This window comes from Microtus oregoni, unplaced genomic scaffold, assembly GCF_018167655.1.
Source record: "Microtus oregoni isolate MIOR12 unplaced genomic scaffold, Mior012 000046F_ref0000063, whole genome shotgun sequence".
Lineage (NCBI taxonomy): Eukaryota > Metazoa > Chordata > Mammalia > Rodentia > Cricetidae > Microtus > Microtus oregoni.
Window position 1 is genome coordinate 13,322,623 of NW_024543220.1, and position 52,646 is coordinate 13,375,268.

Below are 52,646 nucleotides of genomic sequence, written 5' to 3' on the forward strand. Positions count from 1 at the left end.
GGACCGGCTCTCGGAGCCCCGTGCCCTCGATGCTCCTCGGCACCGTCCTTCTCGGTAACCGCCTACCGGTACCTGCCGCGGCTTCCTCCCGGGACCGGCTCCTGCAGCGTTGCCTCCCGCAGCCGCCCGCCGCCGAGCACTACCCATTGCTATGGCGACCGCGGCCTCCACCCGGCGTCGTGATGTCATCACGCCCTCCCCGGGCGCCCCGGCTGGCGAGGCCGCGTCACCCCGCAGCCAGCAGTGAGGGAAGCCGGGGCGGAGCTCCGAGGCTCGCCGGAGGCCCGGGAACCGGGATAAACAGGCCGGCCGGCGCGACAGAGGGGGGCGGGCTGGAGCGTGGCCCCGCGCTTGGTCATCCGGGTTCCGGGGCCCAGCGGAGGCCGCGCCGGGAGCCAGAGGGAAGTGCGGCCGCCCTGGAACCTGGATATCGCGCGAGGCAAGCCGCGCGCGGGCGGGCGGGCTATGGCGCAGGCGGGTTGCGGGGCCGGCGCTGGTGGCAGGGCCCGGTGCATGGCGGTCTGTCGGCGGAGTCGCCCTCGGGGGCTGTCAGGTTGGTGGCCGCGGGAAGAGTGGGTCCACCGTGCCCCGAGGCGGGAGGCCGGGCGGACGCGGGGCCCCGGGAAGGTCCGGAGCCCGTCGTGCCCACCCTCCTCGGGTCATGGCCGGGCGGCTGGGCCTCCCGGGACGGCGGCCTGGCCCCACCCCCACCTAGGGTCCCTGCCCCTCCATTCCGCCCTGGACTCCTCCCCCAGGGCTCCCAAACCCCACCCCGTGACCGCGCCCGCGCCCGCCTCCACCTCTTTGACCCCAGACACACACCTCACCCACTCCCCCACCCCCCTCAGACCTTACCAGGTGACCCCTGATTCATTGACTGCTAACCCCAGCCCTGCTTCAGTTCTGATACAGTGATCACACAGCTCCCAGATCCCACAGCCCCTAGTGACCCCTAAACTATCCTCTGTGGACAGCCTTCAAAACTCTCCTGACCACTGCAACTCAGACTCCGGTACTTTCCCACCCAACTCATCTCCATAACTCTCGTGATCTTCGCCCCACTGACACCCGTCTTTGACTCCCCCGGGCTCCAGTGTCAATCAGCACATAACGTAAGCCCCTCACCACCGCCACCATGGTGGTGCTGAAGAGTATACGGAATGAAGTATATCAATGGGGGCATCAAGATTCTTGGTTGAGTGTGTGGTCCCAGGTTCAAGTCCAGATTCTATCGTGTTGGGCTTGGGGAACCTGGGAGCGGTCCTTTCCTTAGGCTGGACTTCAGCGTCTGGTCAATATTGTGTATGGTTGAGTTTGATGCTCCCTGATGTTCCTTCCGATTAAAGTTCCGCAATTCTTAGTCAAGAGAAAACCAGGGGGCTTTTTTGTACTCTGCCCTAGAAGTGCCCCAGGGTCCACTTGCCTCATTCTTCTTCATTCTCACGAGCCTACACTTAAATGTCCACACCCATGCCCCCTTGATCGGGCTCTACCCATCTGGGAAAGCAGTGTCGCAGGAGAGCTTTCCCTGTGCGCTGTTGACTTCATAAGCTTGGCCATTCAGCTCTGCAACTTTCGGCATACCATTTAAAACCTCCCGACCCCTCTGTCACTATGCTGCCAAGAGAGGGTTGTAAACATGGGCATCTGCCCATGATGATGCAGTAACACATGCAGGATATTCAGCACCGTTGCTGGCCCACAGAAAACCTTTAAGGTACGGCAGTTGTTATGGGTGAAGTCCTGGGTGCCAGGAACTCCACAGACAATGAACACTTGGCCCATGCCAGTCACTACTGCTGCCATCTTGGAGTCCCTTTCCCAGTCTGACGAGGGCAACTCCCTCACACTTCAACTTCCACAGCTCCTTAGTGATTGCCCACTCCGCAGCAGCTACTGTATAGCAAGCTTTATATAAAATAGCGTTACCTCTCTGTCATCACTCCCTCCCCCACTTTTCCTGGGAGCTGCTTTAATAAAGGACCTGGAATTCATTCCTTTGAACCATCTCAGAAACCCACTAACTCCATTGTCTCCCATCTCTTCACTTTCTCGTTTCCCAGATTCTCCTCAGACCCTTGTTCCTTGCTTTCTTGTAATTCTTAAACTTCATTAAATTCTTAGATTCATCAGCTTATTTTGAGACCCACAAGTGTTTTTAGCGCCCTTTATCCCATGACTTTGTGGCTTTTCTCATCCTCTTTGTGACATTTGACTTCTTTTCCCCTAAGACCCTGTCCCTTCGGTGGGAGGGACATACCTTCTTAAAATCCCTGTTTGAGGCTCATGTAACAAAATCCAGACTAACAAGTGAAAAGCGTATGTTTGTTTAGCGTAACTTACTCCATGGAAAGCTTTCTGCGAAGGAGGTGAAGACCTGAGGCTTACACCTATATATCTTACTTCTAGGCTTGATGAAGATGGGTGGTTCAGGAAGAATGGAAGGCTGTGGGAGTGCAGTAGATGGGGGTGGGATCGCGTAACAAGCTCCAGATGGCTGGGCTCTTGCCTGTGGCCTGCATCTTTAAGAAGAAGGGTGCTTTTATCCATTGGGCATAGGAAGGGCATCTGCACATGATGGTCTTATGACCTGCTTCAGAGGAGAAGAGAAGCGAGATCTTGGTTCTCAAGTCTTCAGATGGCTGTGCTTTGGGGTAGCATGTCCTGGACCCAGTTAACCTTAACACCTGCAGTGCTAAGCAAGCACTGTTACCGCTGAGCTACAGTCTCAGCCCTTGTGTCTGTCCTTTGCTCAAAGTTGGGACCTTAGCGCTCCCAGCTCTCAGGCCCGAGGAATCCCTATGCGATTGGAAACCTGTTTTCAGTGTGCATCCTTGCTTCTTCCCTAACTTCTGCCATCCCAGCCACATCCTGTCCCCTGAAACCTCTAATTAGTTCTTCTAGTGACCTTGTAATAGGCACAGTTTCTGTGAAAGGAGTCACTTCTGCCCAGCACAGCCCCACCCTTCATAGACTATATACCCTTGCCTATTCTAGGGCTCCACTCTTCTGCCCACACCCCGCTCAGACCCTGCATCTCATCCCCTTCGTATTCAGACAGAAATTGCCTTTCTTTCTTCCCTCTTTCTCACCGCGCAGGCTCCTTCCCGCCTGTCTCAGTTGATGACATCGCGACTCTCCCTCCCACAGGGCTCTGCTCTCAGGCCCTGCAGGGCTTTGAATTCTGGGGCTGCAGCTTTCAGGCCTGCAGGGCAGACATCCTGTGCCTCGGGTTTGCGCTGAGAACTGCACTCTTTGGGAACATCTGATGGATTCAGATACCAGAGCCCCAAGAGTTCCTGTCTTCAGGTAGTAGGGAGAGAGCCCTGGGAAGTGCTTCAGCCTCGGTTGGCTGTGTCTCCTGAACACACTCTTGTTCCCAGCCTCCTCCTACAGTTGCTTTGCTCCAGACCCTCTGAGGCTAGAATGTGTTGTCAGCCTCCCCAGCACTGAATTGGCCCTATTGTTTTCCAAGTCCTTGGCTCCCCTCCCACTGGAAGCCAGATGGTGAGTAGCAGATACGACATTAAAGAACATGTCCGTGCCCAGCGTCTGTTCACCCAGTCTTGGTTGTATAGCCATAAACAGCAGAAGGTGAGAGCCCAGAACTCTGAGGGTGGATCTCAGAAGGCTCCTGCAGCCTGCGTCATTGCTTTTATCTTCCTAGGGTACAGGACATAATCTGCCTTGTGCATGTACTCTTTTCCTCCACTAGCCGCCCTGTGGCTTCCTGGAGAATAGAGGCTGGATCCTTTCATCTTCTGGTATCTTAATCCTCCTCCCTCTTGTCTGTAGAAAGCATCAGTCAGTCAGTCAGTGCTTACTGCGCTGAGTGGGCTCTGAAACACACCTCCTATAGCCGCACCCTCCGTCCCCAGAGCCCTCAGCATGCCGACAGCCAGACATTGTGGGACTAGATGCTGCTCTGTTTAGCCATTGTTCTGGAGAGGGGGTGGCTAACAGTGCGGGGCTTTAGCACTGCACTCCAGGCAAGATGGCTCAGCAAGTAAAGAGCCCAGTGTCCCAAGTTTGATCCCCAGGACCCATGTGGTCAGAGAGAACTGACTCCTCCCAGTTGTCCTCGGACCTCCTCGCAGATGGCATGCTCCTGAGGAGAGTGCACCCACACACGATATGTAGACAGTTTTAGAGGCGTTGGGGTCCAGTGGTAACAGTCAGGGGCTACCTTGTACAGACTGCTTTAAGAAAATGGCTCCATGAACTGCTTAGGTAAGAGTGGAGAACAGGGAACCAAAGTTGCTAGCTGGCTGTAGGAAATCACTGGGCCTGTGAAAGTTCGAATATTCTACTTTTCTGTGTGTGGAAATCTACGTCAGGAGATGGTGGTGGAGAAGGTAGATGAATAAGCACAAATTTAGCCCTGTTCCTCAGAGAACGCCTCCAAGCAGTGAGCCTCCAGTACTGAAGTGGGACTTACCTAGACTGAGGAGAATATTTAGCGCTACCCTGTGTTTGACCTCTTCTGTTTGTGCTAAATTTAAAAATCAGCCTCTGCAGAGGTCTCTGTAGAGGCCTGGAACCTGTGCTTTCCTAGCAACAAGAACCTGTTGCCCTGGTGCCACCCTGCTCCCCAGCTCAGGAGAGGGCTCTGCTGCAGCCCTGCTCCCCAGCTCAGGAGAGGGTTCTGCTGCAGCCCTGCTCCCCAGCTCAGGTGAGGTCTCTGCTGCAGCCCTGCTCCCCAGCTCAGGTGAGGGTTCTGCTGCAGCCCTGCTCCCCAGCTCAGGAGAGGGCTCTGCTGCAGCCCTGCTCCCCAGCTCAGGAGAGGTTTCTGCAGCCCTGTTCCCCAGCTCAGGAGAGGGTTCTGCTGCAGCCCTGCTCCCCAGCTCAGGAGAGGGCTCTGGTGGTTAATAGCTGGACTGGACCTGGGAACAGGTGAGGCAGTGAGGGTACCCTGGGAGCCCAGGCGCAACAAGGATCTTCCCCTTCTGACCTGCTTGGAGGTCTTGAAGGGATGGGTGTCCGTCCGTCCATCCATCCATCCATCCATCCATCCATCCTATAAATATTTTGTATGCCGTATGCAAAGTACTCTTTTAGGTGCTAGGGGTAGGAGACTGAATTTGCCCATTGGGGAATAGACAAGAGAGACAGACAGTAAAGCAAACAAAACAATTGGAACCATTAAATACGGAAGAGAGAGTGGCCAGGGTTCTTGTTTTAGACAGAGTGGCAAGGAACTTATTGCTGAAAAGGTGACATTTGATCAAAGACCAGAAAGAAGTTAGAAATGAGCCTGGCATATATCCGAAGGAAATTTATTTTCCTAACAGTAGACAGGCAAGCACAAAAGCCCTGAAGCAGAAATAAGCCTTGTATATTCTAAAAACATGAAGAGCCAGCCAGTACAGCTGTAGTACCGAAATGGCTGCATTTTGACAAGAGATAAAGAGCGGAGCTGCTGAGGTGTGGAGTGGATTGGGCGCAGATCTTGGGTCTCACAGGCCGCCAGCCACCAGAGGAGTCTAGGCAGAAGACTGGCATGATTTGACTTCCATTCTTGAAAGCTCATTCTAGCTGCCATGTTGAGACTAAATTGTATGGGGCAGAGTTGGAGGACAGGCCCTGATGGGCTCCTGCAGTGGGCGCTGAAGGGGTGCTCCTGCAGTGGGCGCTGATGGGGTGCTCCTCCAGTGGGCGCTGATGGGGTGCTCCTGCAGTGGGCGCTGATGGGGTGCTCCTGCAGTGGTCCAGAAAAGAAAAGTTGATGGCTTGGATCCAAAGTAAAGGAGTAAAAAAGAAATTGTTGAATTGTGGACTTACTTTCAAAAAGGTACCAACGGATGGATGGATTGAATGTGTAGTAAATATATTGAGGACAACTCCAGTTTGTAGCCTGGGCAACTGAAGGATGGAATTCCCTCATAGTGAGGGGAAAGAGTTTGGAAAGTCAGATTGAGAGGGGAGATTAGGAATTCACTCCCCCTTCCCAAGGCTGGGCTCAAATTTATGTAAGAGAGGATGACCTGAGCTTTTGTTGTTGTTGTTGTTGTTTGTTTCTTTTCCAGACAGGGTTTCTCTTTGTATCCCTGGCTGTCCTGGAACTCACTCTGTAGATCAGGCTGTCCTCAAACTCACAGATCCACCTGCTTCTGCTTCCTGAGCACTGGGGTTAAAGGTATGTGTTACCACATCTGGGTGGAATTTATGTTTTTTAGTCTTAGACAGGGTTTCTTTAGGTAGCGCTGGCTGTCCTGGAATAAACAAGTTAGTAGTGAGTGGTGTTAAACAGCCGATAGAGCCGTTGGTAAGTAGCTCAGTATGCAAATCTGTGGGTCTTAGTAACTCTCCTTTCCTAGCGCTGGGCAGCAGATGCAGGTAGAAGGAGAAGCTAGCGGTCTGGGAGTCTGCCTGGGCTCTGCCCCCACGGAACTGTGTGGCCCCACAGTGTCTAGAAAGGACCTGTCCTCTCAGCTCCCATTGTGGATATGGATGGGTTTGCGGCTCAGAATAAACAAGACAGCATGTGGGTGGAGTGGGAGCCTTCGAGGGCGCTGAGCTTTGACTGGGCATCATGTTGACGATAAATTTCCTCCTTTCTTCCTTGGTTCGTAAGTAATAACCTGGGAGCACTGCCATGTGTGACGTGCTGATACCACACAGGACATGATCTGGGGCCTGTGAGTCTCCCCTCCTGGAGCTCTGCAGGCGAGCCACCAGCGAGCTTCACTGCTGGCAGGCCCTGATGGCTTAAAACCTGGATGCAGCTGTGTGCCTCTGCAGCTCCAGCCCTAGGGAGCTGGGGACAGACAGACCCTCAGCACTCTAGCCAATCAGTGAGTCTCAGGTTCCTACCTGTGACCTCCACACACACTCAGACACGTGTGCACACACACATGTTTTAAAACTTTAACTGTTCCTCCGTAAGGATGTCCCACAGTTTGCTTGCTTTCTGTGAGTTTAGGCAACTTTGAATAAATGCGTCTGTGGGTGTGTTCTCAGTTCATCTGGATAAACAAGGAGTGTGGTCCCTGGAGGCTGCGCCCCCTCTTGCATGCCCAGTGGCAGAGGGTGGGCGTTCACATCAGTCCGTCCACACCCTTGGCCTGTGTGATGCTGTCGGTGCTCTGGGCTCACCCTTCTGATGGTCTCCCAGTGCCGACTGGTTTTCAGTTGGACGTCTTTGTGTTAAGATGTCTCTCTAACTCTTTTGCCTTCTTTATAGATTTATTGAAACAAGTCTCACTGTGTAGCCCAGGCTTACCCTAACTTCCTGGGGATCCTCCTGTATGAGCCTTGTAAATTTACAGCATGTGCTGTCACACCCAGCATATGTCTGTTTTTAATATATTTCACAGTTCTTTTATTAAAATATTCCCCAACTGTTGATCTAACAAGCTCTTTTATCCAACGTCTTTTTTCTCCTTCTGAAGGTCAGCGCTACTTTCTCTTCCTTATTAAGATTTTGCAGATTGTTCCACTTTGATGTCTTGATAAAATGGTGTCTAAGATAGCATCCTGTCCCTCCTAGTGCTAATAGAATATATCATTCTTCATATCAGTGGCCCTCGTCGAGCCAGTGGTGACCATGGCTGAATACCTTTGATCATTGCTCTGCTAATATTTTTTTCTTTCTTTTTTAGGCAGGGTCTTGCTGTATATCCCTACTGGCCTGGAATTTGCTATGTAGTATAGGCTGGCCTTGGGCACACAGAGATAACCTGCCTCTGCCTTCCAAGTGCTAGGATTAAAGGCATGCCACTCAAGGGGTGGTTGGTTACTCCCATTACTGTACCAATGAGTGTACTTGCAGGCAGGCCATGACTGTAGCTCATGGGATTCATATGTGGGATGAGACCGATCCTTACTTTCTCCTCTGGTGGTGTGTGGAGCACCTTCCAGCACCACGAATGATGGTCAACAGTGGGTGAGGCTTCTAACTGAGCATCAGCCCAGTTTTCCTGTGCTCCGTGGAAAAATAATTGAATAAGAAAGGGCTTACTCTGTCACCCCTAGTCTGTACCTTTGCCGATTTGCTTATTGGTACTCTAAAATGCCTCGAGTCTAGACTTTGGTGAATGAGAAGTGAGGCTGAGACCCAGCAGTGATAGTCACGCTGGCTGTCACAAGTTGAGGTGTTAAATCCTGCTTCAACATGTAGCTGAGATTTCATTTTATTTGAAATGATTTCTGTTCTGTAAGGGTAGGGACATACATTCCCTGCCCTTTGGAACTGGGAATGATCCACTCCATCTAGTCACTCCGTTTCCTGTGACTGGCTCCCATCTCTGCAGTTGGAATAGCCACATAACCATGCAAACGTGAGCTGGGCTTTTAAAGCCGGTGTGCTTTCTGACAGAAACGTGTGTAGATGCTTTACATCTCAGTGGAGCAATGCAGTTTTCTGTTCCTAATTTCCTCTTCTCTCCTCATCATTTAGAAACCACAGAATTAGGCTCGCGTCTTGATGTGCACTGAAGTCCTTTTCTGTAGTAACAAATACAGAATCGTTTTTGTTAACACAGCTCTCCCAAATCTGTTTTTGATCTGCTTGCCCCGTGTTCCATCAGCCTTTGTCCCTCCCAGACTAACGTTTTTCATCTGTGAGAAGTTTGGCTGTGGACCAGATCAGAGTGAACCTTTGCAAAGAGGGGAAACACAGAGCACGTGTGCTCTTTAGTCCTAGCTTTTGCACCCCGTATCTGTCTGTCTACTCCGTGATTTTCTGCATTCCGCCAACAGGCTAAATTCGTGCTTTGAAAGGGGAGCCCAGAACTTGGCTGGATGCTGCTCCGAGGAAGTCGGGAGTGCCGCTTTAGGCCTTTTGTCTGTTTGTTTTAATGTCATTCTCACAGCCTGTTAGAAAAAAGGCCAGAAGCCATCAAGACTATCTGAGCACACGGATAGGGGCTTCTGACCGTTGAGAAGTGGTACTGCCCTGAGATAGGTAGGCGACTGTTAGGAGGACAGTCCTCAGGGATGACCCGCCATGGGGGGATGCAGTTGCCATCCTTGGGGTGGGGACACTGTGAATTCTGTTAGAGACTTGCTTATTCCTTGAGGATGGTCAGCAGTGCCAGTGGACGGATGGGTCTGAGCGCAGGGAAGATGCTGAACAAGCCCAGAGAACCAGACAGGGAGCTGCCTGCCTACAGCCTTTAAAGGGAGCGAATCTCAAAGGGTTCAGATCCGTGGACTTTGGCTTCACGTGCAGCTTGACCAGCGTGCTTCTACGCTCACCATCTAGAGCTCCGTGTGTGTATTTTGTACACTTCCCAGAGGAACCCACTTAGTTCTCTGGAAACATGGCTGTGTATTCTTGGCTGGCCTCAGTCATTGCAGCAGGAGGAAGCCGTGAAGCTTTTTTTATGTGACATTATCCATTTTCTCAGATTGGTGACCCAGAAGGAAATCTCTGACCTCATTGGTGGCCAGAAGCCAACTTCATGTCTGAAGACACAAGTAGCAGTTTGTCATGGAAAGCTTGGGGCTGCAGACGGTGACCCTCAGTGATGGGACGACAGCCTACGTCCAGCAAGCTGTCAAAGGTGAGTGTTGCCGGGGACCTGAGTCCTGTGTCTCAGCCGCTTCCAGTAGCATCACCGCCTCACTGCCCTCCTGCCTGCTTGTCCTTGCCTGGAGCAGCCTCTGTGTGAGGGTCTCATATGTACATGAGGGAAGAGCACTCCTTAGAGTAAACCCTCATGGGATTGGTGAGCAGGTGCTCACCTGCAAGCCAAGGCCTCCGCTTTCAGACACAACTATTCCATTTTATGGTCCTTCCTAGATAAAGGCAGTTTACCACCCTGATTCAGGAAAGCGTAAGCCCTGGACTGTCTTCCTGAGTCTCTACCATGTACCAGATACCCTAGGTTCAGAAGGGGGCACCCCAGTATGCAGTTTGTGCCTTACTGTCTGACATTAGTAGGTGCCAGAAATAAAAAATGTTGGGTTCACAAAGAAATTTGAGTTGCAGGTAAGTAACAGATTCTTTGGTAGTATAAGTATGTCCTCAAATTTGCATGGGTCATGTGTTTATAGGATCAAATCATAAAACAGTTCTACACAGTCCTTAAGAGTAGACTGGGGAGCTGAGGCTGGCTCAGTTAGAGAGGACCCGAGTTGGGTCTCCAGCACCTATGTTAGGCGGCCCACGACTGCCAGTAACTCCAGCTCCAGGGGATCCAACACCCTATTCTGGTGTCTGAGGTAACCCATATATACATAGCACCCCCATGCACATATATACCTAATTAAAAGTAAAAGTGAATTTTAACAAGCTTTAAGAGCAAATGAGATATCCCTTATACAAGTGTTCAGGACCAGACAACACTTACCAGGTTTGGAGACTTGGGTTTGGAATGTTGCACAGACCTGAGCTTGCACGTTCCTAATCTAAAGTCATTAGGATTTCAAGCATTTGTAGACTTTAGATTTTCAGATGAGGGATACGTAATGAAAGTTTGTTTGAAATTCAGACTTAGTTAGCAGTCGTGTTTTCCATCTGGCATCCTGCCTCCTCTGTCAAGGAAGTTCAAATCCAGGCGAGTGTGGAGCCAGCAGAGTGCTGTTGGGCATATGGGCCTTTGGGTGGGGTGCTCCTCCTTTGGGTGGGGTGCTCCTCCTTTCTTCCAGCATTCTCAGACGTGCCCCAGGCGTTGTTGTCTCCCACCTTTCCTAAATGGGGTAAGCACCGCTCTCCCTGTGGCCGTGTTGCCGCCTCCCTTTCAGTACATGGCTGAGCTTCCATGCCTGGGTCTACAGGTGCCGCCTGTTTCTGTTTGTTTGCTCACTTAAAATTGTTTCCTTTCTTTATTAGTTTGTTTGTTGTTGTTTTGGTTTTTCGAGACAGGATTTCTCTGTGTCATCTTGGCTGTCCTAGAACTCGCTTTGTAGACCAAGCTGGCCTCAAACTCAGAGATCCACCTGCCTCTGCCTCCTGAGTGCTGGGATTAAAGGTGCTCGTCACCACGTCCAGCCTAAAATTTTGTTTCTTGATAATGATGTGAGACACACCTAGGTGTCCTCTGTAAGCTCTCGAGGAGGTGGCCAGGCTTCTGGGAGGCCTGTCACAAACTGTTGTTTGTGGCCTGTCTAGGATTGTTCTCTTGCCAATGTGTTTTCTCTACAATGCTGCTAAAGCCCCAAACTCTCTGACTTTCCGTTACGAGTCCTGTCCCTCTGGTGATGCCTGTGAGAGAAAGAATTTAGGTGGGGCTGTGTTTCTCCTTAGACCCTGTGACTTCCCTTGTGCCGGCTTCCCACAGGGAATCAGTAGTTGAATGAATAAAAACAGTTGTCAGGCAGGCCCAGGCCTACAATCTCTACACGTGGGAGACTGGGGCTAGCCTGAGCTACAGAGTGGGACTCTGTCTTAAAAGGGCACAACAGCAAAGAAGTGAGCTCTCTGGCCTAGAAGCCGCTCCTCGTAAATCTTCCCTCCGTAAGTTAAGCCTTCGCCTCCTCCACCTCTCTGTGTCTTTCTGCCATCGTTCTTGTATCTGTTCCCCGCCTTCTCCATCACGTTGCAGTGTGTGTGCATGCACTTGTACACACTCACATGCACACAAACAAATAAATGTCATTTAAACATTTAAAAAATTTTCTTCACCAAAATAATTAGTCTTTTCCTTTTAAACTCAACCTTACTCAAAATCTTAGGACATGGATGATGCTCTTTGCCAGAATGTACCAAGAATGGCCCTCCAGTCCATGTCCCCTAGAATTCCTCTTCCCATCTAAAATCACGGGAACCTGGTCTCAACTGACCACTGTCTCTTGGCTTCCTGGGCTTCCGAACTCCCACAGGAACTGCCTAAGTTTACTTACAGCAGCCTGAGCTTTTTGTGACTTGCCTCTCCAAACTTTTTCAAAGCCCTCCCACAAAAAGTTCTCAAGACTTAAGATCTACACCATGGGCAGAGCTGGCACCCCCTTCTCTGGCGCCCGTTTCTGTGAGTTCTTCTGCCTTGCTGTGATGAAAACCTCCCAGAAATGACACGGAGGGGAAAGGTTACTCTGGCTCACAGTTTGAAGGTGTCCAGTCCATAGTCATTTAACCTCCTGCTTGGGCAGAACGTCATGGCAAACAGGAGCCTGTGGATAGTGGGAGAGAGCTGTTCACCTCATGGCAGACAGGAAGGAGGAAGTGACGCACACACTCACCACCTAACCCCCAGAGACCCACTTCTTCCAGCCAAGCCCCTCTCCTGTAGTTTCCAGAACTTTCCAAAACAGGAAGACATTTGTTATTGAAGGTTGTGTACAACTCCATGACCATGACTGGTGAGTCATCCGTCCTTTATAAGAGAACCCAAGAAGACTCCCTCTAGGGGCAAGGTTGGGGATTCCCCTGCGGGGCATAGCAGCAGAAGCCAGCTGGTGTTTCTGCTGACTTAGAGGAACTGTCTGAAGGAAGGAGCAAACCTGTCTCTGGCATGAACTTGTCCATCTCCCCTTCTTGCTTTCTCTTCTCACTCCCATTCCTCTTTCTGCCCTCCTGAGAGGACCACCTGAGCAGGGAGCATTTGAGTCTAATTCCAGGAGTCACCCAGACCTGGTGGCTCATTCCTGTGAGCCCAGAACTTGGGCAGTGAAAGCAGGAGGATGGAGGAAGTCAAGGTCATCCTCAGCTCTGTAATGACTGTGAGGCCAACCTGGGCAGCACAAGACCTTGTCTGAGAGAAAAGAAGAGATTAAAAAAGCCCACATCTGTGTTCCCAAGAGGACTGATAACTTGGGCCATATATCGAGACCCTGTCTAAAAGATAAAATCAAGGATTAGGGGTACAGCTAGCTCATGCCTGGCATGCACAAGGCTCTAGATTCAGTGTCCAGCACTGAAAAAGAGAAGAAAGCCTGGCATGATGCCCACGCCTGTCATCCCGGCATTTAGAAGGCAGAGAGAGGAAGGCAAACGGCTGTGAGGTCTTTATTTGTCTGGTCAGTGAATTCCGGTCACCTGGGTCACAGCAAGATCCTGTAACGAGAAATGCTTTGAGTGGGGTGGACATGGGGCTTGACATTTCATAGATCCGTTATGGGAACATGGCTCAGATGACAGTGTGTGGGCCCATAGCACAGTAGCGACACTCAGGCTAGGCAGATGGCTCACCCTGTCAGCATACAAGCGTGAGGACCCAAGTTCAACTCTCAGCACCCACATAAAAAGCTGTGTGCGATGGATGGTGCATGCATGTAATCCCGCTGCTGGAAGACAGAGGCAGCAGGCTCGCTGGGGACACTGGCCTGCCAGCCTTGCTTCATCTGGAAACTTCTGGTCAACCAGTGAGAGACAGTGTCTCAAAAACAAGAGAAGGCTTATTGAGGGATGACACCCAATGTAGATCTCCGACACATGTGTGCAGACACACAAACACCATAGCTTCCTGTTGCTTTACTTCTATTTCTTTTGTTCGTTTTTCAAGAAAGTCTCTCCTGTAGTCCTGGCTGAGGCTGACCTTGAACTCCTGGTCCTGCCACCACTTCCCACATGCTGGGGTTATAGGTGTGCACCACCACAACTGGCTTTCAAACTGCACAGTAGATTTGCTATCGTGAGCCCGGAAGTTCAGGGAGGGCTGACCATACCCTGGCATGTTCCCAGGAAACCCAGTCCTCACAGCTACCATATAAGGAAGGGAGGGTTGTTAAGAATATGAACAGGAAGCTGAGACATGGGCTAAATAAGTGGCTCAGGGTCACACAATGAGTAAGAACCTGGAATTTACACTCGGGAGGTTTGTCCTGGCTCCAGAGCCCATTACAGCTGCTGCCCACACCAAGGCCTGCCTTGTTGGAGGCCCCAGGTTTGGCATACAGTTACAGGGAAAATGAGGTGATGTGTTTTTTGCGTTAGTTTGGTCTGCATCTGAATTTTTAGCATTTGGGATTGTCCCTGGTCTCAGGACACTCTTCCTTCTATGCACAGCTCCACCCCAGCAGCTCTGTGCTAGATTAGAGGCCCTTACCTTCGCAGGCCTGGCTGGAGCACCGGAGGAGATCACTCTTGGGTCAGTGGCCCAAGGGGACACCTGAAGGTTACCCCGTGGCAGGATGTCTTTTCCCTTAGTGCCTCCAGACTGAGGCTTAGGAAGTGGGGAATGAGAGAACATTGTAAATGTCACCCATGCTTGGGTCACAGGCATGAATTCAGAGACTCCATAGGTGTCTACCAAAGCAGGCAAGCATGTGGCAGACCTGCGCCTGGCCCATTTCTTTGCTTCCACCTCCCAGGAGAGAAGCTGCTTGAAGGGCAGGTGATCCAGCTGGAGGACGGGACCGCTGCGTACATCCACCAGGTGACGATACAGAAAGGTGAGGCGTCCTGGCACGTCCCTGTTCAAAGCGGGGCCTGGCAGACCTCCCTGAGACTCCCTCCATGGCTGCACGCTCCTGAGGATGGTTGGTGCTGCTCCCTTTACAGAGTCTTTCTCCTTTGAGGATGGCCAGCCTGTGCAGCTGGAGGATGGCAGCGTGGCCTACATACACCGCACACCCAAAGGTGGGCCATGTTCGGCACGCCTGGTGGGAAAGAAGAGGCAGAACTGGCCGGGGCCAGGCGGTCAACACAAGCACTGTCTTCCCGGAGACACAGCCTTGCTTACCCGAGAGCAGCCGTGCACGCCTTCCCTGGGGCAGACCACACAAGCAGCTGCCTCTGTCATAAGATGGCAGCAAGTCTTAAACATTGGCATAGGCTTTGGTGCTGACTTTGGCACCAGACCAGCCATCAAGACTTAGGCCTTTGCATTGGACCTGAGGGCACTCTCACAAGCCAGGGAAAAGAAACCTGCTCATCTTTAGCAGTGAAGGAAGCTCCCCAGCAAGTGTCGTGGCTCATCCCACACTCCCATTGCTTAGGAAGCTGAGGCAGGATTGCCAGGAACTCAGGGGCAGTCTGTGCTACTTAGTGTGTTCTGGGCTAGCCGGAGCTATAGAATGAGCCTGTCTCAAAGACCCAAAAGAAAATAGTTTCTAATGTACAAAAGAATAATCATTTAGATTGGAAGTGGTTCCGTGGGCAAGTCCTCCCTCGGCACTGTGTTTGGGCCGGAGCATACACAGCAGAACAAAATCAGACGGCCTGTTCAGCTGTTGGCTAGCTGTCCTGGATGAACCGGCTGTACACAGCAAGGCCGGATAGACTCCTCGGGTGCTGCGCTGCGCCAGCCCCTTCCCTTTCTGACCCCTTTCTGCACTAGAAATTGTACATAGCCCTAGATTTATAGGTATGTAACATTTATATATGCATAAACAGTCACTGATAGTGAATCATAAAGAAATTTACAGTTTTGGGGCTGGAGAGATGACAGAGCAGTTAGGAGCACTTCCTGCACTTACAGAGGTCCCAGGCTTGGTTCCCAGCACCCCAGTCAGGCAGCGTTCAAATGCTTGTAGCTCCAATTCCAGAGGATGCAGTGTTTTCTGACTCCTCCTTTCCTCCAGGTACCTCCCCCCACCTTCTTTCTACCCCATAACCACTCCTCAGAAAGGGCCAGGCCTCCCATTAGAGTCAACAAAGCATGGGGCCCCACAAACAGACCAAGCTACACAACTGTCACCCACATGCAGAGGGTCTAGGTCAGTCCTGTGCAGACTCCCTAACTGTCGGACTAGAGTCTGTGAGCTTTGGGTCAGCTGTCTCTGGGTTTCCCTGCCATGGCAAACTGCAATTTTTTTTTATTTTTTTATTTTTTTTTTGGTTTTTCAAGACAGGGTTTCTCTGTGGTTTTAGAGCCTGTCCTGGAACTAGCTCTTGTAGACCAGGCTGGCCTCGAACTCCTTGAGATCCGCCTGCCTCTGCCTCCCGAGTGCTGGGATTAAAGGCGTGCGCCACCACCGCCCGGCTCCCAAACTGCAATTTTTAAAATCAAATCTGTAACACAATATAGTCCAAAGTAGACTGACTTGATACTTGATACAATAGAAAAATACAATTTTTAATAACTATTTCTGTAATTCACTTTGTATGAAGAGTTAAAGCTGCAGATTATGACATGGTCTTGAATTTGAACTGGCTGGGTGTTTCAGGCGGGGCTGGTTTGTGTTGTGTGTTCAGAACTGAGGCTCCAGTGGAGTCACATGCTCAACATTAGCAAGGACTTCCGGCAACACCCCAGATCCCTGCACGTTTTGTTTGAATCAGGTTTTAGCCATTGCACACGCAGAAACACCTAGAGGGCCCAGTTGTTCACGATTCCAATATGCAGTTCTGTAGAACCGTCCGGGGTCACTAGCCACAGTCTAAGCAGCTGGGAACTGGGGAAGAGGAGCGGCAGCTTGGACTCAGCGCTCCAGACAGGACCAGTGAGTGTAGAAGTGGAGGTGGGAGGTGACATCAAGGATCTACTGGAGCAAGAAGCCTGGGAAACGGCAGAGGGGCGAGGGCCAAGGCCGGAGTACTGCGGACTCATCAGAGTAGAGGTTCAGGTCTTTATCCTAAGATAGTGGACCAGGCCCTCAAGGAGCTGCTGAGTCCCAGTCATTATACTCTGGGAGGCCTTGTCCTTATGTGAGACTGCCCCAGAAGGACCAACAAGAGAAAAGTCACAGTGAAGGCTGAAAAGTCCACACTGACCCCCCCCCCCCATTGGTGTACTTACCACTCATAATTTAAAGCCAGGGTCTCAGCTGGGTCTCCCCTGTGTGGCATCAGGACTAACTTCGTGTGCCCTGTAGAGGGCTATGACCCCAGCGCCCTGGAATCTGTCCAGCTGGAAGACGGCTCCACCGCCTACATTCATCACCCTGTGTCTGAGCCGTCGGACAGCACCATCCTGGCTGTGCAAACAGAGGTGGGCTTGGAGGACCTGGCAGCCGAGGACGAAGAGGGCTTCAGCACAGACACAGTGGTGGCCCTGGAGCAATATGCAAACAAGGTGAGCATGCAGAGCCTGGCACTGCCTTTGCTCGGGAGAGTAGAGGGCCTTACCTGCCCACCACCTCTTGACACTGCCAAAACCTTACTTGTGTGGCCAAGTGTAGTGGTCTGAGCCTAGAATCTCAGCCCTTGACCTCGGAGAAAGGAGCCTGAAGCCAGCCTGGACCACACAATATCCATCAAACAGAAGCAAAGCGTAGAACTTCACCTCTAGAGAACAGGCAGGCCTGTGCCTGGGCACAGCCACAGCTGCTCTCGCTTGAACCCTCTACCCCAGCTCCTACCAATCTTCTCCCGTGAGTGACTTTGACCACTGGGGCTGTGACAGACAGCTGTGTGCACTTACTGTTGTTTACACTGCCGGAGGAGGGAAGGCTGCCCAGGGAGCAGTGGCTTCCGTGTGGCAGGAAGGCAGACCCAGGCCCACTCGGGCTGCCGTGATAATCCTCTGTTCTTTGGGAAAGCTCTGCCCGTGTCTTTTATTAGTTTTTCCACCCACTGAAGTAAAATGCTGCTGTATTTATTGCTTCTCAGACTTACTTAGTCGCTTGGGGAAGTAAACCCAGCAGGCAGTGAGCAGGCCGCATATACCAGGACAACTAGGATTCGTGGAACAGGAGCCCTGAGAGAAGGCTCTGGTTCTCCAGAGTCTCCTGGACCTGCTGTCTTCCCTGCTGAGGACAGGAACAGAAAACCATGGGCCATGGGCGTGCTCCCCTTGGGCCAACCACAGAGCTGGGTGGATGGCCAGTTTCCCAAACACTGGCTAACCTGCATGCTGGGAGAGTTGGTTTTTATAAGCTATGGGAGAAAAGAGGAAATTCTCCTGCCTCTTCAAAAGGAAGCACAAAACCACCTCAGACCACTATGTCACAGCTCCTTTCAGCCACTATGACTCTGGGAATATTAAAGACCAAGAGAATGGGGCTTTATTTAAAACAAGAGCCGTGAGGTCAGTGCTGGCTCTGCCACTGCCTGGTCCAGCTCAGGAGAGTCGCTGCCTCTAAGACCCGAGCTGAGAGAGTAAACTAAGTGGGATCAGGTGATTTCAGCAGTCAATTCTGGCTCTGATGATTCTGACCTCTGCCCACTGTGCCTGCTGTTCCCCACTGTGCCTGCTGTGTGTGCTCCTCCCAGCAGGACCTCCCACTGGGAAGAAGAGGACTTGCTTCTGAACCCCGGCCTCCTAGTGTGTGTGTGGTCAGCTTTCTAACTCAGCCTAGTTCAAGTGTAGCCATCCCAGCAACCCTGCTTCCCGCCTTCCCAGCTATCTAGGAGATCCTCCAGGTGCCCTGTAATGTTCAGACTTAACCTGTCACTTCCTGCCTTCGCAGCTATCTAGGAGATCCTCCAGGTGCCCTGTAATGTTCAGACTTAACCTGTCACTTCCTGCCTTCGCAGCTATCTAGGAGATCCTCCAGGTGCCCTGTAATGTTCAGACTTAACCTGTCACTTCCTGCCTTCGCAGCTATCTAGGAGATCCTCCAGGTGCCCTGTAATGTTCAGACTTAACCTGTCACTTCCCGCCTTCGCAGTTATCTAGGAGATCCTCCTAGGTGCCCTGTAATGTTCAGACTTAACCCATCAGGGCTGCACCATGCCCATGCCAGCCCTGTTGTCAGGTCATATGCCTGTTTGTCTGTCCCTGCCTGCCTAGCTGCCTCAGAGACACTCTCTCATACACATCATCTATATATAAAACATTCTGGAAAGGAGCTCCCGTTCTAAGCACATTGCTCAAGGGACTGGTGTGTCTTCTTGTCTCAGCCCTTCCCTTCTAGAGTCCAGCCTGTGGTCACACGGAGCCACGCCATGCTCCGGGTTTGAGTGAGAATTTTTGAACACTTGGTGGTGCTATTTGGGGACACCTAGAAGGTGCAGTAGGAAGTGTGCTACTGGGCGTGGACTTGGAGATTTGAAGCCTCATGCCACTTCAGCTCTGTCTTGGGCTTGTGTTGGAAGATGTGAGCGCTCAGCTTTCCTGCTCCTGACCCAGGAAGTTTAGTTCTGTTCACTGGGTCTCGGGCCACCAGCTGGGTCTTGTATCCTCCTTCTCATCCTTGCAGGGAGTATGTTTAGGGACACCAAGATTTTCTTCTCAGGTTCTGCATGGTAGCTCAGCTCCCCATAATGGCAAAGGGCAGCAGATTGGAGACAGAGCTTTCCGCTGCGGCTACAAGGGCTGTGGCCGTCTCTACACCACTGCCCATCACTTAAAGGTAAGGACTGACAACTTTTAGCCCTGTCTTCTTCCCTGGGAGACTGTACTTCTACCCTGGCACTGCCCTGCCCCAGCCTCCTGCCACCTGCTGGAGGGAAGAGGCATGTTCAAAGGAAGCCAGCCAGGACACAGATGAGGGAGAACCAAAGAGCTGAGTCCATCCCCATCACACTGAGCGCTGAGTTATGGGTTTGCTTTTCCCCACAGGTACATGAACGAGCTCACACGGGTGACCGTCCATACAGGTGTGACTTCCCCAGCTGTGGAAAGGCCTTTGCCACAGGTAACACACCTGAATGAAGTCACAGTCTGCTTCCAGTTGAGAGCAAAGGGTTCTAGATCTACCTAGAGACCTCCTCAAGTGGCCAAGCTCAGACTGCTATCCCAGAGAAACCACTGAGAGATGTGTGCTCCCTGAAGAACCTGCTCCCAGTGAGAGCCTGTGGGGGCTGGGCCTTCAGGAGAGGCTGGGCACCGGTAGAGAAGTCTGCCTCTTGTATAGGCTCTGACAGCGCCAGCTGTGGACTGCAGAGGGCTGAGGCCTTTCTAGCTTTGCTTCCCCAGTGAAACAAGGACCCTTTGGTCCTATTTCTCTAGGCTCCCCCTGAAAGTCATGTTCTGGAAGGTCTCCATCTGACCTTAGGGAATATCATGGGGCATTGTGGGCTTTTCCTGGGCGGGACAGAGGTTGTCCTGGGCCTCTAGAGCCTTCCAGAAGATCACTTTAGACAGAGAGCCTCTAAATAAGGAAGGTATTGAGGGATGGGGTTCCGCTGGCTGCTCTTTTCACTTTCCACCACACATGGCTAGGCTATGGGCTAAAAAGTCATGTCCGTACTCATACGGGTGAGAAACCATACAAGTGCCCAGAGGAGCTGTGCAGCAAAGCCTTCAAGACCTCAGGGGACCTGCAGAAGCACGTCCGGACCCACACAGGTAGGCTGGGCCCTGCCACACTGTCCACAGCGGCCAGGGGTGTTTTTCGGACCGAGTCCCAGAGCCCGGGGCCATCCCTTCTTGCCCTGGTCCTCCTGAGCCTCCTCTCGAATCCCTGTCTACATAGGTGAACGCCCATTCCGGTGTCCTTTTGAGGGCTGTGGCCGCTCCTTTACCACATCGAACATCCGGAAGGTACATGTGCGTACCCACACGGGCGAGCGGCCCTACACCTGCCCCGAGCCCCACTGTGGCCGTGGCTTCACCAGTGCCACCAACTACAAGAATCACGTGCGCATCCATACAGGTGGGCCGACTGGCATGTGAGCACTGCCCTCTCCCAGGCCCCGTCTCCTTCTGTAGGCTTCTGATTTGGGACACCTCTCAGCTCCAGCCCTTCTCTGCCAGCTACTCCAGGCTGAGTTGGGGTGGGTCACCCAGATGACTGTCACCTCCTGTGAACAGTTACCCGTTGGTAGTTGGGTTTAATCTGACAGGTCTTGCCCACCCTTCGTGGACTTGGACAGTCCCTAGCCACATACCCACTGAGCTCTTGAAAGAGGCCAGGGTCAGGAGTGGTCTGGAAGAAACAGTGAAATGTCACCCTCGTCCCCTCCGAGCTTCTACTGTGCATATGGCTCTGTGTCCTTACCCTTCCAGGGTCACACCCTTTGTCCAGCTTTCTATCATTTCTCAACCGTGCGCCCCATTTCTCCCTTCCTCCCTGATACTTTGCTCTGCCCCACTGTCCCTGCTGTTCGAACCCTCACCCCCACACACATTAGAATGCCCTACTCACTCCCCTTCTCAGAGCCCGACCTTGCTCTTTCCACCTTGTCTCTGGGTGTAGGGGTCCCACTCTCATGCCCTCCTGTCTCCCCAACCCCTGCCACTCAGTCCTCAGCTCCTCTGCTCTCCCCTCACCAGCCCTGTCCCCCAGCCCTATCCCCTTAGCTTTCCCCTTGCCAGCCCCAGTTCCCGCCCCCTCACAGCCCAGTGTCCCCAGGGGAGAAGCCATATGTTTGCACGGTGCCAGGCTGCGGAAAACGCTTCACTGAGTACTCGAGCCTGTACAAGCACCACGTGGTGCACACACACTGCAAGCCCTATACGTGCAGCAGCTGCGGCAAGACCTACCGGCAGACCTCCACCCTGGCCATGCACAAGCGTAGCGCGCATGGGGAGCTGGAGGCCACCGAGGAAAGTGAGCAGGCCCTGTATGAGCAGCAGCAGCAGCTGGAGGGTGAGGGAGCCGAAAGCGGGGAGGTGGGGCCCACAGGGCCTCTCCTGGTGTCTGGCAGCAGGTGACAGCCTGGGCCCTCCTCTCCTAGCTGCCTCTGCTGCTGAGGAAAGCCCACCAACCAAACGAGCCCACATTGCTTACCTTTCGGAGGTGAAGGAAGAGAGCAATGACATCCCAACCCAAGTAGCCATGGTGACCGAGGAAGATGGGGCCCCCCAGGTGGCTCTGATCACTCAGGATGGTGCCCAGCAGGTAGAGACCCTGGGGATGGGTGGAGCAGTTTCCGAGTGGCTCCTCCAGTCTGGGGACTCTGGGGAGCCCTGAAGTTCTCAGCCTCACCACCACCCATGCTCCTGTTTTGCCTTTATGGACTTGAAAGAGCTAAGACTGAGGAGACCCGTGTGGTCCTTGAGGGGACCTGCTCCTCCCAGTCTCTTCCCTTCTCTGAGGCTGTTGCTCTTCATCCGAATGCATGCATGCTCTCAAGAGGGCCGGTGACAGAATATCCTGCCCCTTGGCCATACCTTGTTGTTTAGTGTGCCTCCTCCTTCCAGAATGAGCAGGAAGACAAGTTAGGTGCAGATCCTGACCTGCATGCAGTGGCTTATGGGGCAAAGTAGTGGGAAGTAGAAGTGCCAGTGGGATGCCCTTCGTGGTCCTCTCTGCAACCATGGCCCTGTGTCGTGGTCCTGGTCCCCAGCCAAGCTCTCTCTCTCAGCTTCTGTAAGCCAAGCTGTCTAGCGCAGCATGTGGCCTGTGGGTGCGCTCACACAGCCCTCTTCTGATGCCCCGTCCAGCTCATCTCCCTCCTGTCGGCAGGTCAGCCTGTCCCCGGAAGAGCTGCAGGCCCTGGGGAGTGCCATCAGTGTGGTGACTCAGCATGGCAGCACCACCGTCACTATCCCCAGCCACCACGATGAACTGGCCACAGCTGGCACACATACAGTCACCATGGTCAGCGCCGATGGCACCCAGACTCAGCCCGTATGACCAGGCGGTTTGCTTGTTCTCCGTGTTCCTTCCCATGGGGGCATTAAACGTGCAGTCCAAACCAATTAAGACAGTTCATAAGGAAGATGGCATAGAAGGTCTCCCTGACAGGCCTGGTGGCATAGGCCTGTAATTGTAGCTCCCTGGGGGGCTGAGGCAGGAAGATCACAAGTGTAAGGTCAATCTGGGCAACTTGGTGACCCTGTCTCAAGCAAGAGTACAAGGGATATGGGCATGGCTCAGTAGCAGAGTTCCTGTCGGCATAGGCAAAGTCCTAGGTTCAGTTCCTATTACAAAATAAAATTAAGGTCAGGAGTGGTGATGCACACCTTAATCCCAGCATCTGGGCAGCAGTTCTGTGAGTTCAAAGCCAGCCTGTTCTACACAGCAATTTCTAGAACAGACAGGATAGGAAAGAGAGACCCTGTCTCAAAAAAAAAAAAAGTCTCCTAAGCAACCTTCATCTTTAAAACAGACCATCTCCAGACAGTGTCTAGGACAGGGTAGGCATGGTGGCCTGTATCAGCGCTAAGGACTAGGGTTGTAGCGTGGTGGTTGTTGCGCCTGCGCCACTCCTGAGGTTCGGTCTCCAGTACCATCACTGCCACACTGCCAACCTCACTGAAGAAAGATTCAACCTTGTGTAATTCTGAGCCCAAGCTGCTTAATCTGACGCATATGGCTTTCTCCGTTGGGAGCATTTTACTTGCATGGGGAAGGGGTAGGTGCTGCAGGTAGCTGGACGGTCTTCCCTTCTGTTTTCAGGTCACAATCATTACCTCTGGGGCCCTGGTAACTGAGGACTCAAGTGTGGCGTCTCTTCATCATCAACAGGTGGCGCTGTTGGCCACAGCTAACGGAACACACATCGCCGTGCAGGTGGGTAGAAGAAAGGAGGGAAGGGTCCCTGACCAGAGAGGGCAGTGAAGCCTTGTTAGGATTCCTCTCTGCCAGCATCCACACGTCTGAAGGAGAGTGGGGACATTCTTGCCCTGGGGGTGACTGAGGCAAGCCCTGTCTTCTTGAGTCTCTCTCTTCACCCAGGAGATAAGGAAGGTACCTTCCTTCCAAGGACATTTCTAGCTAGTTACTCTTTTTTGTTAGTTTGTTTGCTTTGGTTTGGTTTTTGGTGACAGGGTTTCTCTGTGTAACAGCCCTGGCTGTCCTGGAACTTGCTATGTAAAAACCAGGCTGGTCTCAAACTCAGAGACTCTTTGTCTCCCAAGTGCTGTGATTAAAGGTGTATGCCACTACCCAGCCAGTTACTTTTTTATAAGCTGTCTGGTGTCTCTGACCCTGAGGCAGACCCTAGACCATGCCTAATAGGACTTTTTATCGGGGAATTTTCTACATTAGAAAGCTCAGGTGATCACACGTGCCTTGGCTGGGGTCTCACGCTGTCCTTCCTGTGCACCCTCTTCACAGTTGGAGGAGCAGCAGACCCTGGAGGAGGCCATAAGTGTAGCCACCGCTGCCATGCAGCAAGGAACTATGACTCTGGAAACCTCAGTGTCAGAGAGTGGCTGCTGAACCCAAGAGGACCGGCTCCACACGGTTCTGGAGAAGGTGCCACACTCGACAGCGGCCCTGCCTCTGGGGCCCTGGCTGTGGCTGACCCCAAGAAGATGACCACTTAGGCCGCTGGGATGAGAGGGCCGCAGGAAAATGGCCTCTAATGGAAAGGGCTGTGGGCCACACCTAAGACGAGGGTCAGGCAGCAGACAGTGGGGACCGAGGACAACCAGTGTGGTCACCAGGCTGCCCTGGACACCTGCTTTCCTCCCTTGGGGGAAAATTCGCTTCTGTACACTCTCTTTCTCAGAGAGATGGGAACTAGGTAGGTGAGGACCGGCCTCCACCCTGACTGGTCTGCCACCAGGGGAAAGGTAGACAGCTCTTCAGCCCGGCGTTTCCCAGCAATAACCACTTCCTGGGGGTAGGTTGGCCAAGATGCCTAGCCACTTGGCACCAGGGACTTCCTGCCAACGCAGTCAGAATTAATTCCTCAGGGGCCTGTGGCTGGAGTGCGTTCCCAGGCCACAGCTCCCCAGTGGCTCTTCACTCTGTCTATGGGAGAGAGTCAGAGAGTGACCTGTACCTAGACTGCTGGGGATCAGGTTTAATTTGTTTTGTGGTTTGGTTTTTTAATTCTATTTTGATAATTATTTTTTTCTTGCTCTGGGTGGCAGCAGCAAACGGGTGAATGAATATTTAATAAAAGTTGCAAGTTTCCACTTGGGTTCCTCCATCATTCCAGGCTGGGCCCTGGTGGCAGGGTTCCCTGGGCCCCGTCATTCCAGACTGAGCCCTGGTGGCAGGGTTCCCTGGGCTCCATCATTCCAGGCTGGGCCCTGGTGGCAGGGTTCCCTGGGCTCCAGCTTCCCCTAGCACAGCTCTGTGCATGAGTCTAGGCGGGAGGAAGGCTCTGGGAAAGATGAGCCCTAAGGAGCTGCCAGTGGGCTTCTGCCCACACCTATGCCAAACAGGACTAGAGTGGCTGTGGTTCCTGGGTGTGACTGAACCCTGGTCTCTGCATGCTTGGCCTGGAAGAATTCTGGGTCTCCTGTCTTTCTGTCATTGAACGGAGCCTGAGACCTTCCTTTCCCAGCCACCACCACAAAGCCCCAGGCAAGGTTCCTCCAGGTTCCTGAGGTCCTAATGCTGTTACCATTCCCTATGCCATGGGATTTCAGAGGTATATGTGACCTGCTGAAGAGTGAGCTGAGTGCCAGAGCAGCCACAACAGGACAGATACCAGAGGGACCTCGTGGAGAGCAGCTCTAGGGCTGACCGCAGCTGTGCGGGAATGCTGTAGGAACTGAGGGTGCCTCTTCTGTCTCTACTATGATGCTCTAGTGGGCCCCCAGCCCCTTCCTAAGTGGACCCAGAACACTGAGAACTACCTGTACCCTCTCCTGGGTACCTAGGAAGTTCATATTTACCCTTTGTTGTTTGGGGTCTTTTATTAGTTTGTTTCTGAGACAGAGTTGTGCTTCAGAGTTGTGGTCCCAGACTTATCCCTGACTTTCAGACCTCCAAGCGAGGGACGATAGTGTGTGTCTCCACAGCCTGCTTCCCATTTGCTCCGAGGCTGGGCATGCTCCCCTGGGAGTGGGATGTCCCAGAATTAACCTCAACCAGGCTTCACTGAAATCTGATGGCCTTCATGAGGTGGGTTCATCCCAATCCGAGAGGCCTCTGCATCTAAGAAAGTGGAGACCTTAGTGAAGAGGACCTGCCCCTGCCTGCCCCTGCAGGACCTCGAAGGTGAGCCCTGCTGTCACACATACAGACTCTGGTGTCTTCAAGGCCACTAGGTGCAGAGTGGCCAGTGTTCTGAGTTTCTTTAGAGCCCAAGTGCCAAGTCGCCCTGTCCTAGTGAGGGAGGGCCCTGCTTCCGTTCTTCCTCCACGTGGGTTTCTTCTGCTTGGACAGATCACCTCATGAGATCCTGCTGGGGGCCCTAAAAGAGAAGTCCTGTCCCAAGCCTGCTGTGTCTTTGTGCCCATTCTGTTGCCTGCACAGCCATGGGAGGTAGGGCCTTGGCATCTTCACTTGGCATAGACTTGACTCCTGACCCTGTCTACCTCCAACTCAGGGTGGCCTTGAACTACCGTTGGGAGCTTGGGAGGGTTCTGGGGCAAGGAAACTTGTAAAACCTGTGCTAAAGGAGCCAGGCCAGGCAAAGGAGGGCTCTCTGGCTCTGGGGAGTGGGACAGCAGAGCAACAAGCCAGCCCTGGAAGCCACAGGGAGCAGGCAGGTGGAGCTCTTGTTCCGCTCTGCACCAGGGCCTCTCTGCGGTCTGCAGCCGTTTGCATTTCCTGAAACCGGATCTTGGTGTCAGAGCCGCCCCTGGGCCGGGGCGGGCGCCTCAGCCATGGCCCTGCGCAAGGAGCTGCTCAAGTCCATCTGGTACGCCTTCACCGCCTTGGACGTGGAGAAGAGCGGCAAGGTCTCCAAGTCCCAGCTCAAGGTGAGGGGCATCCTGGGGGCTTAGGGGAGGCTCACTCGCCACCCCGGTTCTCATCCGCCGGGAGTCAGACAGGGAAGCCGTTGCTACTCGGCGGGCACCTTGCCACCCAGCAGCCCTGGCCTTGGGTGGAGTGCTGGCCCAGGGGAGGTACCAGAGCCAACCTAGCTCAGAAGTTGCTTCCCAGAGGCCCCCAGGCACGTGTCACCAGTGCCGCTGTCCAGAACCATGTACTCTGACTGCACAGTAGAGGTGGCATCGTGGGCTTCTGAGACTTGGTAACCTGCCCCCTTCTCAGGCTTCTTGTGGACTCCCCAGAGTCATGCTTGGGCACGTACCCTGCTCCTCCCTGTGGCTTCCTTGTGGCTTTGAAGAAAAACAGTTAGTTAGTGTTGCCAGTCACTTCCTTTGGAGCGGAGAGCCTCCTCCATTTGCAAAGCAAGCCGGCAGCTACAGTGTGAGCCAGCTAAGGGGTCATGGCCAAAGTCTCCCCTGTGTTGCTACACAGCTCACCGTCCAGCTCCACCTACCAGCACAGGCACACAACAGGTTGGGAAATTTGCCTTATGCCTTGAGACTTGAAGTTGAGAGTGGGGGTAAGCCAGGCCCAGGAAAACCCCATCAGTGACCACCCCTGTCGTCTTAAAACTATATGGTCTGGACAGTTCAGAGGAGACGAAGGAGCTCTCTTCCTGGGTAAGCGTCTTCTTCCTGGGGAAGAAATTAAAGCCTCGGCTGCTCGAGTCCTGGCATGCTGGGGAAAGCGTCAGAACAACTCAGCTCTCAGACCCTGCCTAGGGATCCACTCATTCTCTGTAAATAATACTCCATCTAGTGCCGCGCACGAGGGAGGCTGTGGGGCCAACGCAGGGCTCGCGAGGCTCGGCTGTCTTCGTTCCCATCAAAAGAGTGGTGTATTTACAACTGCTTCTGTTGACAGACAGGACACCTGGGAGCAAACAGGACAGCGTGGGCATGTTCCCTTCCACCTCGACCCTCATGTTGCTCAAGCTGGGTCCTGTGAACTCAGATGCACCACTTAGTTCTGTCCTGGTCTGTCCCTTAGCTGGATTTGTGGGCATCTAATGACTAATGGTCTGCTTCCCCAGGAAGGAGAGTCCAAAGCCACCTCAGGTCCCCTAGGGAGGCAGGTTAGTCCTTCCATCCTGGGTAAATCCAGCTCATATCGTCTGGTTGAGTTCTGCCCTGAAAGGAAATTAGACTATCTGAACAGCACCGATCCTGCCAAAACCGCCCCACACCCATCTTCATCGCCACCCCCCACTTTTTGAGACAAGGTTTCTCTTTGTCACAGCCCTATCTGTCCTGGAATTAGCTCTGAAGGCTCAGTTTCCATCTCTGCAAAATGGATCTAATCGAATCTTTCACAATATTCTGGAGAGCAGTGTTCTGGACTCGCCTTTCTTTCTTTCTTTTTTTTTTTTTTTTTTTTTTGGTTTGTTTAGACTGGGTTTCTTTGTGGCTTTGGAGCCTGTCCTCGAACTAGTTCTTTTTTTTTTTTTTTTTTTTTCAGACACCTTCAGATACTACTAGAACTAGTTCTTATAGACTAGGCTGGCCTCGAACTCACAGAGATCCACCTGCCTCTGCCTCCTGAATGCTGGGATTAAAGGCCTGAGCCACCACTTGGCCCACCCTATCTTTTTGGTACCAAGATAGTGCCTGTTCCATCTGTGACCCCTCTCCAGGCTCTCTGTGCCTTACACGCAGAGGTTACAGCCCTTGAGCAGCCCCCATTCTCTGGTGCTCTCAGCCAGGAAACGCTCCCATCTAGAACACCTCTGTGTTAGCTTCTGACTGGCCCCATGCCTACCCACAACCCTCACAGGCTGAGTGTTTCTGGGGAAGAGTCTGAGAGTGTGCACGCTTGAACTGTCACAGCTCGGATCGAGCCCACTTGTGAGGGACATCTCTGGCTATACAGGATCAACAGTGAATGTCCCACCTGCCTGACAGGAAACTCGTCCACTCTCAAACTAACTGAGACTCTTGGGCCATGTGAGGTGAGGCAGAAACGGCAGGGTCCCTGCTGAGGAGGAGAAGGTTTCATCCAGGCCCACAGTGGTGGACGCTGGACCGAGAGGAAGCAGTGATGGTGCTGGAGGTGGGGCAGAGGCAGAGAAGTAATAGAGAAGTGGTCAGAAGGCAGAGGAAGAAGCAGAGGCAACAGACACACCAGCGAGGTACACTCTGTCTTCTGTAGACGGGGATGAAGGAAGGTCCCGGGGTTAGCCTCTGTGCCCTCTGTGGGGGCAGGTGGGAGGCTGCACCAGCCCAAGCCTCGCTATGGCTGTGAGTCGCCTCCTCTCCCCTAAGGTGCTCATAGAGGCTCATAGAGGGCTGCCTTGTCTAGCCTGGGTACATCCCGCTGATGCCAGAGGAGGAGGAGGAAGGGCAGAGCAAAGCCCAAGGGGCTGGCATGGCGGCACACACCTGTGACCCCAGCACTCAGGGTTGAAGCAGGACACTCCAGAAAGTCTCAAAAAAAAAAAAAGCAAACAAGCCCAAAGGAAGGAGAGTGGCTTTGCTTTGTTGTCCCTAGAGAACAGAGACAGGTGGGGGAGGAAACATGATTTCTTCTATGAATCCTCTCTTATTTATCTGTATATTTAAATCTTTTTTGGGGGGGAGTTCGAGACAGGGTTTCTCTGTGGTTTTGGTTCCTGTCCTGGAACTAGCTCTTGTAGACCAGGCTGGCCTCAAACTCCCAGAGATCTGCCTGCCTCTGCCTCCCGAGTGCTGGGATTAAAGGCGTGCGCCACCACTGCCCGGCTGTATATTTAAATCTTATGCGTTTACTTCTGTGTCTGTCTGTGTGTGGACCACAGTGCATGTGGAGGTCAGAGGATGGCGAGGGGAGTTGGGCCCCCTTCCACAAGGTGGGTCCCAGGCATTGAGCTCAGGTTGTCAGGCCTGGGGCAAGCACCTTTATCTGCTGAGCCTTACCATAATATCTTACCTTAAATCCTTAAATTCAGCACTCAGGGTAGCCCAGGCTGGCCTCAAATCACAGAGGTCCTTCTTCCTCTGCCTCCTCCAAGTGCTGGGACTAACGGTGTGTGCCGCCATGCCTGGCTATGCCTTAGAACGATGACGTGGAACCCACACAGAGGTCACACCTGTGATCCTGGCACTCGTGGGGCTATGGCAAGAGGATTGCTGAGAATCTGAGTTCAGCCTGGGCTACAATGTGAATTCCTATCTCAAAAAGCCAAACCAAACAAATAAAAAGGAAAAGAGTAAAAAAAAAAAAAAACAGTAGCCGGGCAGCCTTTAATCCCAGTACTCGGGAGGCAGAGGCAGGTGGATCTCTGTAAGTTCAAGGCCAGCCTGGTCTATAAAGTGAGTTCCAGGCAAGGCTCCAAAGCTACACAGAGAAACCCTGTCTTGAAAAATAAACAAAGGAGTAGTCTGAGTGGGAGAGATGGCTCCGGCTTTGTGAGCTCATTGCCCAGTGCCTTCACGGGCTTCTACTGTGTGCACGCTTCTGACCTCTGTCAGACAGGGGCCTGGGATCTGAAGGCTGGGAACTGCAGAGTCAGCCCTTCTGATTTCTCGTGGTCAGTGTAGACAAGACAGCCAACCTCTCCCTGGACCCAGGGTCCCCAGGGAGAAGAGGGCCCCCCCACACCAACAGTGGGAACACACAGAATCTTCCAGGCCCAGGCCACCCACCCGAGTTCGAGTTCGGGAACTGAGCGGGTCAGTGGGGACTGTAAATGTCCTCTCTGGGGGAGTCCAGATGACAGCATTTGGAAAATACAGACACCTAGACCCCACCCCTGGAAACTCTGAGTCAGTAGGTCAGGGTGGGGTAGGCCTTTCAGTTTCATCTGTTCCAGTGGAGACCCAGAGGGACCTCCGAGCTAGACTTGAGGCAAGACACTTCCTCCTGAGCCTCCATTTCCTAACCTGTGAATGGAGTCCCTACTTACCTCCACAGTGAGCTCCCGCTCAACACTGACTCACCCCTGCCGCTTCCTCTCCTGCCTGATCCCGCCCCTCACCCCACCCCAGGCAGAGGAACGTCTAGCAGTCTGAGGTTAGGTTCTCTGTGTAGAGGACCCTAAGTGTCTAGAACCCTGAGTACCACAGCATCCTGACAACTGACAGCCCAGCCCTGGGCTCTGCAGATTCAGTCACCAGAAGGCACAGATGAGGACCCCTGCTGTGCTTGTGGCTGCAGGTGAAGGGAACAGGCCTGGAGACACAGCTCAGCTGAGAGCCCTTGCCTAGTGTGCATGGGGCCCTGGAGGAGGGCTCCAGCACTACCTAAACGCGGCACGAGAGAACGCACTGAATCTTGGCACTGTGGTGGGAGAAGCAGGAAGATCAGAAGATCAAGGTCATACAGAATGAGTGTAAGGTCAGCCCAGGATACCTGAGACCCTGTCTCAAAAAACCAAAATAAAATAAGAATGGGCTGGAGAGATGGCTCAGGGGTTGAGAGCACTGGCTGCTCTTGTAGAGGACCCACATGGTGGCTCACAATTCTCTGTAATTCCAGTTCCGCAAACAGGCAAGATAATGTTAACCTGGAATCCCAGCCCCAGGAAACTGAGGCAGAAGGATTGGAAGGCCAGCCCAGGGTTCAGAATGAGACCCTGTCTCAAATGCTTCCTCCAATTTCTTGTCATAAAGACAATCTATGTTCCAGACTTACACAACACACACTGACAGGCTGTTGGGTGAAGGCACCTGCTGCCAACGCTGATGGCCCCAGTTTGATTCCCAGCACCCACCTTTGGAAGGAGAGACCTGTCTCCCTGTAAGTTCTCTGTGCTTCACACAGGAGCTGTTAAAATAACAGAGAAGTAAAGAACAAGGCGCAGCACTAACCACTGTTATTACCCTGCCTGGTTATTAAGTCTCTCCATGGAAGAGTCTTGTGCCTCCCTGTTTGTGTGTTTCTGGGTGTCACCCATTCCTTAAGGACAAGAACCACTAGGCCAAACCCTTTCCCCAGAGCTCAGCTGGATCCAAGTCGAATGTCTCAGTGACTCCTGAGACCTGTGAGGTGTGTACTCCACACACACGTCAATAAATAAATGAACCAGGTCCTGGCAACACACTTTAACCCCAGCACTCGGGAGGCAGAGGCAAGTGGATCTCTGAGTTCAAGGCCAGCCTGGGCTACACAGAGAAACCCTGTCTCTAAAACACACACACACACACGCGCACACACACACACACACACACACACACACATTCTTTTTTTCTCTCTCTCTCTCTCTCTCTCTCTCTCTCTTTCTCCCCCGCCCCCTTCTGACCTCCTCGGGCACAGCATTCACATCAGATGCACAGACACATATGCAGGCAATATACCCATGTACATAAAATTGTTTTTAAATCCTTTTATTTTAGATTTTCTTTTTTACTTTAAAAAGGGATTAAGACCTAGAGATGCCTAACTTCTTACGAGCCCACACTGCTCTTGCAGAAGACCCATTGACCCCCAGCACCCACATCAGACGGCTCACAGCTTGTAACTCCAGCTCCAGAGTATCTGATGTCCTCCTCTGACTTCGAGAGCACCCACACTTGTGAGCACATACCCACACGTAGGCACACACACACCACATAATTAAACGTAAAATGGGTCTTAAATGAAAAGAAAAAAACAAAAAATGCTGAGTTAAAGTTCGCATCCAATTTAAAAGATTAAATTTTTGGTGGTGGTGGTGGTGTGTGTGTATGTGTCTTCATGAGCATGGGTACCCTCGGAGGCCAGAAGATGTCAGACCTCCTGAATTACAGGCAACTGTGAGCTGCCTGGTGCGGATGCTGCGAGCTGAGCTCAAGGCCTCTGGAGGGCAGCAAGCAAGTGCGCTTAACCACTGAGCCCTCTCTCCAGCCCACCTCCAATTTTAAGTTGATAGATTGGGGACAGCACAGGATGACTAGTGTAGCTAGTTACGGCAGCACGCACCTGGATTCCCGCGGCACCTGGCTGCAGAGACACAAGGAACCTGAGTTCAAGGTTACCTTTGGTTGTGCGGTGAGTTCAAGGCCAGCCTTGGCTACTTGAGGCGTAGATAGGTGACTAATTCACACCCTGGTGATAAGGTTTTGTTTTGTTTTTGTGGGTTGTTTGTTTGTTTTTTGTTTTTGAGACAGGGATTCTCTGTGTAACAGTCCTAACTATCCTAGGACTTGCTCTGTAGACCAGGCTGGCCTGGAACTCACAGAGATCTGCCTGCCTCTGCATCTCAAGTGCTGGGATTAAAGGCATTTGCCACCACCGCCCGGCTAGTGGTGGGTTATTAAAGCCCCCATTTTCCCAGTTTCCTCAATATTTGCTCTTATCGTCTTTCTCATCTTTGACAAATAGATTAAAAAGCCACCCTTTCCACCCTGGACAGGAGCTCACACTCACCGTGTACAGACCTGAGCCTGGCTCTGTGCCTTCGTCACCTTACACGCACACACACATGCACACACAAATACACACACACATAAATATTTTACTCATGTAGCCCAGGCTAGCCTCCAACTGCTGATCCTCCTACCTCTACTTAGTTGCTAGGGTTACATGTATGCGCACCATGTTCATGGTACATTCAAATTCTTCTTCTGTAATTAAGAAAGCAATTTTGGGCTGAAAAGATGATCCAGTGGGTAAAGGTATTTATTGACAAGCCTGAAAACATCTCCCACATGGTAGAAGGAAGGAACTGGATCCTTAAAGTTGCCCTCTGACCTCCACATGGACACTGTGGCTTAAGCACTGCCCTGGCCACACTTAATGGATAAATGTGATCCATTTAAATCACTTTATGTAGTGCTGGTCCATAGGGAGTGGCAGGCAGATAGCACTGGCTTGCCCCGCCCCCGAGACAGAGTCTCACTGTGTGTCTGAGGCTGACCTGAAACTCACAGAGATTCACCCGCCTCTGCCTCCTGAATGTAGGGATTAAGGTTCTGCCAAATTATGCTCCACCCAATAAGTGGTTATTTTTAAATCTTTACACTGCCCGTGATTAAGCAGTGTAACAATTTCTCCAAGCAACCTTCCCCCTTCTCTTCATTTTACCAAATCTTGTTCAAACTTCAGCTCCTTTGTTTTAGCATCATAAATCTGGTCAGCATGCCCGCCCCACAGTCCTATCCTGCCCCATGGCTGCCATTGCTCTTATTCCTCATCTCATGAGCCTTCAGCATCATCAATGCCCGCCCCACACGTCCCATCCTGCCCCATGGCTGCCATCACTCTTATTTCTCACCTCTGAACCATTTCTCACGAGCATTCTTTGAGCCTTCCCTAGCTCCCTTACCTGCTCACTAGGGCCCTCCCCTGATCGGACTCACCGGGGTGCGAATGGCAGCCTGAATACTGAGTCGTGATTAGAAGAGATCAAGTCAAGGGTTTTGCCCTGGAATGGCCTCCTGCCTCCCTGTAGATAGCCTAGCATTTGTGGGAAGCCCCTGGGCTTTGGAATTTTGCCACATGAGCTTGGAATCCCAAGTTCCCATTCACTCCCTTACTGAGCAGCCAGGAGCTTCTGAGTCCTGGTTTATAGAAAGAAGCTTCCAAGTCGTAATTTAATAATTGGAGAGGGTGCCGTTTGTTTCCCGGGTTTGAATCCCAGCTCTGCCCATGAGTAGGACCTGAAGATTTCGTCATCTGTCGCCCAGGGACATGGAGCGTCGCTATGGGGGTGCTATGAATGATGGGAAGTGCAGAGTGTGCTCCTGTGTGTCGGATCGGATGGCGCCCGAAGAGAACTTAGCCAGAGCAGGGTGAGGGTGAACGGACAGGCCAATGGAATCAGTCCTTTGGTCAAGGCCTGACTGGGTGCAGGAAAGCAAACTGTCGCTCTGTTCAAGGTGCTGTCCCACAACCTGTACACGGTCCTGCACATCCCCCATGACCCCGTGGCCCTGGAGGAGCACTTCCGGGATGACGACGATGGCCCTGTGTCCAGTCAAGGCTACATGCCCTACCTCAACAAGTACATCCTCGACAAGGTGGGGAACGCCCCTCCCCTAGGACCCCAATACCTAGCTTTCTACTCCGGCTCTCCACTCCCACTTCTGTCCACGCTGCCATCCTCGCGCCTCCATCTCCACTCCCCTCCTCAGTCACCTGCCCCCCACTGCCCATCCTCTGCTTTAGCTTCCGCACCCCTCCCCCGCCAATCCCCCTAACCTGCACCCAGCTCATCTCATCTGTCACCCTCTGTGCAGGTTCTCCTAGGCTGTCCTGCCCCCTAGGGTTCCCCTCTTTTCTCTCCCTTGGCCGAGGAACTAGCTTTACTGTTGCCAGGGAAATCAGGGGGAGGAAGTGGAGACCTTGGTGAAGTGCCTGAGCCAGCTTGAGTTCAGTCTTGGGCTCTGCAGGCGTGGAGGGCGGGGCTTACGGATGGAGCGGGGACGAGGCGTGAGGCAGCTGGCTAACTTGCAGGCTTCATGACAGGTGGAGGAGGGGGCTTTCGTTAAAGAGCACTTTGATGAGCTGTGCTGGACACTGACAGCCAAGAAGAACTATCGAGCAGATAGCAATGGAAACAGCCTGCTCTCCAATCAGGATGCCTTCCGTCTCTGGTGCCTCTTCAACTTCCTGTCTGAGGACAAGTACCCACTGATCATGGTTCCCGATGAGGTGAGGGTGACGTCAGATCCAGGGATTGAGTCACTCAGGGCCAAGCCCCTGGTAAAGCCGGGAAGGAAAACAGGTTGTCTATGCGCCTTCCCAATCAATCCCCTTTCTCCATGCGGGTCAGCCCCACCTGACTGCCTCTGGGTAGCGAGAACTATCAACAGCGCGCGTCGCCTCAGCCGCCGCCAAACTACATTCGCATCAGGGTTCTCTAAGGAGGAAAATGAGCCACAAATGTTTACGTTCTGCATTAGTACAAATGCCCCGCACACTGATGAGAGCATTCAGATGGAACAGCGGATTCTTAGGTGCAGTGCAATCTAGGAAGGTGCTTTGTTAAGGGAAGTGGGTGGGGGTGTTCTCTCAGACAGGAAGTAACTCTGGTTATGCAAAATGGACAGCCAAGTCTGGCCTTGGCCTCAGAGGGTTTCTTTTCTTTTAACTGGTGAGCCAGACCAACTCCAAAGATGTAGGGCATGCTGGGGGAAGAGGCTTGGAGTCTGGACCCTTTCTTCTTAGTTCTGGGGGATCGCTGAGAGATGAACTAAGGCCTTCTACTAAACCGCCGCTGGAGGCCCAGAGTAAGATCAATAAAGAGTCTTTTAAGACGACTGGGGCCAGGGTGGACTCTAACCAGGTTCCTGCCAGTCGGGGCAAGGCGGCCCCTTAGAGAGTAGGAAGGTTCTTTCTGCCCCTTAGAGAGTAGGAAGGTTCTTTCTGCCCCTTAGAGAGTAGGAAGGTTCTTTCTGCCCCTTAGAGAGTAGGAAGGTTCTTTCTGCCCCTTAGAGAGTAGGAAGGTTCTTTCTGCCCCTTAGAGAGTAGGAAGGTTCTTTCTGCCCCTTAGAGAGTAGGAAGGTTCTTTCTGCTGTGAGAGCAAACTGCAGCAGGATGTACCCCAACCACCACTTCCTGTGCCTCTGCCTTAGGTTTCCTGTCCCTGCCCTGCTTACCCCCAGCCCTAGTTCCATTGCTCTCCCCAAGGGAAGGACCTCAAGGGCTGGGAACTGGCTTCAGGATCAGAAACCCAAGCGCTGGTTGCCTCTCACTTGCCCTGTGACTTGAAGGAAGTCGCTTTCCACCTTGGCCCTTCCTTCCTTGTTTGTCATAGGCAAAGTTGAGAGTGTTGAGTAGGAGGGGTTTTTTTTTTTTTTTGTTTTTTTTTTTGTTTTTTGGTTTTTTTTGGTTTTGGTTTTGGTTTTTTGAGACAGGTTTCTCTGTGTAGCTCCCTCTAGCTGTCCTGGAACTCGCGCTGTCTCTGCCTCTCGAGTGCTGGGATTAAAGTTGTGGCACCACCACGCAGCACATGACTTTTATGTTATTGCAGAAAGGAGGTGGACTTAGCACAGGGAAGAGGAAGGCTGACTTAGGTGTGCCTAGGGTCCTAGGTTCCCTCTCAGATCTCTCCCCTGTTTCCACCTGTATGTGGCTTCCCACGCTCTTGTCCTCTGGAGGTGCTGCTGACGTCACCTGGCCTCCCTCTCCCTTCCAGGTTGAGTATCTGCTAAAGAAACTCCTGGGCAGCATGAGTTTGGAGATAGGCTTGGGCGAGCTGGAAGAGCTGCTGGCCCAGGAAGCTCAAGCAGTTCAGACCTCTGGGGGTCTCAGCGTCTGGCAGTTCCTAGAGCTCTTCAACTCCGGCCGCTGCCTGCGGGGTGTGGGTCGGGACTCCCTCAGCATGGCCATCCAAGAAGTCTACCAGGAACTCATCCAAGATGTCCTGAAACAGGTCAGCCTGAGAGGATCGTTTGGAGAGGGTGATGGAGACTTAGAGGACCATCGGGAGGGGGTGGTGGAGATTTAGAGGACCATCGTGAGGGGGTGATGGAGAACTAGAGGACCATCGTGAGGGGGTGGTGGAGAGCTAGAGGACCATCAGGAGGGGGTGATGGAGAACTAGAGGACCATCGGGAGGGGGTGATGGAGACTTAGAGGACCATCGGGAGGGGGTGATGGAGATTTAGAGGACCATCAGGAGGGGGTGGTGGAGACTTAGAGGACCATCGGGAGGGGGTGATGGAGACTTAGAGGACCATCGGGAGGGGGTGGTGGAGACTTAGAGGACCATCGGGAGGGGGTGGTGGAGAACTAGAGGACCATCAGGAGGGGGTGATGGAGATTTAGAGGACCATGAGGCAGGGGTGATGGAGAACTAGAGGACCATCGTGAGGGGGTGATGGAGATTTAGAGGACCATGAGGAGGGGGTGATGGAGAACTAGAGGACCATCGTGAGGGGGTGATGGAGATTTAGAGGACCATCAGGAGGGGGTGATGGAGAACTAGAGGACCATCGTGAGGGGGTGATGGAGATTTAGAGGACCATGAGGAGGGGGTGATGGAAAACTAGAGAACCATCGGGAGGGGGTGATGGAGAACTAGAGGACCATCGTGAGGGGGTGATGGAGAACTAGAGGATCACCGGGAGGGGGTAATGGAGATTTAGAGGACCATGAGGAGGGGGGAATGGATACCTAGGAGGCCTCTCTTACTTGCCTCTGTCTGCAGGGCTATCTGTGGAAGCGAGGGCACCTGAGGAGGAACTGGGCAGAGCGCTGGTTCCAGCTGCAGCCCAGCTGCCTCTGCTACTTTGGGAGTGAAGAATGCAAGGAGAAAAGAGGCACCATTCCACTGGATGCTCACTGCTGTGTGGAGGTGAGGGCGCAGTGCGTGGACAAGGGGCCGGGAGCAGGGGTGGAGGAAAGAGAAACCTCACTGGGATGGTACAGCTCAGACACACCTGGATGCCGTGAAGCCATTCTCGTCCACGTCAGCACTTCTTTTCCTTTTGTAGTGTGAGTGGTCAAACCCAGCGTCTCGAGCACGACAGGCAGGTGTTCTGCCATACCAGCCCGGTGTCAGCCCCATAAAACCACCGACCAGACGCGGAAGTCATTGGTGGATTATTAAACCCCGATAGAGATGACTCATATCTACCCTCCACAGCAAACCTTCCAGTTTCTTTTTTCCCTTTGACACAGGGTTTCTTGTAGTCTAGCATGGCCTTGAACTTACTTACACAGTCAAGACTGACCTTGAATTCCCAGCCCTCTTGCTTCTTCTACTTCTCAAATACTGGGATCGTGTGTGTGTGTGTGTGTGTGTGTGTGTGTGTGTGTGTGTACGCGTTCTCGTGGGTCCATGTGCACATTTATTTGTAGGTGTGAATATACATATATATGGAAACCGAAGTTTAAACTAGGGTGTCATTCTCTAAGCGCTATGCACTTTGTTGTTTGTTTGTGTGGTGTGTGCATGTTGCACACACATGTGCATATGCACACGGAGGCTAGAAGTCATCCTTTGATGCCATTTCTCCAGGAGTCATTTACCTGAGTTTTTGAGATACAGTCCTGTAGTGTGCTTTCTTGGGGCCACCAATCAGCTCCCAAATGAAGATATGGTCTTATAAACCCACCAGCTCTTATAACTTAAGTCAACCTGTTCCTTTTCATCCGTGTTTTGCCTTGGGGCTCTTTATCTTTCTTTCATTCTGTATGTCCTACTTTTCGTACTTCTGTGTCTGGCTGGCAGCTGCCTAGCTGGTTGGCCCCAGGCATCTCCCTCTCTTCCCTAGTTCTCTCCTCTCAAGCCTAGATTCTCCCTCCTACTTATTCTCTCTGCCCACCATCCTGCCTATCCTCCTACTGCCTAGCTATTGGCCATTTAGCTTTTAGACCAATCAGCTGCCTTGGGTAGGCAAAGCAACACCTCTTTACGTCATTTAACAAATGCAGCAAAAGCAAATATAACACATCTTTACATAGTTAAAGTGATATTCCACCCCAGAGTCCCCCACACTGAAACCTGGGGTGCACTGGTTCAGCGAGGCTGTTGGGCCAGAGAAACCCAGGGTCTCCCCTCCCTCTGCCTCCTGGCACTGGGATTATGACATGCATCGTCATGCCTGGCTTTTAACCCCGTGCTTGGCTAGGACTCAGGAGCTCAGGCTTACACAGCCAGCAGTTCACTGAACTGCCTCCCAGCTCTCCCAACCTCCTTTTGTTTGCTTATTGTTAAGACGTCATCCTAATGGCTCGGGTCTGCCATCTAGGACAGCGTGGTAGCCTTTGAGCTCTGCTCTCTGCCTGTCTCCACCTCCTCAGTGCTGGTAGAAGAGCCCATCCCATCATACCCAGCTTTGGTGACACCACACCCAGCTTCCTACATGGGTGCTAGGGATTGAATGGAAGCCTTTTATAGTTGGGAATGTCATGCAACTTGTCTCGATCATATCTATACCCCCCTCCCCACCCAACTTGTCTTGATCATATCTACAGCCCACCCCCCCTCCCCACCCAACTTCGCATCACTTTTTCTTTTTTTTGTTCCAGGGTGGGGTGGTTGTTTTTTATTTGTTTTGTTTTTGTTTTTGTTTTTTGAGATGGAGTTTCTTTGTATCTTTGGATCCTGTCCTGGAACTCACTTTGTAGACCAGGCTGGCCTCGAACTCACAGAGATCCGCTTGTCTCTGCCTCCCGAGTGCTGCGATTAAAAGCATACGCCACCACTGCCCAGCTCCTATAACTTTTTTCTTTATTTTTTTATTTTATTTTATATAAGACACAAGAGCCCACTCAGCTTTATTTACAACACGCTGGCTGTCTGTACAAGCAGCCAGCCAGTATTATTCAAAACAAGGCTAGTGATAATTGACGCCTTTTGCTTTCCTCCTCCACTCCACCAGGTATGGTACTCCGCCTTTGACCAACCACCATGCTCAAACATGGGGAGTCCAAAATTAAAAATACAGCAGGTATGGAAGAAAGTAACTGGGAGGGAGAGAGGAAGCCACGAGGGGAGTCTTGTAGTCACACTACAGTTTATAGACAACTAACCTGTTACAGCCCCATCCGAGCCCGGCCCTGAATGTGGAAAGGGTGGCCGATTCACCCAACAGATTTTGTCTACAGACCCAGCCTCCCCTGACCCAACTGTAATGGGTCTAATTCCGGCTTTGAAGAGGCTGAAGATTCTGAGGCCCAGTTCCCAAGTGATGTCAAAGTTCCAGTCTCAAAGAGTGATGTTAGGGTTCTTCCAATTCGGGAAGTCCCCCGAAACGCTGGGCCTCTGGACGAAGTTCCGTGCATTTCTGGCAACAAAAGAAGTCAAGAACATTGGTCTTCTTAATCTTAGCACAGGAGAGCTGGATCAATGTCCCACACAGGCTGCACTCAATCGCGGGCTGCCCAGCAAAGGGCTTTCTGCAGTAACATGTGCTCAGATCATGTGATCAGATCCCACAAGTCACCGCTTCTCACCCAGTTCCACCATGATGTCCTCATCCCTGACCTGCATCTCTCCTTCACTGGAGCTGGCATCTCCATCTTGGCTTGTTTCTGTGCTGTCCACCTCCTTGCCTTCACTGTCAGTAGGGGGAGCACCTTCAGGGTGTCCTGTAACAGGGGGTCTGGGGGCTTCGGGGGGGTGTTGGAGCACAGGGACTAGAACTTCACCACTGCTGTCCTCTCTTCTTCATCCCCCATCCTCTTCCTCTTCCTCTTCCTCTTCAGAGTCTGTATCACTGGGAGGTGCCCTAGGAGGGCCAAAAGATGGAAATCTATCCCCACGATCTGCTTATTTCAACTTCTGCTTCTTGCTCTTCTTGATTTGAGACCGTTGTTCCCCATCCCCAGGAGCCGGTCGAGGCCTCTGAAGCACCCCAAAGCCAGCCCCACCTTCTGGTCTGAACTTTCTGTTCTTTTGGTCCTTCTTTCGAGGCTGAGAAAGGTCCCCCTGAGAAAGTGGCACGGGGATGAGAGCAGCAGGGGACTGGGAGGCCTGAGTCAGGGACGTGGGAGACAGCGGGAATGACCCTTTGGGCAGCAGGGGACCGGGAGGTGTGCGTCAGGGACGTGGGAGACAGCAGGAATGACACTTTGGGCCCCTCCAGATCAGACAGAGTCCTTGAGCTTGATCTTCCCCAGCAGAGTGGTGCTGTCAGGGGCCTCTTTGCTAGGAGGGATGTAACCTGCACAAGCCAAGACAAAACTGCAGAATTTGTTGAAATCCTCAGTTGTTCACTGCTGCTTCTCTGGTGGCTGAGTCTCTGGCTTAAGAGTCGGAGGTGGGTCTTTGGGACTGGGCTCCGCCATGGCTTCCAGCATTGCCCCCTCCTCTCCATCCGATCCAGCAACCCCTTCCTCTAAGCCAGGACTCCCGGCACTGCCTTGGGTGCTCCATGTTCCTACGGCCTTGCTCCACAGAAGTGTCTGCTTTGGCGCGGTTGAGACTCCAGTCTGCTACCACCACCCCCCTCTACCACTGCCTCCCACACTCTCTTTTTTTTTTAAATATTTATTTATATTATTTATTATGTATACAATATTCTGTCTGTGTGTATGCCTGCTAGCCAGAAGAGGGCACTAGACCTCATTACAGATGGTTGTGAGCCACCATGTGGTTGCTGGGAATTGAATTCAGGACCTTTGGTAGAGCAGGCAATGCTCTTAACCACTGAGCCATCTCTCCAGCCCCCTTCCCACACTCTCTTAATCTTTCAAGATGATTTGTGCTGCCCAAATATTCCTGGATTCTGGAGAGCGGTTGAGTTACCAAGGGCTACCCTCTCAGAGAAAATTGATGCTTCCTTTCCCAGCAAACAGTTGACATTAGCTTGGCTGCTTGTGGTGGGATAGTGTGCCCACCTCTCCTGTCCCTGCTGGGATTTCTTTGGCTTGGGCTTGCAACAGGTTTTGACCATGGTGTCGAAACTGCTGTGAGTACAGCTGCCCTGCCATGTCCAGAAGATAATGCGTTCCTTCTAGCCATCAGCTGCCTCGAGCTCTCACACTCCCTTCCAAAATGACCCCTGAACCTTGGGAGGGAGTTCGCAGTATGCCCACTCCTTTTAGGGCTGAGCATTGTGCAATCTCTTACGTGGCCGGTTATGCATCACTGTGTTCACCACCATCTACCGTGCACAGAAGCTTCTCAATTGAGGGATGAGAGATGCTTTGGTCTTGGGGACCAGTGATGCGTCATTGGGACTTAGTGTAACACTCTGCCCTTCGGCGACATAAATTGTAGTGGCTTCTCCTCTAGGGCCTATGACCTGTCTAAGCCATAGGTAGCTAAATAATGGTGTCAGTATGGATTTCTGAAGCATGATTAATAAAAACTCAGAGACAGAAACTGGGGTTCAACCTGAAGGTCAGAAAAGCAAAACAGCCAGCCATTGGCTCTTACCTCTACCTCAGTCTGAAAAGGCTATCCTGCCTCCAGGAATCTCAGAATAATACTGTGTCTGAGAGCTGTCTCCTCCAATTTTATAATCCTCCCTAGGGCTGAGATCAAGGGCGTGCACCACTACCGCCTGGTTTCTATGGCAAGCTGGTGTGGCTGCTGGGATTAATTTAAAGGTGTATGTTATTGTTGCCTAGTCTGTAAGGCTGGTCAGTGTGACTGCTTTACTTTTCTGGTCCTCAGGCGAGCTTTATTTATTAAGATACAAATGAAATGCTACTACAGGTTTCATCCTGTGAAGTGGGACGCCGATCTAATCAGAAAGTGGTTGGTTGCTCCCATGGTGGTCATGACTCTTTGCCCCAGTGGGCGTGTCTTTCAGGTCAGTCATTATTGTAGCTTGTAGCACGACTGAGGACGACTTTTCTCCACTGTCATGAACCTTCCAGCACTGTGGAAGCCAGCCAGTAGAGAGAAAGCTTCTGAGTTCACACCAGCTTGGTTTTTGCCATGTTCTGAGACTCAAGCCTTCAGCAACGGGGCCTCGCTGTCAGGCTCTGAAGTAAATTCCAACAGCCTGTGATGTTTGGGGATCTATGGAACCTCAGGGGCCAACAACTCCAAAAGTGACTCACACCTGGCACTGGGTTTCTCAATATTTATTTTTCTGTTTAATTTTATGTGTCTGTGTACCTGAGTGTGTGTCTGTGTACCATATGTGTTCAGGAACCTGGGAGGTAAGAGTCGGGGCTACTAGAACTAGAGTTAATGACAGCTGTGAGCTGCCATGTGAGTGCTGGGACCAAAGCCAGATCCTCTGCATAGGCAGCCAGCAAGCACTCATAACTGCTGAACCACCGCTCCAGCCCTGGGCACGGGACATATTTCTACTGGATATGTATTCATTTCTCTTTGATCCATACTTATATAGGAGTAGAATTGCTGGAACATATGATAATTCTAACTTTTGAGGAAATGCCAATTTTTTTCAACAGTTGTATCATCTGATACACTCATCAATGGGACCTAAGTATTACAGTTTCTCTATATCTTTGTTTATTACATTTTTTATATAATCTCTATATCTTTGTTTTTACATTACACTAAAGATTTGTTAAGGGCTTCCAGCACTCAAGAGATTGAGGCAGGGAAGACAGGAGGCAGAGGTCAACCTGGGCTACGTGTCAAAACCTTGTCTCAAGAAAAAATAATCAGTTCCCTAATGCTATATACATTTTTTTTTCTTTTGGTTTTTTGAGACATGGTTTCTCTGTAGCTTTGGAGCCTGTCCTGGAACTAGCTTTTGTAGACCAGACTGGCCTCGAACTCACAGAGATCCGCCTGTCTCTGCCTCTCAGGGCTGGGATTAAAAGCGAGCACCACCCGCCTGGCTGGCTGTATACACTTTTGTTACATAAGTAAACAGGTGTTGAACAAGCCTCCAGACATCTCAGAACCAGTTTCTTTCTCTGTGAAGTGATGCCTGACAGGAATATATGACCACAGATAAATGTTGTATAGAAAACACCAGTGCAGGGTGGTTAAGAACACTGGTTGCTCTTCCAGAGGACCCAGGTTCAATTCCCAGCATCCCCATGACAGTTTGTAACTGTAGTAACTCCAGTTCCAGGGGATCTAAAACCTTCATGCAGATATACATGCAGAAACACCAATGCACATAAAATAAAGATAAATAAGTCATCAAAAATGTTAAAACAAACAACCCCCCCCCCCCCGCCGCCAGTACAGGGCTGGGTATGTTGTGGTGCACATCTTTAATCCCAGCCCTTGGGAAACTGGAGCTATGTGAGTTCAAGGCCAGCCTGGTCTATGTAGTGAATTACAGAACAATTAAGACTATACTGTGAGACCCTGTCTCAAAAAACAAAAAAGAAAGAAAACACTACTGTAAACCGGGTAGTGGTGGCTCACACCTTTAATCCAACCACAGATAAATGTTGTATAGAAAACACCAGTGCAGGGTGGTTAAGAACACTGGTTGCTCTTCCAGAGGACCCAGGTTCAATTCCCAGCATCCCCATGACAGTTTGTAACTGTAGTAACTCCAGTTCCAGGGGATCTAAAACCTTCATGCAGATATACATGCAGAAACAGGCAGAGGCAGGCAGATGTCTGTGAGTTCGAGGCCAGCCTGGTCTACAAGAGCTAGTTCCAGGACAGGCTCCAATGCTACACAGAGAATTCCTGTCTCGAAAAACCAAAAAGAAAAAACAAAACAAACAAACAAAAAAAAACACCACTACTGTAGACAACTGTTATTTTCCACAGAACATAAGTTTAGTGGAGGCAAAAACCCCGGACACACCCCTGTACCATTATTCTCCCCAAACCCTTAAAAGACAGGTGACGTTTGAGAGACTAGCTGGAAAGCAGTTGCAGGTGGTGAGGACTCAGGCACATGTTTAAGCGTGTACTATATGCTAAACCTTGTGGAGAGATACCAAGATGAAAATGGCGCCAGCTAGCCTTCAGAGAACAAAAACGAGAACTGTGGGCACACAGGCACCCCATAACTAACCATCCACCACCCCAGACCATGCATACTCCCGTCAGGGTGGGGGAAGGTCCCAGAGAAGAGGTCAGTGGGGGGGGGGGTCTAGAGCTGGGTTACTTCTAAGGCGGATATGGTCCCCATCTCAGTGAAGTCATCTGACCCGGGGCCATCTACCCCTTTCCTAGGTGCTTCAGGACCGCGAAGGAAAGCGCTGCATGTTTTGTGTGAAGACGGCTAGCCGCACCTACGAGATGAGCGCCTCAGACACGCGCCAGCGCCAGGAGTGGACGGCCGGTGAGTGCCGGTCTGGGTCTAGCTGGGCCTCGGTCACTTCATCCGAGCGACTCTTGGACGCCCTTGGCCGTGGTGGCCTAGACCCCGGCTGACTCCGTCCCGCTCGGCCCCGTAGCCATCCAGACCGCGATCCGGCTGCAGGCGGAGGGGAAGACGTCGCTGCATAAGGACCTGAAGCAGAAGCGGCGGGAGCAGCGGGAGCAGCGCGAGCGGCGCCGGGCAGCCAAGGAGGAGGAGCTGCTGCGATTGCAGCAGCTGCAGGAGGAGAAGGAGAGGAAGCTGCAGGAGCTGGAGCTGCTGCAGGAGGCGCAAAGGCAGGCCGAGCGGCTGCTGCAGGAGGAGGAGGAGCGCCGCCGCAGCCAGCACCGGGAGCTGCAGCAGGCTCTGGAGGGCCAGCTGCGGGAGGCGGAGCAGGTGAGGCTGTCCAGAGGGCGGGGCTTGGCTAGGGGGCGGAGCCTCTGGGAGGGAGTCGGGTGGGGCAGGGTCATGACAGAAGAGTGACAGGAAGAGGACCAGGGCTGGGCCTACGTACAGTGCAGGGCGTCTGGAGGATGCTAGGAGAGGGCCTTAGAGAGGGTGGAGCCGTAGGCTGATGGACAAACGGAGAGTAGAAGTTGAAGGATGCTGTAGGCGGGGCCTGAACAAAGGGTGGATCCCGTGGGGTGGAGGATGTTGTGGGCGTGGCCTAATGAGTGGTGGGGAGCGGCCATAATAGTGGGTAGAGCCTAGGGCAAAACCCTGGTATAGATGGGACCTAGCTCAGAAATCTTTTCTGGGGTCAGGACTTGGGCCGTAAAAGCTGGTGATTGTAAATGGTTTGCAATGAAGTCCGTCTAGACTTGAACCACATTTTAACAAAACCAGTTTGGGGACTATAGGCTGGGATTAGTTAGGTAGGACACACGAAGGCCGAGTAGACACGCAGAAACAATTGAATTTATAATTTGAGAAAACTCGGTTCTAGGCCATCGAGCTGGTTCAGCGGGTAAAGTCACTTCCCGCACAAACCTAGCATCCTGAATTCTATTCCTGGAACCCCCTAAAGATAGGCAGAGGAAACTGCCTCCACAAAGCTGTCCTCTGGCCCCCATAGGCATGTTGTGGCATGTGTGCCCATTACGCCTCCACCGTAAGAGCTGTAGGAACCCAGCACGTGCTAAGTCTCCCTGTATCAGCAACTAGAACTCTGTTCCTGGAGCTAGGCTGAGGATTCGGTGAAGAAATACTTGTAAGAAATTCAATAAAGCCAGGCAGGGTGCCTCATGCCTCTAATCTCAGCACTGGAGAGGTGGAGGCAGGAAGCTCGAGAGTTCAAGGTCATTCTTGCTACCGAGAGAGTCTGAGGCCAGCCTGGACCTCCTGAGACCCTGTCTCAAAGAACCAAGAGGGGCTGGAGTGATGGCCCCGCAGTTAAGAGCCCTGGCTGCTGTTTCAGAGGACCCAGCTTGGGCTCCCAACACCCACATGGCAGCTCAAAACCAGCCAGCGGATCCCACACCCTCTTCTGGCCTCTGTGGGCACTGTCCACACTAGTGTACAGACAGCTATGTAGCTAAAACACCCATGCACATGAATAAAAACTTTTAAATAATAAAAAAATTCAATACCTTTTGGTTGTCCTAATAACTGCAGTCCCTGACACCTACCATAATATTATAATTGTTATGGTAGGAGTTAGGAAGGGATTACCGTAATTTAATATGTTATTTTATTGTAATATAACATATTATGATGTTTAATTACATATAATTATAATTGGTGTTGTTTTGTGAGGTGCTGGCTAGCAAACACAGGGCCGTGGGCATACTAGGCAAGCCCTCTGCCGCTGAGCTACAGCCCCAGCAAACGCCTAATTATTATTTCTAAGGCCAGTGGAAGGAAAGAATAATTTGAGACATCAGGCTCTTGGACAGGTCAAATCAAGGAAACCCCAACTAAAGATCCTCCAATACAAACAGCCAGGCAGAGCCCGGGAGAGGCAGTAGCCTATCTGTCTCCTCCGGTGTCCCACTGACCGGCTCTGCGCTCCCACAGGCCAGGGCATCTATGCAGGCTGAGATGGAGCTGAAGAAGGAAGAGGCGGCCCGGCAGCGGCAACGCATCGCCGAACTGGAGGAGATGCAGGAGCGGCTGCAGGAAGCCCTGCAACTGGAGGTGAAAGCTAGGCGGGATGAGGAGGCCGTACGCCTTGCCCAGACCAGGTAACCGCACGAGGACGGAGTCCCTTTTCCGCCAGCGCCTGAGCGCCCCCCTCCACGCCCCGCTCTGAGGTTCCTATGCGCTCCTGCAGACTACTGGAGGAGGAGGAGGAGAAGCTGAAGCAGCTGATGCATCTGAAGGAAGAGCAGGAGCGCTACATCGAGCGAGCACAGCAGGAGAAGGAGGAGATGCAGCAGGAGATGGCGCTGCAGAGCCGTTCCCTCCAGCAAGCCCAGCAGCAGCTGGAGGAGGTGCGGCTGAACCGGCAGAGGGCGGACGAGGACGTGGAGGTGAGACACCCGCGGGAACCGGGAGAAACTGGGGGAGCCAGTGTGTCATTGCGCCTTCCCCAGAGCCAAGCTACCTTGCTTTACACTCGCTGGCTGTGTTACCGCCTACAGATTGCTTAACCTCTCTGAGTCTGAAGCTCTGGGAAAGGAAACAGATAACTCCTGTTACCACAATGAAACAAGCTAATACGTGGTATTTAGTATGTAAATACAGAACGCACCTGTGGCTGTATTTGCCAATAGTATAATTAACCCGAGCAGAATTTCCCCTCCTCCTCTTCTAAGCCCTAGGTTTGTACACACTCCTTAGAGCTTGAATCCCTGTAGATAAGGGTTCTAGTTTTTTTTATTAAGCTTTTACATTTTTTATTTCCTTTTATATGTGTGGTTGCTTTGTCTGCATGTATGTCTATGTACTGTGGGCAGGCAGCACCCACCGTGTCCAGAAAGTGGTAGTATTGGACCCCCAGTGACTGGAGTTACAGACACTTGTGAGCTATCCTGTGGGTGTCCCACCCTGGTCCTCTAAGAGCCATCTCTCCAGTACAAAGATGTCTTTTAGGGTCTGGGGATGCGGCTCAGTTTGTAGAGGACTTACCTGGCGTGCACAAAGCCCCTGTTCACTCCCCAGCACTGTTTGCATCAGGCACTGAGGCTGTAATCTCAGCACTCAAGAGTTGGACAAGGGCTAAGAGCACCTGGCTGCTCTTCCAGAGGACCCAGGTTTGATTCCCAGCACCCACATGGTAGCTCACAGCTGTCCAGTTCCAGGGGATCTGACACCTTCACTCCAATGCACATAAAATAAAGCTATATAAAATCTTAGAAGCAAACAAATAAATAAAAAAAAAGAGTTGGACAGGGAAGGATCAGAAGTTCACAGTCATCACTGCCTGCATAATGAGTCTGAACACACAGGACCCTGTCTCATAAAAGGAAATTAAATAAATACATTTTAAAAAAGCTTTTGCTGGGCTTTAGTGCTAGGCCTTTAGATCCTAGCACTCAGGAGATAGAGGCAAGTGTATCTCTGTTGAGTTCTAGGCCAGCCTGGTCTACAGAGAGTTCAGGCCGGCCAGAGCTACATAGTGAGAACACGTGCTGCTCTTCCAGAGGACCCGAGTTCAATGCCCAGCACCTACATCAACGGGCTCCTGTCCATCTGTGGCTGCAGCTCCAGTGAGATCCAACTCCTCTGGCCTCCGTGGGCACCTGCACTCCTGTATACCCAGATGCAATATAATAATTGTTTTGTTGTTGTTGTTTTAAGACAGGGTTTCTGTGTAGCTTTGAATCCTGTCCTGGAACTCACTCTGTAGACCAGGCTGCCCTCTAACTCACAGAGATCTGCCTACCTCTGCCTCCTGAATGCTGAGATTAAAGGCATATGCCACCACCACCTGGTGACATACATAATTTAAAATAATAAATATAATTTTTTTTTTTTTTGGTTTTTCGAGACAGGGTTTCTCTGTGGTTTTGGAGCCTGTCCTGGAACTAGCTCTTGTAGACCAGGCTGGTCTCGAACTCACAGAGATCCGCCTGTCTCTGCCTCCCGAGTGCTGGGATTAAAGGCGTGTGCCACCATCGCCCGGCATAAATATAAATCTTAAAAGAGCTTTATTTTTCTCTGGCTGACACAGTCATTGCAAAAACAATGCAGACTGGAGAGTTGGCGCAGTGGTTAAGAGCACTTGCTGCTCCTATGGAGGACTCAGGCTGAGTTGCTAGTACCCTAGGTCACAGCCACCTCCAACAACACAAAAATGGACAGCCCACTTGCCCTGCTTAGGGCTCTGGATTCTGGCGCAGAGACTCCCCCATGAGGTCCTAGAGGATTTGTTAAACAATGGTTTGGTATTCAGTGTATGTCCCTGGGTTTGTTGGTTAACCTGTTTCAAATTTGTCTGTGTTAGCTTCTGCTCAGGAAGCTAGATAAAACAGGAAATGCGCTTAGCGTGTCTTAGCAGCTCGGGAAATGAAAATGATGATCGCTGAACCTTTGGGGGGACACGAGTCCCCTGAAATTGGAGGCAGACTCTGACTTTTTGTGAACATGCGTGGGCTTTGTTTTTTTAAAGATTTACTTCTTTTTTTTAATATTTATTTATTATGTATACAATATTCTGTCTGTCTGTATGCCTGCTGGCCAGAAGAGGGCACCAGACCTCATTACAGATGGTTGTGAGCCACCATGTGGTTGCTGGGAATTGAACTCAGGACCTTTGGAAGAGCAGGCAATGCTCTTAACCTCTGAGCCATCTCTCCAGCCCAAGATTTACTTCTTTTATGTGATGTGTATATGCATAGCCTGCATGCACGTGTCCTTGGAGACTAGAAGGACTGGCGTCCTTGGGCCTTGAGTGACAGATGAGCTGCCTGCCACATGGGTTCTGGGCAGCAAACCTGGGTCCTCTGAATGAGTAGCAAGTGCTTTTTACCACCGAGCCATCTCTCTAGCTCCCATCGCCCACCATGTTTAATACAGGATCTCACATCTCTAATTTGTTATATAGTCCTGGCCATGACCTCCCCCTTCCTCTACATCCCAAGTACGTATTCCAAGTATGCACCACCATGGCTGGCTCTACATGAGTTTCCCAGGGCAATGATGGGGTCAGATTCTCAGGGGCTCTGACCCTTTCCCACCACCTGCCCCACAGGCCGCCCAGAGGAAGTTGCGCCAGGCCAGCACCAACGTGAAACACTGGAATGTCCAGATGAACAGGCTCATGCGTCCGATTGAGCCAGGAGGTGAGCCTTCCCTTCTTGGGGTGGAGTAAGGGAGGCTTCCATGTCTCCCAGGCCACAGAGGTAGAAGAAGTCAAAGGTCTCCCCTCTCACAGGGCTAAGGCAAGACCCTCACTTCTCCCATTTCAACTCGCCTTTCTCCTTCCCACCTCTCTCTCTGCCAGATAAGCGTCCAACCACCAGCAGCTCCTTCACTGGCTTCCAGCCCCCTCCCCTGGCTCGCCGGGACTCCTCTCTCAAGCGGCTGACCCGCTGGGGCTCCCAAGGCAACAGAACCCTTTCAGCCAACAGCAGTGAACAGAAGTCCCTCAATGGTGGGGACGAGACTCCCACCCTGGCTTCTACCTCTCAGGAAGATAAACTGGACCCAGCACCAGAAAACTAGCCTCTGATGACCCTTGTCTCCTGACGCTGTGTCTACCAGGACCTGGCTACAGCGGGCTGTGGGTGACTCCAGCCTCTGCGAACGGTCCTGGGGCTACGGGCCCGGGTCTGCTGACCAGAAGTCGGTCCAAGATAGGATGTGGTTGCCATTCTCGCCAGGTCCAGACCACAGAGGCTGTCTGGGGTGTTAATGATCAAGAATACGGTTCTGTGCTTCAGCCTCAGGGACCCTGTGACTACGGCTGGGAAAGAAACTAGACAATTAGGACAAAGGTCATTTGTCCCCAAAGGTCATCTGCCCTCTCCCCTCCAGACCACCACCAAGTCATGGAGGCATACTTCCAAATAAAACTGCTCCCACCTGCCCCCTGCTCCTGTTCCTCCCTCCCCCCCTCTTTCCACTCCTCCCTCAAATTCAAGTTCAAGGTCCCAGAAGCAGCCGGTGTGGTGAGGTGGTTAGGAGTGTGGACTGTGGGCTGGACCTGGCTCTGCCGCTTTGCACTCCCCATGCTGGTCAATGGAGATGATCACAGTTCCGATGGGGAGGGCCTGGGGAGCACAGACTCATGCTGACAGCATCCTTAGTCTTGTCTCAAGTGTTTATTGAACGTCTGTTGTCTACCTGGAGGCCACCTACATTACTCCATTCCCATAGCAACCGTAAGAGCTGGATTACTGTTACTGTGATTGCAATACTAGAGGTGCAGGCAGATCAGGCCGTTTGTCTGAGGCCTTTCAGACTCGCTTTGCACCCCGTATTCTCTGAACATGGACCTTGTTCCCTCAGACGAGAGCCTAGGTTCTAGACTCCGCAAAGTTTGCTCCCGTTTTCATACCCCTCACTGCAAGCCTAGGAAGTTCACCAGGACTGCTCTCCTGTGTGTTCCTGTACCTCTCTCGGATGCTTTAAATCTAGATGGTTGTCCCCTTCCTCATGTGTTGAATGCTTGTTCCCAGCTCGGAGCACTATTTTGGGGAGACTATGGAGTCTGTAGCAGGTAGGACCTACCTGGGAAGTAGGTCACTATGAGGCCAGATTTGGTTCCTCTGTGTTCTCTGCTCACTGTGTTGCCAGGATATAAACTACTTCACCATGCCACCCCTGCTGCAATGTAGTGAGCCCTCCCAACCCTAAGCAAAAAAAAAAAAAAAAAAAAACCCTTCCCTCCCTTTGTTTGTGCCGGATGCTGGGATGCTGTCATGTGACACAGAAGTAACTACTAAGCCCTCCTTTCCCATCCCCATAGCTGTGGAGTGTGAACCGTGGGCTCCTCCATTTGGCCCGTGTTTAATAAATCGCCCAATCGACTGGATTCTTTGGGTCAGTCCCAAATCCACGCCAGAGGTGCTACTGCCAGTGGCCACTCATGCTGGTCTCTGTCCGCTCCTAATTAAATAAGAGCTTCACTGGGATTTCCTTCCAATCCTGCTGCCTGGGTGGCATTTCCAAAATGCAGGTGCGATCTTGACTCTCTTTTCCAGCCTCTCGGTGCTGTCTGGAAGGGATTGTTGTGTTGAGACAAGGTCTCTCTCTATAGCTCAGGATAGCTGCCAAGTCAGCATGCCCCTGCCTAAACCGTGGTAGGCACGACCACAATTAGCTATGTCCAAGGGTTAATTTAATTAGTGCATGAGTGTGCACACACACACACACACATGCCATGGTGAATGTGTAGAGGTCAGAGGACAACTTTCAGAAGTCAGGTCTCTCCTCCTAACCCAGGCATCAAACTCACGCCATCAAGCTTGGCAGAGGCACCTCTACCTGCTGAGCCATCATCCTGGACCTGCCTCGTGAGTTCTGACCTGTCAAGTCTGCTTGTTCCCTTCCTTGTGGGAAATGAGGGCTGTGGCAATCCACCTGGGAAGACCTGCTACAATTTTGCCTCAGGGATCTAGCTTCAGCTTCCTCCTTCCTCTGGGTCTCCTCGTGGTTGTCCTTTCTCAGCGTTTGTAACTAAGTGTTGGAGTTCTTCCGTGCTGTTCCCAGTGCCTGGCCTAAGGCTTGCTTCTGAGAAACTGTGTAACAAACATGTATTAAATGGATGTCGTGCACAACTTAAATGGGTGTGGCACAGTTCAGACGTGAAGACAGACGTAGCTGAGGCTGGGGCTCAGATCTGTCCCTCATCCAGTCCAGTGTGTCAGGACGATGTGCGCTGTGCAGGGTGTTCCCTTTGGTGTGCGCTGTTATCTGAAAATGGTTCCTGCC

The 52,646-nt window shown here is 52.0% G+C and overlaps 2 protein-coding genes and 1 pseudogene across 6 annotated transcripts; 2 read left to right on the forward strand and 1 right to left on the reverse strand.

Moving 5' to 3' along the window:
* Nucleotides 1–308: 308 nt before the first annotated feature.
* Znf76 (zinc finger protein 76) lies at nt 309–24,462 on the forward strand. 5 transcript variants are annotated; one of them, XM_041634292.1, is made up of 14 exons: nt 309–439; nt 9,351–9,506; nt 14,194–14,274; nt 14,384–14,461; nt 16,639–16,838; nt 18,943–19,059; nt 19,269–19,344; nt 19,872–19,997; nt 20,125–20,304; nt 21,004–21,240; nt 21,329–21,492; nt 22,060–22,224; nt 22,996–23,109; nt 23,656–24,462. In XM_041634292.1, the coding sequence occupies exons 2-14, from the start codon at nt 9,434–9,436 to the stop codon at nt 23,758–23,760; spliced, it is 1,716 nt and encodes a 571-aa protein (XP_041490226.1). In that variant the 5' UTR covers nt 309–439; nt 9,351–9,433; the 3' UTR covers nt 23,761–24,462. The 5 variants fall into 5 exon arrangements, with proteins under 5 accessions (XP_041490226.1, XP_041490225.1, XP_041490228.1 ...); XM_041634291.1 differs by having other exon boundaries at nt 424–553; XM_041634294.1 differs by lacking the exon at nt 22,060–22,224 and having other exon boundaries at nt 424–553.
* A 1,614-nt stretch (nt 24,463–26,076) lies between these two features.
* On the forward strand, nt 26,077–50,799 carry Def6 (DEF6 guanine nucleotide exchange factor). The gene is made up of 11 exons (XM_041635087.1): nt 26,077–26,204; nt 34,050–34,190; nt 34,639–34,824; nt 36,311–36,547; nt 37,325–37,471; nt 44,702–44,810; nt 44,926–45,224; nt 46,845–47,011; nt 47,101–47,299; nt 49,963–50,053; nt 50,215–50,799. Exons 1-11 carry the CDS (start codon nt 26,109–26,111, stop codon nt 50,433–50,435), a joined length of 1,893 nt encoding a protein of 630 aa, XP_041491021.1. The 5' UTR covers nt 26,077–26,108; the 3' UTR covers nt 50,436–50,799.
* Nucleotides 39,323–40,923, reverse strand: LOC121435617 (annotated as a pseudogene).
* Nucleotides 50,800–52,646: the final 1,847 nt, after the last annotated feature.

What these genes read in the sequence shown, in the direction of transcription:
- Znf76 (XM_041634292.1), top strand. Translation starts at nt 9,434, where the DNA reads ATGGAAAGCTTGGGGCTGCAGACGGTGACCCTCAGTGATGGGACGACA. An exon ending in CGTCCAGCAAGCTGTCAAAG is followed by an intron (nt 9,507 to 14,193) that starts GTGAGTGTTGCC and finishes TCCACCTCCCAG; the next exon opens with GAGAGAAGCTGCTTGAAGGG. An exon ending in TCACGTGCGCATCCATACAG is followed by an intron (nt 20,305 to 21,003) that starts GTGGGCCGACTG and finishes CAGTGTCCCCAG; the next exon opens with GGGAGAAGCCATATGTTTGC.
- Def6 (XM_041635087.1), top strand. Translation starts at nt 26,109, where the DNA reads ATGGCCCTGCGCAAGGAGCTGCTCAAGTCCATCTGGTACGCCTTCACC. An exon ending in ATGCTCACTGCTGTGTGGAG is followed by an intron (nt 37,472 to 44,701) that starts GTGAGGGCGCAG and finishes CCCCTTTCCTAG; the next exon opens with GTGCTTCAGGACCGCGAAGG. An exon ending in GTACGCCTTGCCCAGACCAG is followed by an intron (nt 47,012 to 47,100) that starts GTAACCGCACGA and finishes GCGCTCCTGCAG; the next exon opens with ACTACTGGAGGAGGAGGAGG.